The sequence below is a fragment of the Labrus bergylta genome, chromosome 19 (genome assembly GCF_963930695.1).
Source record: "Labrus bergylta chromosome 19, fLabBer1.1, whole genome shotgun sequence".
In the NCBI taxonomy this organism is placed as follows: domain Eukaryota; kingdom Metazoa; phylum Chordata; class Actinopteri; order Labriformes; family Labridae; genus Labrus; species Labrus bergylta.
This window is the reverse complement of record NC_089213.1, coordinates 22,613,766-22,674,713: the sequence shown is the minus strand read 5'-3', so window position 1 is coordinate 22,674,713 and position 60,948 is coordinate 22,613,766. Positions and strand designations below refer to the sequence as shown.

The window sequence follows — 60,948 nt, the reverse complement described above, 5'->3', positions numbered from 1 at the left end:
TGAAGAATAAAATTATTTCAAAATACAGCTCCTGGTATTGGTGGTTTCTGTTAAACTTGAACGGTACTGTGGTAATAAACCTGTGACTCTGTTTGCTGGAGATGCAATAAAATTGTTGATTCATTAATTATTTTTCGTAAATTCAGAGTTCTCCTCTGAAGAACAACATTGTGCAAATGTCACAAGTTCAAAGCCCAGAAAGGTTACTTGAATAAAAGTAGTCTAGTACTTTTAAATAAATAAATTCTGTAGAGCTATCAACGATATAAACATTGTGGTGCTGGAAATGTCAAAAGATAACAAAACATGAAATTGAACCTCTGGGAAGTATGAAAACAGTTATAGTTGCATTCACCTTGGTGTATCATTTGAAACCCTTTCTACCTCATTTAAAAACTCAAGTTCCGTCTTTGAATCCCCTTTTGTAAATCTAAAATGAATAATACACCTTGGAGTTAACACATGGTGAGGGTAAGGACCCCCTGGGGCACCAAGAGGGGTTGTGAGAAGCACATTCTATAATGCATGAAGGAGCACTCAGTGCGGTGCCACAGATGTACAGTATATGGTAGAAAATGGGTTTGCAAAATGCTGCCCCTCTAGGCTACAGCTTGCCACTAGGCAAGTTTATTTATAGATTTATCTTGCATCTCTGTTTTCATTCATTAACGGTTTCCACTTTCTTTGATAATTTTCTTGTGCTTGACTTAAATTGTTAACTGTTTAAATTGTGTGCTGTCTTAATAATTCATAACTTATCTATCTGTAAAGCACTTTGCATTTAATAATTATTTATATGTGGTAGGCTATCAATACAACTGACATGAATATGTTTCTAAATACATTCAAACTTCTGCAGGCTATGTTAATAAAGCGTTGTTAACCTGTGTATATTTTCCACAAAGGCTTGCTCTCCTCTGTGTACTGTTTCTGAACCATATGGATCAACATGACCAAGCATCTGCCGCTTACCCACAATCCTTTGCAACAAAACACACTCAACATTGCTACTTCTGTGCATACTGTGCTTACTGGGCTGGTGGTGAAGTGTCTGTTCTCTCAGAAAAACAACATAAACCTCGTCAGCTACGTGTCAGAAGAATCTGAGGAAGCGCCAATCAGGTGAGGAGAGTCACATCAGCTGGACGGAGATAAACACGAAGCTTGTTTTAATGCTTATTTATGTATACAACAAAATATGTATCAAGAAAACACTACCCTTAATTCAGTGTAACGTTAGGGTTATCCAGCTAACTCTACTTTAGTGGTATTTAGATAAGTTTGGTAGCGAGCTAATGCCACCTAGCTTGATATGTAACCTGTCAGCTGTTTCTGTTAAGCTAGCTCGAGATTTAATGAACTTCAGGCGTGTGAGAGATCGATGATAACCCTTTATGTAATGTAACTCTACGGGATAACTATAAAGTAAATATTTGTTTCACTTATGGTAGATTGTATAATATAAAGTTTTGTTCTAAAATCAAGTGAAGACCAGGCCATAGGTTAAAATGTAACTTGAAGTCAACATTAGCTATTTTTCTTTGATGTTGATTCATATTTGTATGAGGGACAAAAAATGACTAAAGTATAAATAAATAAATAAATAATTAAATAAATGCATACAATAATGTATAAATAAATAATTAAATAAATATATAAATATATAAATGCTGAAAACAATACATCAATGAATAAATAATAAATACACTTCGTTATTCATTTATTAGCGTATTTCTACAGTTATATATGTATCAATGCATACATTTCCACATTAATTGAGTTATTAATTTATTTCTGTATTTTTACATTTACACATCTATTTATTTCTGTGTCCAGGTCGTAAGAGGAAAAGTATATGTAAATTTGCTTCTGTCTGTTTTTCAAAATTGACCAATCCTACTTCAGTAATGTTAGAGCGGCCCACTTAATTTACATATTTACTTTTCCTTGTACAACATGGACACAGAAATACATAAATAAATATATGAATATATTTATTTATATATTTATTGATGCATTTATTTAATTATGTATTTATTTATACATTATTGTATGCATTTCTCCCAACATGTATTTATTTATTTATTTATACTTAAGTCATTTTTTGTCCCTCATATATTTGATGCTGATTGCAAGGGAACAAAAGGAAAGTTCCTGTATCTAATTCATGACTTGGCATAAATTCAGGACATAAGGTTAATCTCAAAGAAGTATTTGTCTTAAGAAATGATATGAAGGCTACTGCTCAAATTGTCCCAGTTAATAAGCTAAATCTAAATGTACACTTTTGAATGAGACCTTTCTTGTAACTATTATGAATTTACGTTGCCAGGATCTTTTTTTCCAAACTGTAACACCGTGAATAATTCAACTTTGCTCAATGCTCTAAAGTTTCATGTATTTTTTTTCTAATTTATCACAAAAAACCACAGGATATATAAAGAAACACATCAGTCAGCTGTGACTTTAAATGTTCCAAAATGATCACCAGCTTCCTGATATAAAACATGCTGTTATGGGACTATGAACACTTTAGTGTGTGTGCATGTGAGAGAAACTGTAAATGCTGCTGCAGTCAGCAGGTTTACAGAGGGCGGGGTTTTGTGCTTCAATAAGACTGCAAAGGGCATAAGCAAGGATCTCACTCCACTCTGCCTCTCTTAACCCTCAGCTTCTGTCGCTGGCAAAGATGGCTCATCTCCCAACACTGTTCAAGTATGTGGACGAACACCAGGATCTGTACGTAAAGGTAAGCTGAGGGAGTTATTATGTTGCACTTCAATGTACAATGTATCAATGTATGTGTTGTGATTAGATTGCAGCCAAAGGCTTTGTCTACACCTGATTTTAATTGTTTTTTCATCTTGATTGCTATGCAGTTCTATACCTCATTCACTCTTAGTGTGTGTGCGTAATGGCTTATACCAGAGCCACTGAAGCAATCGAAATAAAATCAGTTTATGTTTTCATGAAATCTTCAATACAGTTAAAATCAAACTGATTTGAGTTTAATTTGAGGGCTGGTGTGCTGTAGCTGTCATAATAGAGATCTGTATGCTTAGTCACATTCACTTTAAGGCTGAACATTCATTCTATCCTGTAACACCCTCAGTGTTCTCTTCGGGGGTATATTCACATTTTCATGAACGTTTCCTTCATTTCCTAGCGCCTCGCAGACTGGGTGGAGGTCCAGAGTGTGTCTGCTTGGCCAGAGAAGCGCGGGGAGATCAAGAAGATGATGGAGATGGCAGCCAAAGACATCGAGAGGCTGGGGGGGACGGTGGAGATGGTGGATATCGGCAAACAGGAGGTTTGTTTGCAATTTGTCAGTCGTCAGTTTGTTCTTTGTTTCTGTTTTTAACGGCTTACTCTAAAACCATTGTTATTCTTAATTTGGCTCTTTAAACTGTTGTAATTGTATAGAACGAGCCCACACTGTATATGTCACCCTTTCTTTATAATACTGTTGTATTTGTCCCTGCATTCAGCTCCCCTCTGGAGAGGAGATCCCCCTCCCTCCTATCATCCTGGGTCATTTGGGGTCCGACCCGGGCAAGAAGACGGTGTGTATCTATGGCCACCTCGATGTCCAGCCAGCCAGCATTGATGACGGCTGGGATACAGAGCCTTTCACCCTGGTTGAGAAAGATGGTGAGAGCAGAACTTGACTTTGACTTTCTCTTTTAGTTAGGTTTCAATTTGATCCTGGAAGTTTGCCAGTTGAAAACAAAACAAAGCTAACGGAAGATTCTGAAGTAGACTGGAATGTGTTTTTGGCTTGAAAGAGGAGACATGTTGTGATTAACTTTGAGGTTTCTGTTTCCAGTCCAACATGTAATGATATTACGCCTTCTTTTGGCAACCTTCATATCAAATCTCACTGAAACAACAGAGGGAGGAAAGTTAAAGGGACATGTAGTTAAACTGAGCAATAAACCAATAAGTTAGTATTGTAATGATTTTTATAAAGGCCTAAGTATCATATAACAGTAACTGTGAACTCCTTTTTCTGAGCACAGAAGTAGTTTGTATCATCATGACTAAAAAGGTAATGTGTTGTTTAGATACTCTTTGAGCTTTTATCAGCATTGTACTTGTGATCATATCACAGTTTGCTACAAAGTCCATCTCAGTCACCTTGTGGTTCAGGGTTGGGAGGTGTCCTTATTCATGTCTTATCTGCAAACCCCTGCAGGCCAAGATGAACTAATACTGATGTATTTTAGTAAAGCAGTGAACAATCGGTTTCATAGAAACCTGAAGGTCTCGAGGAAAGATTTTATTTTCAGATCACAGATGTTGCTCTGAAATTTTGGATTTACTGCTGAGCCGTCTTTTATTTCTACTGCGTGAAGACCCTGATATGATGATATGGTGTGTAATTTATCAGCACTTATTAACCTCGTCAGCTTCTTTCTATGCTGTTTAACCTGACAGATGAAGCATTGAAGATAAGGTTTCTTATCTGTAAGGCTGCAGTATTAAGACACGTATATAAATGACATTGATTTTTGATGACCTTATGATTGTACAAAAATAAGGTCAGTTTTTTTATGCCATTAATACAGAACCTCTAGTGGTCTTATGCAACTTCTGGTGACTGTCAGCTGACAGAAAGTAACACATCCTCTTCCTCTCGTCTGATTCCTTCTTGCTCGGCTCTGATTTCGCTGATGTCGTCTTTCTAAATCAGCTGTTTGATTGTTGAAGTCTGTTCACACTAATGTGTGAACAGACTTCATGGGTTTCTAACACAATAAATTAATAGCTGGGTTTACAATCCCACACAACAGAGATAGTCTGAATAAAGAGGGCAACTTTCATTTATCAAATATTAAGATCAACATTTTCTATAACAAAATTAAACATCACATAGAAAGACCTAAAGTATACAGAACTTTATATGTGAAAATCCAGACATAAGACACCATTCTTTTTTGCTTTTGAGACAAAGTTAACAGAGCATTCCAAGATTGGATCAACTGTACGCTACAATTTCACAGTATTGTTGCCCCTTTTCAAAAGACACTTCATCCAATTCTCAGAGCTCACTCAAATCCACTTGAATATTTTTTAAATAAACCAAAAGCAAAGACCAGTGGTATAACAAGCTCTCAACAGGGAAATAGAGGAATCTCAGAACTCTTTTAAAAAATTTAATAGATAAAGGCTTTAGAAAACAAAACAGGTATAATCAAATTGAGTTCCAGGTGTTAAAACTAAAACCACAGTTTTGTCTCTGCAGGTAAACTCTATGGAAGAGGCTCCACTGATGACAAAGGTCCGGTGTTGGCCTGGTTCAACTGCATTGAGGCTTACCAGAAGCTCCAGCTGGTGAGTTTCGTCTCTAACTCAGGATGAGTTCACACTGCAGGAAAAAGTGACCGGAGTCTGACTTTTATTGCTCTTATGTGTCTCAGATCTGATTTTATAATGACTGTGTGAACAACACAAGTCACATGGAATTGGATCATTGAAATCAGATTTTCATATATGGATCTCCACAGTAGTCTGATACAGGCCACATGTTAAAAACAATGTAAACAGCCAGACAAAAGAATCAGATCTGAAGCAGAAAATCTGACCCTTGCAGTGTGAACATAGCCTTATAGTATCTTCCTTTACCATTCACTAGGCACTGCAATTAGGGACACAATTTAAGTTTCAAAGATCCCATTTGCAGGTCCATTTTACAGTTTTACTTTAAATACTTTTCCCTCTAGGTTAAAACTCTAGGTTAATGAAACTCTCAGTAAAGCAAAGGAGCCAGGCTGTCTGACAGTCAGGGAGAAAAAAATAAAACCTCCTGCCAACACACTTCAATAGATCCCATCACAGACTGATTTACCTTTAACAGTGTTATGACACAGTGGAAAAAAAATCTTCAATGATGTGTAGGAGTCAAAATGCTTGTTTTATTTGATCCTTGCAAGAAACCTAACAGAACACTATGAATTTATATTTGAGTGTAATTCTGACACTGAACACTAGGTGGAGTCTTGACTTATGCTGTGCATAAAGCCTCCAGACTCTAGGTATTTGGATTCAGCTGTGTGTTTGGAAGCATATCGTTTTTTGACCGTGTCAGGTTGACTTGAATGTAACGGTTTATGCTTTATGATGTATTGGACAGAATGAGACATTTATGTGTATTATTTAACCCCGATCATGAACTATAATTAACAGATTGAAGACTCTATTGGAAAAGAGTACCAGACATTTGTTTGTTGCAACGCCAGGTGCACGCGTCTGGATATAGCGCCACAATTCACATCTCAGTGGTGACTGCTTTGGACAATATAGGATTTGTTTTTAAAATGGTCACCACATGATGTGTGCATTTAAATCCCAAAACAAAAGGTGTCCAGTTCATCAATTAAACACAATGTTTAAATGACACAAATATTATTTTTGTATGCTGTGGATTATGAAGTGAGTTTCCAATATGATCCTGTATCACTCTCAGTGATGGATGATATCCATGTAAAGGTACAGAACTCTTTCATGTTGATGACTTCAGAGTCGTCAGCAGGATAAGGGATCAAAGGTCTCTGGATGAAACGGGTCAATGTGTCACATGTTTTATCAAGCCATCTCTCAATGATTAAGGAGAGTCACGTCACCTGCTTCTTGTTCTTAACTACTGTTAGTTTTCTATGAAACAGGAATGGACTCTTAACTAATATTGTTTTGTCATGGTCTTGGGTTGAAACTTTATATTTCTCTTCATTCTGCAGGAGCTTCCCATCAACATCAAATTCTGCTTTGAGGGGATGGAGGAGTCTGGATCTGAGGGTCTGGATGAACTGGTGTTTGCTCGTAAAGACACCTTCCTGAAAGACGTGGACTATGTCTGCATCTCTGACAATTACTGGCTGGGCAAGACCAAACCCTGCATCACCTATGGCCTGAGAGGAATCTGCTACTTCTTCATTGAGGTGGAGCTCCATTGTAGAGCCGTTTGATTTCATAGCGTAGCCAAATCAGAGTGCTCTCCAGAATCTTGTCTATCTGTGTTTTTAATGCCACAACCTTTTTGTTTGTTTATTCAAAGGTGGCGTGTGGTGACAAAGACCTTCACTCAGGGGTGTTCGGCGGCTCCGTTCATGAAGCCATGACTGACCTTATAGCGCTCATGGGCAAGTGAAGCTGACCATTTAACTATGATGTGATCAAACACATTTGAACACCGGCGTGTTGTAGAGATGTGGATTAGGAGAGTTTAAACCTGTTTTTTGTCTTTTTATAAACAGGCTCTCTGGTCGACAAAAAGGGGAAAATTCTGGTTCCTGGCATGAATGACGATGTGGCCCCCCTCACAGAGGAGGAAAGAAATCTGTATGAGAAAATTGAGTTTGACTTGGATGAATACTGCAAAGATGTTGGAGTTGGAAAGCTGCTGCATGACACCAAGGCAAGGCATCAAATATATAAATGTGCTGCTCTGCTCTGAATGATCACACTGTAATTTATTATAATTTAAGCCGTCTGGTTCTTTTCTTTCCCTGTAGGAGAAAATACTGATGCATCGCTGGAGATACCCGTCTCTTTCCCTTCATGGTATTGAGGGAGCTTTCTCTGAAGCAGGGGCCAAGACGGTCATTCCTCGCAAGGTCATTGGCAAGTTCTCCATCCGCCTCGTCCCCGACATGGACCCCAAAGTTGTGGAGAAGCAGGTAGACCCCCTGCAACATTTCACACTTTTCTTTGTGACCAAAAACTGTTTGGATGTCAAAATAACTCACAGTTGTCTCTTTCATTATCAAGGTTATTGGCCACCTGGAGAAGAACTTTTCTGAACTTGGAAGCCCCAACAAACTGAAAGTGTACATGGGCCACGGAGCCAAGGCCTGGGTCTCTGACTTCAACCACCCACACTACATGGCTGGCCGAAAAGCCATGAAGACAGGTACAAAGGCTGAGTAGAATAAGACTTATACAGTGTGTATGATAGAAGGATAGAGTCGCTCAAAACACATACTTCCCCTCTCCCTTTGCTTGTCACAGTCTTTGGTGTGGAGCCCGACCTGACTCGTGAAGGTGGAAGCATCCCCGTCACCCTGACCTTCCAGGAGGCCACAGGACGTAACGTCATGCTGCTCCCTGTGGGATCCTCTGATGATGGAGCTCACTCCCAGAATGAAAAGCTCAACAGGTATAGAAATGGGAATAAGCACAAGTGTTGATAAGTTAAGATGTGATATTGGGGAAAAGAAAAGCGATTACACATGACAAATGATACATTATTTTAAGGCTGTAAGTTTGTTGTCAGCTCCTTAGTCTTTATAGATCATCTTAATAATTAGTATAACTAATGGCTGAACTTTTCACTGTTGGAATAAGCTCATCCTTATATTTATCTTTTCCATTTTCAGGACCAACTACATTCAGGGAATCAAGATGCTGGGTGCATACTTCCATGAGGTGTCCCAGCTTGAATGAAGAGCTGCATCATTATGAAAAATGTAAAATATGTTCATTCTCACTCTAAGAGCCATAAGCTTTGTGGTATGATTTACCTTCCATAGTTAAAAGTTTTATATTCACTGCCTCCTGATAATAAAATATTTTTCTTTGTTACCATGTGTTTTGCTTTCATTAATCCCTGTTTTTTTCTGTTACTGCAATGCACTACATATGTACTTAAATGCATAATCCACAATAACACTGAATTAAAAAAAATTCTGCTATCAGTTGAAGAAATGCATTATATAAAAGGTGTTTATAGTTTTGTTACAAATAGCTGATGAGAACATGTTTTATAGTCTTAATGGCTTGTAATAGTAAATATGGGTATCATTGTCACATAAATCCAACAGTAAAACCTGTCATGTACAACACAAAACCCCAAGATATTAAGTTTAGCAACCTGCTTAACAGATTATTAAACTAATAAATGTGCTTTAAATTATAACATACGTACTTGAAGGCCTTAATTTGATGCTTACTTTTGTTTGAACATTTAAAAAAATGTAAGGTGTGGTAATATAAAGTGTGAAATAGAAATGCTCAAGGAAAGTACACGTTATGAATATAAATGCTACTATAAAGCTCATAATTTTGTATTTACTGTAAATTTAAGTGAACATAAGTGTCACTGTCCCTTTAAGAAGGAGACGGAGTCTATCAAGAGTGTATGGCCAGTGAGAAGTGTTGCCTGGTAGGCGAAAACCAGTAATAAACAAAAACATAAAAAAACAGAAGCGATTACAAAGATTTACTCAGAGACGAGTTTTTTTTATCACTTTTGTGTTCTCACTATGATTACGTTCTCCACCTCGTGGATTAAATAGACGTGACAATATAAACCTAGGTTTTGTGAGGATGGGGGATATAGAGAAGGGCCTGGCAACCCGTGTCATTTTTTTTCTTCAGCGCGGGAAAATCGTAAACAACACACACGGCAGCAGGAAGCCCATTAGCTGCACTTGTCTGTATATCCTTAAAGTCCTCCCAAGTTGTTATAACATTCACCGAAGAAGAAACTCAGCCCTTAAATGGTTATTTAAGTTGTGTTTGTAACGCTAGCTTGTTAAAGTGTCGCTGCTATCAATAGAAACATAATGTCAGTAAAATCTGTGTTATAAGGAGTGTGGGATGGATCGATACAACGAGCTCAAGCTTTTGCTGAAAAACTGGGAGCAGGGATTCGTCTCACAACATCAGAGGAAACCGAACAAGGTGATTTAAACGTCAAAGCTAGCCTAGTAGTAGCAGACTTGCCGGGTGTGTAAACGGAGTTAGATCAAATACATAGACGCATGTCTGCTTAGGGCTTCCGTAACTTTCACATGATGCTAAAATGTAATTATCTTACACTTTCAGGAGGATATTGATCAAGCTTCAGACGACACAAGGAGTGAGTGAAATCCCTAACATTCATTCAAAAGATAAACAGATAGATCCTACATATTAGGATCAACGTCCCTAATATTAAGGCCACCAATTGCATTAATTAGTATTAAAAGCACAGTTTGACTCTAATTGCAGAACTATACAAAGAGTACCGTGGTTTGAAACAAGCCAAAGAAAACCACAGCAGTGATGCATCGGGTCGACATGCTGAACAGTCCACATCTACAGCGGAGGTCAACACAGCCCAGAAGGTAAAAAGGTGTTTGGTGTGTAAATAAATATGAAGAAAAATAACTAACTATCTGCTTATCATTGATCTATGTAGGAAACAGACTGTTGGGGCTCCCATTTGAACCGAAGTACACTTCCTGCATCTTCTCCCAAACTGACGACCCAGGACAGAGACAGCCTGAAGGCCTCCGCCCAGTACTATGGTCTAAAGCTCAAAAGCAACCTGGCTACACTCGGCAAGGTGACACATGCTTATCAAACCATACACTGTGAGATTTAGCTTAAAGAGACAGAATGCTCAATATATCAAAAAGTAGTTTTTTTTCTGGGGTTTAGCACTATTATCATGTTTTCTGATACCAGGAGAGACCGATCTCACTGAAGAAGTCATCTGTTCCTGGTCGGGTACCTTTCAACTCCTTGAAAGATGGAAGACCTGGAAGCACAAATATCCCTGTTGCTGCTGTCACTGCAAAAACAAAAACAGCTCCTGCAGTCCCTGAATCTAACCCTTTCTCACCAAGGTAACAAAATAAAATAATTTTCAGACAATCTGCGTACAAAAATTGAGCTATGGACTGATATGTATATTCTAGAAATGCTGCCAAATATTTTTTGTTTCATTACATTGCTGAGACACATGGTTCTGTAGTTTTAAGACTTTTTTTTTAATGTAACTTTTCAACACTTTTCATCTCTCTGATGTGCTTTTATTTGTGTGAACAAGTTGCTGTTGCTGTGTCTTTTCCTTTTTCTATTCACATGTGCTGTACATCTTCATACCCAGTATATCTGTTTGTAAAGAACAATTCTGCCTGCATCATATTATTTCAAAGCTTGGTAGTCATTGAAAACCATTTTTAAACAGAATGACTATTTATCAATTATATAGTTCTATGGACTTTCCTTGTAACTGTGTCTCTGTTTACAGAGGGGGACAGTTTTGCCGACAGCACCCGGATTCACCGACCCAACGTCCAGTGGAGCCTGAAGATCGGTTTAAACCATTTGAACCTTTTAAAGAGCCTTGTGAAGAGCTTTCAAGTGCTGCCAGTAGTTGCAGTAGCAATATTGATAGCAAGAGTAGAACATCTAAAGTTGTTAGTCCACAAAATGGAATCGTCTCCAGCGTCTCATCTCCGGCCAGATCTTCTGCTCTGTCGTTGTCGTTTTCTCCTCGTTGTAGTGTAAAAACTTCAACAGGAGATGTTGTAACTACTGGACATGTAAATGAAGGCCTGGGAGCCTTAGAAGACAAAACAGAAAGTTTTGAAGCGGTACAAACTCCACATAAGGGTTTTGGTCCTTTCAATGGCTTGAGGGGAAGCCCACAGATTCCTGGGGGTTTCAGAGGAGGGATGGGAGGAAGGCCCTCTCCTGCCAGCAGATTTGGCTCTGTCGATAGAAATTGGTTGGAGAGGTGTCAGGTGTTTGGAGAGATGGGGGCCGACGAGAGGCCTGGGGCTGGCAACCAGGAGATAAACCTGGAGACAAAAGGAGAGAAAGAAAGGGGAGGTGAAATGGAAGGAAAGAAGCAAGGAGACGAAACAGTTGGCAAAGTGGAAATAGATGCAGCGGAAGAAAGACGAGAGGCAAGAGACTCAGAAAGAGATGGAGGGGTTAAAAGCGTTCCTGGTGACAACAGGGTTAGTGAAGGTGCATTGAAGAAGGCTCCACACCACAGTGAAAAAATCAAAGGAGAAGGAAAACCAAAAAGGACAGGAAGTGAACAGATTGGAGGAGGACTGACGCCACCTTTGACACCAGAGGACGACCGTGCGAGTGGTCACGAGTCTAAAGTCACAAAGAAGAGAGGGAGAAAAAGGCAGCGAGAGGGTGAGGACATTGAGGGAGAGACTACAGAGGAGGGAGGAGTGAAGAAGAGGCGCAAGAATGGCAAAAAGAAAGAGGAAGGCTCTGATGTACCAGCACCAGAAGGAGGGAAGAAAAAGAGAGGTAAGAAGAAGAAAGATGAGGAGGAAGAGACGGAGAAAGAGAAAACAACCAGTGTACCAAAAAAGGTGAGACACATAGTTAATATTAATCTGATGCAACTTTATTGTTTTAAAATTGTCTGCTCACTTATTAAATACATTATTGTCCATGTCAAGGCTCCTCAGGAGAACTTGGTAGGAGAAATGCTGGATGAATATGAGGCCAAGAAGATGTATCACAATCGGCCTGTCAAAGCAAAGTACGACCAGATGTTTACCTGTACATTACACTCTCACAATGTGTTTGAAACATCTGCTGTTCTGGTCTTATTACAAGAAGAATCTGTGTTTGTACAGAAGCACCAAAGTGCCAGAGGGAAACTTTGTGAAGATTAACCTGAAGAAGAAATCTCATGTCAAAGGATACGCTCTCAGAGGTCTGGGTCTACGTAAACAGGTACATTTTCTTTTTCTTTTATTAATGCATGTAGGTTCACCAGTATTTAAAAAAAAAAAAAAAAAGTTGTTATAATTGAAACTTAATTTAAGGGAAATAAAAAAAAAATAAAAAAAAAAGTGCAAAAGCTATTTATCTAATTTCTTGACAAATGTCTCAAAATGTAACCAATAACCTCGTCAGGAGCAGAAGTATTAGTGTGTTCTTGTTTAGGCCTCGATCCAAAAACAAATAAAATCTAAAGACCCTTATAGGTGTGAATATTCACTGCTGTGGTAAACGTACCGTGTGGCTTGTAGCTGTACATGCAGAAGTTCCAGCTGAAAGGCGAGCGTTTTGGTGGAGGTGGTGGATTCTTTGGAAGAGGAGGGCGAGGTGGATTCAGAGGAGGCTTCAGAGGCGGCTTCAGAGGCGGCTTCAATCGTCAAGGTGACACCTGTTACAAGTGTGGAGGGACCGGACACTGGGCCATGGACTGCAAGGGACCAGGTAATACAAAGAGATGCACAATCACAACTTCATAAACTAAAGGCTGACTTTTGGGGCGGCTGTGGCTCAGTTGGTAAAGTCGTTGACTCTCAACCGGAGACGGTTCGATCCCCAGCTGGGCAACATGTCCGTTATGTCCTTGGGCAAGACACTTAACCCTGAATTGCTCCCTCTGCTTCAGTGGTGGTGTATGAATGGGATTAGTTACTTCTGATGGATGATTCTACATAGAGATCACTACCATCAGTGTGTGAATGTGTAGGTGTGACATGATGTGTGAAAGTGCTTTGAGTAGTCAGAAGACTAGAAAAGCGCTTTACAAGCTCAAGTCCATTTACCATTTACTTTATTGGCTTGCTTGAAAAAGTCGACAACTGTTATTTTTTTGGAATGTTTTTTTTTTTTGTTTTGTTTCCACAACACAGTTTTTCTTCAATACTGACGCTCCAGCTCACGTGGAAGTTTAATTATCTCAAGATGAATTCTTTCTTTTTGTGGTGTCTTGTGACGACTCTTACTTGAATATGTGTCTTAATAGATGAGTGCCACAAAGACAGTAAAGAAAGTTATTATACAAAACTCTAAAGAGAACTTCTTATTCTTGTTTTTTTCTGTTGACAAACTAAATGAATGAATATCTCTTGACTCTGGTTTTGCAGCCCCTCCCCCTCCTGTTTCCGAGGACACGCCGGCTGAAGAGGAGCCGTTCGAGCTGCCTACACTGGAGGAGGTTGCTAGGGCAACAGGGACGCTGCAACCTCAGCCACTGGGTAAAAAAAAAACAACTTTCAACATTTGCATTTAAAGAAAGTTTTAATTACCTTTGGCTTTGCAATAAAATTTGAGATGCTATCATATTTCTAATATAAATAAAATGTGGGCAAAATTAGATTTTTATGCAGCAAATAGGCTACTGGTTCTTCTTTACAGATGAGATTACAATATTTGAATAATTTAGCATTTACTTTTCTAGTTGCAGTCTCACAGGTATTGTTGCTCTATTTTTAAAATTCAGGTGCTTTGTGTTTTTTCCAGCTGCATCTTCAAATGTCAAAGAGGAGCAGCAGTGCCCAGAAAAAGAAGGTGACGGTGACCCAAAGGACGAGGTCCTGCTGAATGTGATTCGCCCCGACTACGAGCGCCCGACTGCTCCACCACCAATGGAACCTCTCTATCAGCTCGGAGAGGACGGAAAAGTCCAGGGTAAACACTGAACAGTGTTTAACTTAGAATACACGCTTGTCTGATCATGTACAATAAAACAAAGATACACTGTAAATTAGCTCAGAAGTTAAAAGTTTTGTTTGTGGAAATGTTTGCATTTTTTTAGAAACACCTGCTGAGGTGCACGCAGCTCTGAAGGAACTTGGGTATGGGTCCTTTAGGGCAGGACAAGAGGAAGCCATCATGAGAATCCTGTCTGGTATGTTCATGGCAAACTTCAAAGAAACCAAAACCACACCCATCCGTACATGTCTAACCTGTCTGTTTGTCTGCTCTCTCTAGGTCTCTCTACCCTCGTTGTCTTGTCTACAGGGATGGGTAAATCCTTGTGTTATCAGCTCCCGGCCTACATGTACGCTCAGCGATCACAGAGCATCACTTTGGTCATCTCACCGCTGGTCTCACTCATGGATGACCAGGTAGTTTCCCTCTCTTTCCCTCACACACAACAAACAAAAATAAAAAATAAAATAAATAAAAACACAGGTTTACAAAGTGCTTTGACAAACAGCAAAAACAAGAACAAACTAAACCAAACACAGAAGAACATAAACAACAGTAAGAACATAACAAATGCAAAATACTAAAAATAATTAAATACAATTCAACAGAAAAGCACGATACCCAACAGACGTATATAACCCGACCATCACAAGAACCATCATAAGAACCCAGGCAACACAAGAACCCAACAATACGAACTGAGACCAAGAGGACCAAACATTTAAAAAGATGTAAGAAACTAAAAGAGCTCAAAGCAAATCAAAAGAGAACAGCAATAAGAAGGTAAGAGCAGTAAAAGAAATAGAAGCAAGTGGTTAGATGATAAAAAAAAACAATAATATTAATACAAATAAAAAGTAAATATAAATATAAAACATAAATAGACAAATTAAGTAAGATAAAAAATTACTAAGTTATAAAACAACATAGACAAACCAGGCAGCACTTCGGTTATCCGTAGTGATTCCTGAAAGGTACAGAACAATATAAAACCTAATCTTTTGAACAGTTGTTGGTGAAGTTAGCAGATTTAGTTGTGAATGTTTTTCTCTTTGTGTGTTTGTAGCTGTCCGGCCTGCCAGGCAATCTGAAGGCAGCCTGTATCCACTCCAACATGACCATGAAGCAGAGAGAAGCTGCGATTGAAAAGGTAACAGACACAGCCGGAGCCCTCATGGTAAAAAGAATCATACAACCTACCTACTGTAGATCTCACACACGTGTTACAATCCACAACTCCTTTATCTATAGAGGTTATATAAAGACTCAACATTTTACACAAATAAAAAGTTCCCCTACTCCTAGTCATAAAAAAGTTGTATTTTCAACAATGCGTGACTCTTCCTTTTATATCTGTAGGTGAAGTCAGGCCAGGTGTGTGTGTTGCTCCTCTCTCCGGAGGCTTTGGTTGGTGGAGGCGGTTCAGGTTCAGGATGTCTGCCCTCGGCTCAGGAGCTCCCCCCTGTGGCCTTCGCCTGCATAGACGAGGCTCATTGTGTCTCAGAGTGGTCTCACAACTTCAGACCCTGCTACCTACGACTCTGTAAGGTGGGTTCATGGTGGCTGTCGGTTGGCCATGTAGGTACCTGGACTGCAGTTTTCTTCTTTGACTTCAGTTAATTTGAGGTCATTTGAGCGAAAAACAATGTTGTCTGTAAACAAACTTTGGCAGATGTTTTGAGAGGAAATATTTATACATTTTGAATGGTTTTCCAGGATATACACTAGTTCTTACAAAGTTAAAACCAATATTATACAAGAAGAAAAAAACCTTTTTCATATGGCAGCATAATCTGAAGTGTCTCTAATGAATCAAAAAGAAATCTTGAACCCAAAAGCAGGGTTGTCAGCAGCCAATCAAACACCAGCATCCCTGTACTTATTTGCAACACAGTCACGTCATGAAAAACATATTCATGTATTTGTGTGTTTAGGTGCTGAGGGAGCGTCTGGGAGTGAAGTGCTTGCTGGGACTCACTGCCACAGCCACCCTGTCCACTGCTCTGGACATTGCACGTCATCTCGACATCACAGATCGAGAGGGCATCGCAGTCCGATCTGCAGCTGTGCCTCCTAACCTCTGTCTGTCCGTGTCCATGGACAGAGAAAAAGATCAGGTGTGGAAATGAAAAAAAATCAAAAGAAAAGCTGAAATAATGTCGGGTCTTAATGTTCCTTTCATAACTCTATAATAATATATATTATTATAATAATAAATAATTTTTTGTCCCCAGAGTGTATATGTTTCAAAGATCATTTGAACTCTTCTGCTTTTCTTACTTCAGGCTTTAGTTTCCTTGTTGAAAGGGGACCGCTTTGGTTGTCTGGACTCCATCATTGTGTACTGCACCAGACGAGAGGAGACCACCCGTGTGTCTGCGCTGCTCAGGACCTGCCTGCAGGGGGTGCTGTTAAAAGAAAACAAATTCAAAAACAACAACAGCAGTCAGGCACAAGATAACCCTGTAGCACAGAAAAAGAAAGATCTGGGTATGCATGCTGTATTTTATAATCATGATTTATAAAAAAAAAAACATTTAAAAGAAAAGGAGGGTTAAAATGCAAAGTGGGGACATCAGACTTGCTGGATTCCTTTGATGTTTTTAACTTCTCCTGGTTAGACGACATGTTATTTTCTACGCTCTCATTACTTTCTGTGTTTCTACATTCAGCAAGAAAGAAGATCCGGAAACCCTTGAAATGGCAGGCGGAGTCGTACCATGCGGGCTTGTCGGCATCTGAGCGCCGTCGTGTGCAGAACAACTTCATGTGCGGCGAGCTCAGGATCGTGGTGGCCACGGTGGCGTTCGGAATGGGCCTCGATAAATCGGATGTCCGTGGTATCGTCCACTACAACATGCCGAAGGTTGGTGGTAGTCGGATTTGATCTAAAGCGGAATCTCTTTGATACCGATATATTCTTTGTGAACCGGAGCAAAAACATAAAACATAGAAAAAGATATCAAGAAAAAACTGTTATTGATGACATCATAACATCTAAAAAAAAAAAAAAAAAAAAAGGTAAAAAGTCTGGATTTCTACCTGTGAAAACCTGAAGATATTCCTGAGATGGATAATATACCAAATCAAAACTAATGAAACAAGAACGGAGGTCTTCCCTTTCTTATAATCTTTTAATGCTGAATGCTTATTTTTTTTCAGAGCTTTGAAAGCTATGTTCAGGAGATTGGAAGGGCAGGAAGAGATGGAGAACCAGCACACTGTCACCTCTTTCTGGATCCGGAGGTAAGACTGAAACTCTCCATTTACTTTCAGAAACAACAAGCTGGGTCATGTTTCTGTTTTATTTTATTTTACTTTTAACATTGAACAACATTAATATCTTGACAGATATTAAACATATGACCTGAAAAACAAACAAATACAAGTGTCACAGATACTTTGAGCCTGTTGGTTGGATGAGGATTACATTTTCTACACATAATTTGTTGTGTATGATGCTTATGTCCCTGTTTTGTTTTATATGTTAACCATTTTCCCCAGCCTTTGTAAAACTGATCTTCCTTCATTTTCAACTTGTAGGTTATTTTTTCCATCAAAAGGATATCATGTATGATTGACAGCCATTGTCTGTGGTTTGGTGTGTCAGTCTTTAGCCAGTTGTTAGTAATGGTTTTCTTTGCTGCTGTGAGTAGAATTTTGACCAAGTATTGGTCTGCTGCATGCACAGATCCTTCCAAGTGTCCCAGGTATAAAACAAGACATGATCGAGGGATTTCATAACCCAGCTCTTTACACAGAGCTGAATGTATATCATCCTAGAAAGGTTTGATCTTGATGCAATACCAGAAAATATGTGTATGGTTTGGATCCATGTTGTTGCATAGTCTCCAGCATGTTGAATATTCATTTGTTTACTTTTAATCTTGGGTGTAATGAAGTACCGAATTAGATTTTTCCAAATGAATTCTGTCATGTTTCTGTTTTATGGAGAGTTGTTATGCACAAAGTCATAATCAAAGCTGAACAGTATGCTTGAAGTATGACATGAATTTGTTTGTGTGTGTGTGTGTAGGGGGGAGACCTCCACGAGCTGCGTCGTCATATCTATGCAGACACAGTGGACTACTATACAGTCAAGAAACTGGTCCAGAAAGTCTTCCCTCCATGCAAATGTAAACAGATACACAAGAGACAGCAGGCGCTCGTCAGGGTAACTAAGCATTAGAATAGTCTAAACATCACAGTACTTTAAAGGAAAGAAACGACTACTTTCTACAAATCTAAACTCTCTGTGTGCAGGACATCGAGGACTCGGAGCTGCTGGAACTGATGGATGTGTGTGATCAGGAGGGCAGCATCAACCCTCCCACTCAGCAGACGTCAGCACTGCCTGCTGCACAGGTTTGTTTTTACTGCCTTCTTTACATAATCACACAAATACAGACAGTGAAGACTGAAGCATGAAAATGAAAAATAACCAGATGTTCACAAACAACATTTGGTTGATCAGTTGTGGTTTATTAACCCTCAGGCATCAGTTTAATTTACTACCCTCTAAAGTCACTAAGGACAAAAATGTCCATGCCAAAAAACTGCTATAAAAATAGAACAGATTAATATTTTTTTCTACTTTTTTTTGCATAAATCTCTTAAACAACTCCAGCCCTGGAGTGGGTTAAATTCCTAAAAATGATTGAATGTTTGATAGTTTTGAGCAGGGCTGAAGTTGTTTAAGAGATGTATGCAGAAGAAAATATCAATCTGTTCTATTTTTATAGCAGTTTTTTGGAAGTGGACATTTTTGTCCTTAATGACTTACGAGGGTTGTAAACATGTTTGACAGAGTTCTATTGATCTATTAAAAAAAAAAAAAAAAATTGCATTCCAAAATGTGTCAAGAGAGAGACTTTCTTAGAAATATGTGTGCCATATGCACTAACCCAGACAAAATGATGGACAGATGAAGAGGTAAAAATTTACCAAATGGACAAAAATGTCCATAATGATGCAAGAGGGTTAAGCGAGGATCCAGTAAAACAAAGTTGTTGGTATGAGAAACCTGAATCATGGAAGAAATGTGTTCTCTGTTAGGAGATGCCACATCCTGAAACAACAGAGAATGGAGCTGAAGGACAGAATGAGGAGAAAGAAGAGGAGGCTGTTAAACACCAAGAAGCTGATGGTTCCATTAAGGATGTTGAGGTGAAAGGGGGCGAGGATTTGCTGAAGGAGCAGGAAGAAGAAGGCAGCGATTGGCCATCAGAGCGAGTATGCCACACGCACGAGAGAGCGATACCCATCGATGAAACGGTCGAGGCTCTGGACATCACAGAGGAAGGTATGTGCAAACAGCCGCCAATGTATCAACATAATTATAACAAACATATTGATAGAAAAACAGCTGAACATGTCCGGTCTTATAAAGTATCATATAAAACTGCATCTGTTAATAAAAACAGTAGAAGGAAATAGAATGGTAAAACAAAAGTGCTGAAATAATAACAATCTTTATTAATGGAGCAATTTTCTAAACTCACGCTACAAAAACTTTACAAGAGTAAAACAAAGCGAGACAACAAAGGCAAAAAAAAAAAAAATCAGGTCAAATCAATAGAACTTGACTTGTAAAATTATAGACACCAACAAAAGGGTAGTCAGTAAGCTCAGGTGAAATCAGGAGAAGATCTCAGATAAAAGTCTGTTTTTAAGTGAATATATCCATCTGTCTCTCTGTCTCTGTCTTTCAGGTGTAGAAACTCTGCTCTGCTACCTGGAGCTTCATCCCCAGCGCTTCGTTGAACTGCTCCACCCCACACTGTCTGTGTGTAAAATCAGCTGTTACGGGGGACCAAAGCAGCTCCAGAGAATCACCAAATTGTATGAAATGCCCGTCACCTTTTAGGATACTCTTAACACAAGGCCATGAAAACCTATATTAAAGGCTTAATATGTGATTTTTCACACTTCAATGTAATATAAATCAAGTATATCCTCTGAAAATAACTCTGTGAGTCATGACTGTCTACAATGGGTGTAACACCCGAGTCCCACTGTCTGTGATGTTTTCAGAGTTTTCAGAGTCCTATCTTCACTTTGTTTACATCGCCTGGACGGCCGGCTGACTCGTCCCCTCGTGTATAAAAGTTGTTTAATTGAGGGACTAGAGAAAAGAAGAATAACATACTGTACTCACTGCTTAACTGTGTTTCTAGATCACGCTCATTTCAGGTAAATTTACATGCAGTGTGAAGATACGAGCATAATAAAGATCACTAGCATTAGCATGCTAACACAACAATGCAGTGCAAGTTGTTTTGGTTTCATGCTGGTGCTCAAGGGCGACATCTGCTGGATCAAAAAATCACATATAAAGCCTTTAAAGAGTCAGACTGCACCTTTTGTGCATGAAGATATTTTTCTTTTTCTTTGGATTAAGTTTATGTAACGGTAAACAGACGTCACAATTCTGTTTGTAACTTGTTTTTTTTCTCATTTAGACCCTCTCTGGTTTGACATCCAGTGATTGTTGTGTTGACAAAATGTACTGCTCATATTTGATTTGATTATTTATATATATATATATATATATATATATATATATATATGTGTGTGTATATATGTTTATTTCATTTCCTTTTGTTTTCCTTCAGTTGCCCTCCGGTTGCTGTGGTTTTGGCCAGAATGCGGATGGCAGGCGAGCGAGTGGAGTCCTGTGATCAGCTGGAGTTTGATGTGGTGGAGGTTGCTGACACGATGGGCTGGCAGCTCTCTCTGGTGAAAAGAGGACTCAGGCAGCTGCAGTGGAGCACTGGCAAAGGTGTGTATTATTGCACCATTGATATTTTAAAAACACATCTGATAGGATCCCGATGTACCTCTTATTACAGAAATCTTTCACCAATCAATCTCTTGTGTTAAATGTGTTTTTTTTAGGTAGTCAGTATCAACACATTAATCATGATGCAATTAAAGATAGTCAGTAGCTTTTTCCTAAAAAAATCAAATAAAGACTCGTGCAAAAGTAGTGTAGATCACTCATCACTGGTGTTGTAATCCCTCTGTCTGCCTCTCACCTCCTCTCGTGTTGGTGAATACATGACTATGAACCGATACTGACATAAAACATAAACATGCTAATAACAGTTAAGTACATCTAACAATTTACAGTAAATATGAATCAGCGCTGAAGACACTGTGTGTACGTTGTGTTTCAGCCGGTGGACGTAGCGGTGTCCAAGTGGAGTTCTCCTCCATCTCTTTCTACTTCCGTTCCTATGGCGACCTCGGGGATGATGAGATGGACAAAGTCTGTCAGTTTCTACACAATCGAGTTCAGAACCAAGAGAGGACTCAGCTCTACCAGCTCTCTACCAGCTTCAAGGCCTTTAAGAGGTACACACACACACACACACACACAGTCACATACTGACAAAATAAAGTTATCATTAAACTGTACATATTAAAGATATAAATAAATGAAGGGAGTTTGTTGGGAGAATGTGACCCGGTAATTTATTACGCCCTCTCAGAAGTGTCACTGTAATAATAAGCTTCCTGTTTGCTGGAGAAACTGACAAGACTCTTCTCCTCTGTCGCCCCCTGGTGGTGGAATGAACTTCCAAACTCCATTGGATCTGCAGAGTCCCTCTGCACCTTTAAGAAAAAGCTAAAGACCCAGCTCTTTCATGAATACCTACTAACTTAATGATGATGGTCTCCATATTATTGATGATGATGATGTTAATGACGATGGTTTTTGTTTGATAACAATGACTTATAAGATGGTTTCTATACTGATTAGAGCTCTCAAGAACTGCCATCAATGTTGTGCTTTGCCTCTGGTCACTTCCTGTCAGCACCTGTGTGTCCAATCAGACAGGAGAGCCAGGCTTTGAATGCATGGATTGAAATTCTACAATTCACAGATGCTTTTATCCAATTTTTTTTATTTCTTTTTGTGTGGGTTTGTGTACTTGTCTGCATGGTCTTGTGTCTGTGTGTAACTTTGCCCTCTTGTCTCGCAGTGTTGCATACCACAGCGTATCGTCCTGCATTGATGATCTAGAAGAGAGCCGCAGCGTGGAGCTGAAGAAACTTCTCTCTGAATACTTTGAAAAGAGGCGAGAGCGAGGCCAGGCGCTCGCATCGGTGGACACCGAGGAGCTGGACAAATACAAAGTAAAACACAGGAGGGTTATCAGGATGATGCATTTTGAGTGCTGTTTGGTTCTGATACTGTTTTAACTGTCTGTTTGTACTCGTAGTTGTTGGACTGGGAGAATCAGATCAGAGCCGACATCAGAAGTTTTCTTTCCCACCGAAGTGATGAGAAGTTCTCGGGAAGAGCTGTCGCCCGAATCCTGCACGGGATAAGTAAGAGCACGCGAACACATAAATCTGTTCCCTCACAATAAACACGTATGTAGAGAGAGCTTTGAGTAAAACTACTGACACACCACGCTGCCAAACCATACATGAAGAATACTACAATACGAGTAAAGTCAAAGGTTGAAAGTTGTATTAAGTGTATTCAGATAAGTCAGAGGAATTATGAGAATTTTCTTTCATAATGTGCAGAAATCTTTTTTAGTAACACCGTGATGTGATGAGAAAAAGACTCCATTGAAGTACAATTACCTGAAAACATCACCTCCAGAGGGTGCTAGAGGATCATTGAATATAAGTGTTTTTTTTTCATCTCACTAAGCCTGTGCACAGAGACAATCCTCACCTGTTAAAAAAATGAATTCATATTTTTCTTCCTGTTTCAGTTAAACATATCAGGTTCTTGATATTCTGTCTTTTTATTAAAGAAGTTTAAATTTCTTAATTTCATCAGATCACTCAGTGAGCTTTATTTAAGGAGTTACACCGAGGCTAAATCCCCTTCGCTCTCTCTCTCTGTCTCTCTCTCTATCTCTCTGTCTCTCTCTCTCTCTCTATCTCTCCGTGTCTCTGTCTCTGTCTTTCTCTCTCTCTGTCTCTGTCTCTCTCTCTCTCTATCTGTCTCTCTGTGTCTCTGTCTCACTCTCTCGCTCTCTCTGTCTCTCTGTGTCTCTCTCTCTCTCTGTGTCTCTGTCTCTCTCTCTCTCTGTGTGTCTCTGTCTCGCTCTCTCGCTCTCTCTGTCTCTCTCTGTCTCTCTCTCTCTCTGTGTCTCTGTCTCTCTCTCTCTCTCTCTCACTCTCTCTGTCTCTATTGTTATCATAGAGAGTGAGACAGTGAGAGAGAGACAGAGAGTGAGAGAGAGACACAGAGACACAGAGAGACAGACAGAGACAGAAACACAGAGAGACAGAGAGAGACAGAAACACAGAGAGACAGAGAGAGAGACAGAGAGGTTTACTGTATATATTGTTATATATTGTTATCTCTCTGTCTCTCTCTCTGTCTCTCTGTCTCTCTGTGTTTCTGTCTCTGTCTGTCTCTCTGTGTCTCTGTCTCTCTCGCTCCCTCTCTGTCTCTCTCTCACTGTCTCACTCTCTATGATAACAATATATACAGTAAACAAATATGAATTAAAGACATTAACAATAACATGAATTATTCTCAGGTGTATTTCTATGAAACATTAAGTGTATTCTGTCTCAGTTTGTGACAGTCATGAACATATTTATCAGCTCGTACTGCACACAGACTTTTCTCTCCACAGAGATAGAGCAGCTTCTGAGGATCAGGGAGATGGAGAAAGTCAGGATATTTATTATAAATGTAATCAAAGAGAGCCTCTCTTAAATCTTTATACATGTCACAGTGTAGGAGGAAGTGAGATTCTGATGGCAGAGTGAACACAGCCTGGCCTCTCTGGGTAACCAATTCTGTCTGTGACGGCCTGTTTCTATGGTCAGACTGTGTCCACTCAGTCTGTACATAGTCATGGTTTTCCTTAGTTTCACATCCCTCACTGTGCTCAGGTACTCTGCCAGCGTGTACTCTCTGTTTAGGCTCAAATAGAATTCTAATTTACTTTGTGATTTGGTACTTTCCTTCCAATGTTTGATATAATTGTCTTTTTGTTTTGAGATAATTTGGTTGTCCTCTCCAATTTGGTTGTTAATTTGGTTGTTCTCTCTCTCTCTCTCTCTCTCTGTGTTGCAGGCAGTCCCTGTTTTCCTGCTCAAGTTTACGGCAGAGACAGACGCTACTGGAGGAAGTACATCCAGTTTGACTTCAACCAGATAATCAGACTCGCCACCCAGGAGATCATCCGCTTTAAGTGACCCTCCCAACATACACAGGCTGGCACACAAACACACATGTGACTTACTTACTCACATTCCTGAGGTGTGCCTTTAGCCAAAAACACCCGGTTTGTTTTTTAAACACTTTTCTCAAGTCAGCCGATTTATTCTGAGGTGATTTCTACATAGCTGTGTTATATTTAAAATATTTTTTGTACACTAATTAAATAAAATATCTCTATTTTTCTAACTTGGTCTTGCAGTGACTGTTATTCGAAGTACCTCAGGAATATGTCACACAAGAGATGTCTGGTTTGTGTCTTGTTCTTGGACACTTAATTGTGGCTGAAGTGAAAACACCTCCAGAGAAAGTCCAGAGAAAATCAAAAGTCCTGACCCAGAAATGAACCGATACAAGGAAGAACAGCAACAAGGAGGACTTTTGTTTGTGACTGCTCTAATCCGTTGTTGCAATGTTGCTGTTGACTCAAGAAGCTTTTGGAATTAGATAAGAATGCAAACATTAACTTGTATTGACGGGAATATCCGGGTAATGATTAGTCATGACATCATTGACAAGTCATGTGACGGATTTCACCCACCGTTTGTTAAATATTAACAAACCTCCGCTGACAACTTAAAAACTTTTGAACTACGTTGAAACATTCAGAAAACATGTTGCTGTTTCCTTTGTTTTCAAGCTAAGTAGACGTGTAAGTAAAGAAATCTTAATACTTCATAAGAAGAGTAAGAGGTTTACATTCAGAACAGCTTTCACTTAGACATGTTCAAACAGGAGCAGTCCCAGGTTTATGTCCCATTTAAAAGATGACAAGTTCAATACCACTCTTGTGCCTTTATGTAAAAAGTGAAGCTACAGAAAGTAACTAGTTAGCTTTGCTTAGCATAAAGACATACATATGACTCACTTGACATTATTTGTCTCATGCTAATTATTGAATCTAAAAGCTATGTCGTATTTTTTCACAACAAAGGAAATGAAACAGATTTATTCTCATTCAGGATGAGTGCTAGCCGTGCTTCCTCATGCCAAAGGGTCTTTCTATCTTAACTGTGTTTTCATTTTGCACTTGTGCTTTCACATGTTTGCTTAATTTCTGATAACATATAGAAAAAAAATGGCCAATAGAGCATCTTTAAATGTATACATTCTGATGAGCTCCTTACTTTAGCAGCAGAGCTGTCGAGATGAAATCAAACCTATGATTACATGATGCTAACCCCGTGCTAACTGATATTCAAATACATTTCAACTCTGCTGAAGTTATTCCTTGTAACTTTAAAGGTCCCATATTATGCTTTTTCTGGTTTTATATTTCCTTTAGTGTTTTCCAAGTGTCCTGTGCATGTTTAGGCACATCTGTGCAAAAATTCAAAGTCCGTGGAAACGCGGCTTCTCCTACGTCCTCCTGTTAGCTGTAGCATTAGCTGCATGTAACGCTCGGTTCTAGCCCCCCTCGATTAAAATGTGTCAGTCCGACGTCATTGTCAATGTGAGATCACTGATCTAAGCCCATTGGCTCGTTGTGGCAAGCCCTGCAGCTCATGTTGAAATTTCCGAGAAGCGTGCTGAGCAACTGACCAATCAGAGCAGACTTGGCCCACGTGGGGTCTAACAGTGTGGGCTCAACAGAGTGCAGCTGACGGACTCAGAGTGTAGAGGGAGCAAGGAGGAGCAGTACATGAAAACAGACACTTTTTTCAAACTTTATCTATTGTGAACGTACAAAAGTAGGTACATAGATTAAATATACGAACCCCAAAAAGGGCAGAATATGGACTTTCCACTGCTTGACTCAGCCTCTAAGTGGTGATATGCAAAACTATGTGGACATATTTATTCATATTTTAGGACAAAGAAAAACTAGGTCATGATGTCAGCCCCTTAAGAGCAGGTGAAGTAAACATTAGCAGTGACTGATTGATGCACAAACAGCCACTCCTAGGGAATGGTTATTATTGTTTGGCAGAAGAATGTCAAACGGGTTTGGTAAAGCGAAACATCTTTCCATAAACTCAAAACAATGGACCTGTTCATCATAATTTCATTGTTCACGACACACAACCTGACTCGTCATACAGCCAGGAACGCTGGTGTTGCCGATGGCTTTAACAAAGGCTGTATTATCAGATAGCGTTACATGGTTTTGGTGTAGTTGACGCTAAACTGAAATCCGACACCCACAGCAATAATGACATGAAACCCAATATTCTGCGTTTGTTAATAAAGTCAAAAAGAGAGATAGTTTGTGTTTATGCAATACAAGGCTTTGAGCTAAATGCTAACACATCCTAGTTTAGGATGAAAGCAATCTTACATTTGCTAATTAGCAGTACATGGACTAGAGCTGAGGATTCGTTTTGCAGGTTATTCAGTGATAAACAAAAGCCATCAATAAATCACAACTTTGGGGAGAATGCAACAGAGGATTTAAAAAAAAAAAAAAAGAAAGTCAGACGGGGTTCAATCTTTGCGGGGCCATAAATAAGCAGTTCTTGGCAAATCATTTTTTAAATGTTGAAACATTTCAAAAGATAAGTGAAACTGTTCATCTCAGGACGGGATCAAGGACAGTTAAAGGATCACCAAAGTCAACAGAGTTATCCTGTGAGGGGACAATAAAATATCTGACGGAGTGAGGGTCAAAGTTTGGTTCAAAGATATTTCTTTCTTTTTTTTTGACAAAAACTGATGGACGAACTGACAACCTGTCCTCAGAGCGATGGCACTTTTCAAGACAGAACACAGCAGACCTTGGACATTTCTCAAAAAAAGAAATCCAAATCAGCTGTGCTTGATATAATTCAGTTTGCAGTGAATAAACTAGATGTGTTCCAAAGTTAAGTTTTGTCCAAAGTTGGCAGCAAAGGCTCACTTTAGTTATTACCAGCCATGGAGTAGAAGAAGTAGAATATAATAGAATCAGCTTTAAGTTTAACCAAGTTTATCTGGCAGTATAACCGATCTACAGGATCCTTCATGTCAGCTACTTTTGTCCTCGTTTCACGCTGTCAGGACAATCAGGAAGACACAGATTGGTGGGAATCTAATATTTCCAGATAGGTTTGTTCAGTAAAGCCATTTCCTTCCAGCTTTTGTACCGCAGTACCTAAAAACATGCAGGACATAGTTATGAAAGCATACCTAGGATGTTTAAACCCACGACTTGTGAACTTGATCTCAAATTCAAGAACATACTCATCGTCCATTCTTTTTTTTTTAAATTATTTTTATTGACATTTTTATGACATCACAATACAAAGAAGAGTGAAAACCCACAACCCAATCCATGGACATAAACCCCTACCCCACCCTAGGACACACACACACACACACACACACAACTAGAGAGCCAAGGACACAAAAAGCATACATATCATTATACATCATCATCCCTTCTTAATAATACACAGTCACTGAAATGCTCTGCCTGATGAGGCAGCTGCTCTCCTAACTACACCCCTCAGCTGTTGTTATAAGGTCATAAACACGCTCTTTATCACCTTATAATGATCATTTATAATTCTCACATTGCAGTTTTAGTGGAACCCGTTCCATAGGAGTGAGGGATCCTTCTTTCAGTCCTGTGCGGCTGCCTTCTTCTGTCCCTGCATTATACAACCGCCTGTTAAACTTATCTGCAAGGTTGTAAAGCAGCACATCCAGCTATCCAGAGTTCAACATCTCTGTCTTTCCTTTGTCTATCGTACCATTGTTCTCTTTCAGCTGACTTCTTCTTCAGCGTCTGTTAAAAGGTAGAATACACTGTAATGTATGAAAAGCTCAAAGGTCCACTTTAAGGCTCACTATAACATGTTTTATTGAGAGAGTGAGGAGTTATAAGGGCTCATAAACACACACTGTAGAACATTCAACATCACAAGTTGCTTTTGTTTTAAAAGCTGACTCCAGGAATAATCGACTTGTCTCTGTCAGCAGAGCTCCACAGAGCTGGTGTGCAATCTGTTTTTACAGCACGGGGCTTTAAGGATTAGCATGTGCCCTGGATGTTGTCATTAAACGGGTCCTTTTGGAAGTTAGACGCTGGTCACACTTGTGGTGACATGTACTGTAAACTGTGTATGCACATATTACGTCTCTCCTCTGGGTGATGAGTTGTCAGCGGACTCTGTCACTAATGAAAATGTTCAGATAACCTGCGAGATGAGGAGATTAGACGAGGCAGATAAAGAGAGAGAGTGAAGTGTCTAGACTGCACATCTGGCTTCCTTCTCAAAATATATTCATTCAACAGGTGGGATCTGTCTAAATGTTAACACTACATTTTTAATGAGGTTATTGAGACATATTACACACATGCACAAACAGGACCTGTGAGCGTGCATCTATGGAGAGATGTCAGAGTGGGGCTGCTACACAGGGAGCGCGTCAGACCTGTTTGGGGTTTGATGCCTTGCTCAAGGGCACCTCGGCCGTACTCGTAAAGTCATCTGGCACCTATCCAGCTACCAGACCAACTTCCATACACCTGGACTTGACCCCAGTAATGGCATCACCAGCTGGTTTGGTGTTCTAACAGTAAAATATAAAACTCAGACCCTCAGCCTGATTAAAGGCTTTATATACGATTGTTTTTTGATCAAGCAGATGTCGCCTTTGAGCACCAGCATGAAACCAAAACAACTTGCACTGCATTGTTGTGTTAGCATGCTAATGCTAGCGATCTTTATTATGCTCGTATCTTCACACTGCATGTAAATTTACCTGAAATGAGCGTGATCTAGAAACACAGTTAAGCAGTGAGTACAGTATGTTATTCTTCTTTTCTCTAGTCCCTCAATTAAACAACTTTTATACACGAGGGGAGGAGTCAGCCGGCCATCCAGGCGATGTAAACAAACTGAAGATAGGACTCTGAAAACTCTGAAAACATCACAGACAGTGGGACTCGGGTGTTACACCCATTGTAGACAGTCATGACTCACAGAGTAAGCGTTTGGAGTGGCATGTGTACATGTGCACAGTGTGCATGTGATTGTAGGAGTGAGTGTGTGTGTGTGTGTGTGTGTGTATGTGTATGTGTATGGATACAGACGCTTGGATAAACTGTAGCAGGGATAAGCTAATGTTTTTGCACAATTGTAATTACTGTTTTTATATTGTTTTGATGTATTATCCATGCAGCAATTTCTCAGTATCCGAGACAAATTTCTCCCTAGGGAGACGAATAAAGAAACCTTGACCTTGACCTTGACCCTGCGGCCCTCCGGTTCCCAACCAAGGTCCCTACAGACTGAGCTACTGCCCCCCTAAACACAATCTGTGCAAACAATACAGTGAAAGCTATACAGAGAAGGTGGAAGAACCTGAAAGATCTATTAACAAAAACCAGACTTTGACTTAAAGCTGTGTGCTCAAGAATCCAGAAATGTTTGAAAACTCTTCTCAAAAAGGTCGAGGGCTTTGAAACAAATCACAAATGTCAAGGCCCCTTTAGAAATGTTAGGAATTAACCCTCACTCTTAAATATGCTGATGAATAATAACCAAAGCACCATATTAAAACAGCTGAATTTCCTCTACTTCAAATAAAGTTTGTGTTGTAAATTTTACATTTATGGTAAAATGCAGTTACGTCGAGATTAGCATGACCCCCTAATCAGCTCTGAGAGTCTGAAGTCGTGATCCTCCTGCTATTCAGGTGAAACATTTCAAACAGAAACATGTACATCATAGCTTTTAAATGAGTTTTAATTTTTCAAATCAGGAAGAATACAAAACATACTGTATATCACACTCTGTATATAAACATTTTATACATTTACCTTTTTCATAATGGGAGTAGTGGGATTTGTAGTTCAATAAAAACTACAAGATTGTATATTTCTTGTTGACACTTCCAACAAAAAGCACAAAAAAATCAAGCTGTACATTTTTTTTTTTACTGAAAACTTAAAGTCTTATAAAGATGGAGCATTATGCAAATGGATATTAGTATACCCAAGTTTATTTTTATATTCCCAAGGGGTATAATCTATGGCATTAGACCAAAATCCCCCTGGATGCAAGGACCAATCAGAAATGTGAGATTTAGCAGTAGGAGGCCAGGCTAGGATTTTTTTTTCCAATAAATGATAAAACAATGATACATTTTAGGGGCAAACATTTACACTTAAAAAAAGAGCTTTGGTACAAAAGGCTTACAACTACGGAGATTTGGGATTTGGAACATTCCACATCAGAAGCGGCCATCTTGTTTTTTAATCGAGAAAATTGCTCAGCGTTGCTTCAACAGGCTTTGTATTAAATGAGTGGTTTAAATTGGCCCAACCTGTATCAGGTAAGATAGAACATTTAGAAGACACTTCTGTCAAGTGCATTTCAAACACAGAGTCGTCAGGTTCTCATGTTGTAATACACGTATAGGTGCTAAAAAAGCACAAAAAAAAAAAAAATACAAATAAATGATAGAATAAATATTTTTGAAGGATCACAAGGAAGGCACTTTTCATTTTTTTTCCTGCATCAAGTATCAGTGAACAACATTTGAAACACAGACACATAAAACGTCTAATGCGGTCAAGGCTTTTGGTTGGCTGAGTAGATTTCAAACACACTTCAAGACTTCTGAATAAGTTGCACATCAGACGACCCGGGTCGTTGACCCTTCAGAGGGAGTGTCGTCTTGCCCTCTGTTCCAGGGTTTTTCCTTTTGCTTGTAGAAACCCTGTCAACTGTCCGGACTGTCGGTGCTTTAAAAGCTGATTTTCTCCTCATAGAGTGACAGCAGCAGCAGAATACCCCACCCAATCAGGAGGCCCAGATTCTGCAGCAGAAACATCAGCCAGGGTCTCTTGTTACTGATGTGGACCATGGTGGGGAGCTAGAAGCAAAAAGGAATAATGCATGTTAAAGAATTAAGTTTACATTTGGATCATATTTTTTTTTGCTGGCTTCAGTTTGTTTATCCTTCTGATGACTCACCATATCGGCGAGCCCCACATACAGAAAGAGCCCTGCAGTGATGGCAGCTATCCACTGTTGGGTAGCGAGGTCAGTGGCTACAGACAGAGCGATGTACAGGCCAACAAAAGAGGTCAAAGAGCTGCCTACATTCAAGAGTAATGCATTACGGACTGACACACCACTGTGGAGCAAAATTGCAAAATCCCCTGGAGAAAAAACAAAAAGCGAACGACTGATGGTTAGAAATATTTGACGCAAATGTATGACAGAGACTCTGCCAGTCTTTGTGTGTTTTTTTTACCCAGCTCGTGTGGCAGCTCATGGCAGAGTACAGCCAGTGATGTGGCCAAACCAGACCTCCACGACAGGGAGAAAGCTGCACCCATTGCTAAGCCGTCTGCAAAGTTGTGGATCCCGTCACCAATGGTAATCATAAAAGGCAGCAGACGCTGCTCTGCAGAGGCAGACGGAGGTGTAGTTAGTGGTGGAGTGCTGGTGGTGATGACATGATGGTGATGGCATTATGTTTTTGTAATGGAAATGACTTCACTCACCTCTGGTGCGCTCTTTGTGCTCCGAGTGTGATTTTTCATTTTCTTCATTGCCTACCTGAAATGTACACGAGTAGTTATAAAACCAAATCCTGCTACAAACTTCAAGATTTAAGCAGAATCAGAATCGGGGTTTATTGCCAAGTACATTTACACATACAAGGAATTTGACTTGATGTATTAGTGCTAAACAATTAACAAGGAAATAAAGCAGAACTAGCAACAACTTAAATAATACAGTATAAGAAGATATTACCATATATAAAATAGAATTTAAAAATGTTAAATATTAAATATTAAAAAAATTAATTATAAAAATATATTAATAATACGCCCATGTAACCAGAGTTTTCTTACACAAGGGAGATGCACCATTGATTAGTTTTTCAAAACTTAAATTCAGAATTCATTTTCCTGCTTTGTGTTTTATTTAATATTTCTTCTTAAACATCCAAGTGTTCTTGTGTGTTAGTTTCTCACCAGATCTGTTTTCGATGCTGTGTGTTCTTTCTTATTTCTTTCCTGTTGGTACATCTCTAAAACCCTCCCGTGGTCACAGTGGTGAGGCTCAGATTCTTCCTACAGAAAGAAAGAAAATGTTTTAAGAATTTGCAAAAGAAATGGGAGGTTCTTGTTAAATACCTGTACAGATTCTAAGGAATGATTAACAGGACATTATATTAGTCCAATAAAAGATAATTAAATATACGTAGCTGTGTTTCATAGTGTGTAATGGAAAAAATTCTGTTTACTGTCGAGGACACATTTTACTTGAAATGCAACAATAATTGAATATGTATAATATTCTTGTTTTGTCTTCACCCGAGGATGAAGGTTTCTCACAAATAACTAAATATCAAAGATACTCAGACTTGAAGTTTCCTTGACGTTACGGTTGTGCGACGTGTTAAAATGTATGACAAAATGTACTTGATATTTGACTGCGCCTGTATCGGCAATCCTTATAAGAGATAAGACACTTTATTGTCATTGTATGCAATACAATGAAATTGATGGACGCTACAGCTTGGGGGAAGAAACTGTTCCTCAGTCTATTAGTCCTGGTTCTAATGGTGCGATACCTCTTTCCAGAAGGTAGGGGGACAAACAGTCTGTTTCCTGGGTGTGTTGTGTCTTTGCTGATGTTAGTTGCTCTCCTTTGTAGGCGGCCAGCATACACAGCATCAAGGTCCGGAAGCACAGCTCCTGTGATCCTCTGCGCTGTTCTTACAATCTGAGTCAAGTCCTTGCGGTTTTCTGCTGTGCAGCTGCCGTACCACACGGTGACACATTGATAGAGGATGCTTTCTATTGTGCTTCTGTAGAAGTTGACCAGCAGTTGGGAGGATAGTCCGGCTTTCCGAAGTTTTCTTAAAAAGAAAAGCGTCTGTTGAGCCTTCTTTACCAGGTGGGACGTGTTGAGAGACCATGTTAGTTCCTTGGTTATGTGGACACCTAGGAATTTGATGTTTTCCACAATGTCCATCTTCTCACCGTTTATGTGCAGTGGGGGGGTTGTGGTCTTCTTTGTTCTTCTAAAGTCCGCAATTATCTCTTTTGTTTTCATGGTGTTGAGAACCAGAATAGTTTCTGAACACCACTCAACTAGATGTTTGACCTCGTCCCTGTAGTGTGCTTCCTGGTTGTCTGTAATGAGTCCAACTACAGTGGTGTCATCAGCGAACTTTACTATAGTGTTGGAGGAGTGAATGGGTGAGCAGTCATGGGTGAACAGGGCTGGACTATATATATAGGCATGAAGGTTTTTCTGTGAAACATGTGTATATAAACCAAAGCATATTGTGATTACTTGGAGCTTTCCTTCAGACTGTATTGACACTCTGAAGCTTTGTTCCTTCTACTTGCAAGAAGAACAAAACTAAACAAAGACACTGACTGACTCATGATCCTTTCTTTTTGCATTGTTAACAGACATTTCCAGCACAAGTGAAAAAATGTATGCATTTTTTTGCAAAAATATAAATATATCATTAGAGCTGCTGCAGCATTTGGAAAAGAGCACCAAGATACAAAGGAAAGCACGTTTATTAAAAAACATTTTTTTGTCAATTTTTTTATAATTTATGGACAGGTTACCTCGCTTCAAAAGAAATACTTTAAAGACTTTGCAATACAACAATGAGTAAGGTCTTTCACCTGCTTTTTTCTAAAGAGTCTTGAGATAACATTTATTAAGAATAAGCGCTGTACAAATAAAGATTGATTGATTTAAAAGACTAAACAAACTGAGCTGTAAACTTGACTTAAAAGTGTAAGAAATAAACACAATAACAAGTAAGCATTTAGCGTTTCTTTATTCCTATTCTTTTTAGCCTGTTTGATATGAATGTTCTCTTACCCCATGGTGATGTTGATGGTGGTGATGATTTTTGTTTTTATATGCGACCAGAGAGAAGATGGTTTCCATCAGGTAGAAGTAGTAGATTCCAGACAAGAGCACCAGGATCTTATAAATGTAGTCTGGAGTTTCTTCCTGGTGGCCGTCGTGTGAATCACCCTCATCTGAGTGAACATGCAAACCTAGAAACTGAATACACAGAGTGGGAGAATAAGTCGATGTACAGTAAGTAGATGCTGCACTTCAATGATGGAATTTTCCACAGTCCAGAGCTTTAATTAAAGTGATATCTGACTTTCAGTATTCACACAGCTGCATAATGATGTCTATAACATGAATGTAAGATTTTTGATAACACTCATTATTCTTAACTTGGCTTTGAAATTAAAACATACTTACCATGGGTAGAAGGTGCAGAAAAGCATCTCCAGTGAGTGAACCTACAGCCAGGCTGATGCAGAACTGGATACACAACTGGAACACAGAGGTGCAGGAAGTACAGAGCAGCAAGAAGATGCCACACATGGACGTCAGTGTTATCAACAGATTGGCAATGGTTGCATAGATGTATCCTACAAGAGAGATAGAGAGAGATAGAGAGAGAGAGCAGATAAGGTGGGTCAACCTCAGTTATCAACATGTGGAATCTGAAGACTAAAAACTCTTGTCTCTTTTGGAGACAAAATATGCACGTTTGTGTGAAATGTCATTGTCTTGTTCATTCATCTTTTGCAGGTCTTTATCATGTTAACATGGAGAAGCAGCTTTCAGTTTCTGTGCTCCGTATATCTGGAACAAATTCCCAGAACAAACTGCAGGTCTGTTGAAACTCTCAGCTCTTTTAAATCGAGGTTAAAGACTCACCTGTTTACAGCTGACTTTCATTAAACAGCTTTAATAAGATTTTAAACTTTAACCTTGCACTGTAACTTTTAACTCTTTTTACTTCACTTAATTTCATTTGAATTATTTTTATTTGAACATATTTTCAGATATGGAGTGTCCCAATCATTTCAGTGATTTCTTTAATGTTCTATTTTAATGTTTCTTTTCTTTTCTCTGTCATGATGCTTTTGATGTCTTGTGTGAAGCACTTTGCTTTGTTGTTGAAATGTGCGACATAAATAAACTTGCCTTGCCTAAAAACACAGTTTGAAGATCTGTATATTACAATCTTGGGGCACTTGAAAGGGAACAGGAAAAGGAAAGACTGCCGTCCTTTTATCTGTTAGGGCCTCAAACTCTTACTCACTCTCTGTCTTGGTGAGTCCGTCTGGTGTCAGCGGTTCATGGGTGTCCGCGCAGGCTCCGCTCAGGATCTGCTGGACGAGGGCAGGGCTGAGCCGAGCCAAGCCGGACCGACCCAGGCCAGAGGAGGTGGAGCTGTTGTCCGCCAGGCCGTAGATCAGGACAAGCTCTTTGGCAGTGAGACACAGCTGAAAGTGAAAATCTAAATTTAGAGACTTAAATGCAGAAGTCCACTAGTAGAATCAGCTGGATTGCACAGCACAGGTCGGAAATGGCGACTGTGGACTTTTTTGTGTGTTTGTGTATGTACCTGATCCGAGGTGACGTTTGCTTCATGCCCCTCGTGAATCTCATGGCTGCTCCTTTTCCTCCGTCTCAAACCACCATGATCATGAGCGTGTTCCTGCTCGTGTTCTTGATCGTGTTCTTGATCATGGTCCTCGTGTCCATGTTCATCTGTTTCCTTAGATCCGATTTTCAGACTCTTCATGAGAGCTTCCAGATCTACAGAACAAAAACATGAGTTACTACTAATCAAATTAACTGGAAGTTAAAAAAAATAAACCTAAGTTGTGTTTATCAAAAAAATAAATATATAAAACACACATATTTAAAATAAATGTGCTCTTTTATGTCATTTCATTTGAATTGTTTTAGTCCATTTCTGCATGTGTCTGTGTGCTCTTTGCGTTTCTTAAGGTCATTTTACCCCAGACTGTGAAATTCTGTGACCCCACATGGTCCAGGATGTAGTCGAGGAAGAAGCTCTCTTCAGGCAGGGAGCGGCTGATGAAGCATCGACCCAGCAAGGCGTGGTACAGGACACGGCCCAAAACTGCACCGACTTCCTGTTCCGTATCTGGTGAAGATGCGTTGACCTCCATCATGATTTGATCGGCTGTCACACAGCTCTGGTTACCAAGGAGATGAGGGAGAGGAGTGAACAAAAGAAAAAAAGTTATGACTTTTATTTACTCTTTTTAAAATTAGAGCTAGAAATATTTATTTCAGCCATTTCATATTAGAAGCTATTTCTTTGGGGGATTTCAGACTTTTTAAATCAGGCAATTGGTTTAGAGGTTTTATCAAACAATGTGCGGAGGCTGTGGTCCTCCAAGCGGGTGGCCCAGGTTCAAATCCAACCCTGTGGCTTTATTTCCTGCATGTCATTCCCTACTCTCTCTCTGTCCCAAATTTCCAACTCTATCCACTTTCCTGTCTCTCCAATAAAAGGCACAAAAAGCCCAAAACTAAATCTTAAAAAGAAAAATAAGAAGATAAATGTTCCAGAAACTGGATACAACATTGTTATATTCTGCAGATAACATATAGCTGTTAATAAAAAGTATATCGTTATACAACAATGGCATGTTTGAGTTAATTTTTAACTCTTTTGATGATTTCTAGCTTTACATCCTGGGTCTGATATAACTGCAGTTTCAGACTTTTAAAGGGGGCACTCTTCATCACAGTGGCAGATGGTGATGTGTTTAAGTACAGGGCAAAGCCTAGTATTTCTTCTGCTGGCATCATCAGTATGTGATAAGATAAGTTGAGTGATAAAACCTTGCCATATACACAGGGAAACACACCCTGGCAGGATAATTCTACTCATAGCAAAAAAACTCCTGTGAGAATTGTGTCTTTCTTTTTTTAAATTTGCAAGTTGCATAAACATAATGGGTAAATGATCAACATCGGAGAGTGAGGGAGAGCACCCCTAATAATTAAAGAGATGATAATGGCTGTGCTTACCTCACTGTCTGAGGGCTCATAGTGGTCGTGAAGCTCTTCAATCAGAAGTTTTAATCCATGAGTGTCTATGTGCTCGTGTTCGTTTTCATCTTCATGGTGTGTCTCCTTTTCTTCATGCTCCTGTTCGTGGTGGGGATCTTCATGTGTGATCTTATGCAGGAAATGCTGGGTCTCCTCTCCCCATGCCCCCTGCTTTGCCGCGGCACACACCTGGCTGGGAGACGACAGGTACAGGAGGCTTCCTGCGGCGACAGCAGGGAACTCAGATACACCGACGGTAACGTTTAGTCCCGAGTGATTGCTGAGCAGCTGGTGAACAGCATCCGCTAAATCACACTACAAACACAGACGAAGCATTCACACAGGGAGAAAAACAAACAGACTGATTTATATAAGTACAAAATAAAGTTATTTATTCTGTGATGACATTAAGAGTGAATCACTTCTTTAAGAAAAAACAACAACTCACAACATAAGTTTAAAAATGTCTAAATAAAACCATGTCTGTGTTGTTCAACTTGTTTAACTAAAAGTTGTATACATGTATTTATAGAAAAAAAACACAGCAACTTAAAATATATTCATTCCTATTTACATGGTAAACATATTAATGTTTAATTAGCCGGCCGATATAAGCACATCATGTGACTATCAGTATCAGCTAATTTATCTCCAATATATGCCGATATAATTAAGTTGATTATATATATATATATATATATATATATATCATATACATGTATAAAATTAATATTGGTATCGGCCTCAGCAATATATGGACTATTGTGCAAACATGCATATATATGTAGCCACTATCTTCATGTATCATCCATTTCATGTTTTCCAACAATGATTTTGTATACACACATTTTATAATGTTTTTTAATTTTTAATTTTTAAAATTTTATTTAACCAGGAAAAAGTCTCATTGAGATTAAAAATCTATTTTACAAGAGCGTCCTGGCCAAGACAGGCAGCAGCACAGTTACAGGGTTTCAGACATAAAACACTTAAAGGGATACTTGACCCGTTGAAACATGAATCTGTATTGACATTGGGGTCATGTATGTAGTAGAAATGTGAAATACATTTTTTAAGTTGGTGCCTTCTTGGCCTTGAAAAGGCAGAAAGTGTCTTTTTGGCTCGTGGATGAAAGACACCAAATCCCAGAATGCACAGCACCGCAGGCCACTCCCACTAAGGTCCTCAATTTCAGAATCAGAAATACTTTATTAATCCCAGAGGGAAATTCGATCGATACAATTTCTCCAAAATATACAGTATAGCAGGAGAAATATAGTAATAAAAACAGTGTTGTAGTTTCACCCCGCTAACCACAACAGCTTCCAGTGACTAAAATTGTTATTTTGCGTCACTGGAAGCTCCTTTTCAGACTCAGAAATACAAAGATTTCCCATCTCAGGGGAAAATGAGGGAGAGATTGTTGTAGTTTGAAAGGTTGAATCATAACAGAAGTACACATCTGGTAAGCAACAGGCACAAATGTTGTAATTGCTCAGTGTGATGATTGCCCATGACGGGATGATTGGGATGTTATAAAGGAACTGCTCCAAGAGGAATAAACAGATCCTCAATTCACAAGCCATAGTCTCTGTCTGATTGTTCAAGAGCATTTACTCTTCTACATAATGGCGCTGCGAGCACACTAGGAAGAGTGACCAGACACCTGCGGCATCCAGGGCTGGAGTGACACTGCACAGTGGCCACAACAAAAGCTAGGAGCTTTATCTTACCAAAATGTATGTGTGCAGTCTGATTCCATGCCTGGGATGAAGTAATAGGTGTCTAACAATTCTCCAAAAAGAACCTACATGTTTCTGTAAAAATGTTAACAGAGCAATTGGCTGTGAATCTGAGGTCCACTCACACACTTGCTGGGGCAGCTTGACCCCAGAGTCAGGAGGGAGGAGAGGACGCTGTGTTTCAGTAAATTAACCTAGGAATGAAAGTATCAGAAATAAGCTTATTATAAGTGTAAACTTATTAAGAGATAGGCCTGAGTATGCCAAGAGTGGCAGAATGTCAAGGATGACAAACCTTTGAGTATTTATGCCAAGAGGGCATGTTATTATGTGAAATGCCCAGTGTGGAACAGTAGAAATAGTTCTCTGACCCGGAGAAAAAGTTACACTGAGAATAAAGCCAGACTGTGAACTTCACACTCAACTGAAACACAGAAAAAGACTAGTTCTTAATGTAAAGTATAAGTGAAAAAGTGTTGCAGTCTCTATGAAGATGGGTATTATTAACATATCTATTTATATCCAGTCAGTTTAAACTGGAGCTACGTTAAGTAGCTGTGATGTGTAGTGAGGGAGTCAGAAGACAGAATAAACAGATTAACTCTGTTTCAGATTAAGGATGAATAAGAAAAGAATAAACAATGTTTGGCGTTGCTATGTATAGGATTATGTCGTTGTGTATACGTTTCTATATGTGTCAAAGAGAAAATGTGAATTTCTGGCCATTCAAAAATACTACCAGGTTTCTAATGATACAAAGCTTTAATGCAAATGGGTGAAGTATCCTTTTAACAACAATGAACATAAATACAGGAATCACAAAAAGAACCATTCATCAGAATCTGTCATAAGTCATCATAGAGCAATCAAAAAGGGCAATACGAGTTAGCTAAAAACCTCCATCAGAAACAAAACATAAACCAGGGTCACTTTATAGTACACATGTGCACAAACTTGGACAATAAAGCAGACCATGTTTCAGATCAGCTGCCTTTATTGTTTTTTTTATGAACTATAATATGAACAAGGTTGGAGGGAAAGTAGGGCACAGTATATTTTGTATAGAAACGCCATGAACTGATGACAATGATCTATCTAGACCCAGAAAAAATCTGAAAATGTATCTTTAACAACAGGGCTACATATGAAATAAAACTGTTTATTCGAGCAGGTGTAGGATGGCAGGGTTTTCCTAAAGGGAACTCTTTGAAATCTAGCTGACATTATCTCACCTGGGTGTCGGATCAGCTTTATGATTTTATTGAACCTCATGGTAGTTTGCTTTACCTGCAATAACACCTGTTACAATGTATTGGTTATAATGGTTTATTACTCACACACTGTGGTGTCATCCAATCTGTTACCCTCAACAAAGCATTTCTTTTTCTTCTCTCTTCATTTAAAGCAAGGGCGTAACTTTGAGTTGAACATTGGGGGGGTTGAGATGTCTGCCTGTGAAGCAGGTCTGAGGACATGCCCCGCAAGTTTTAGACATAAATTCAAAGCAACATATAAGACAACTTTCCAACACAACACACCTTACAATCAAACAGGATTGTATACTGAACTTTACATTGCAGCAAAACGTTGTCATTTTCTGAGGTTTCAGATGAGCAGGTAGGAATGGTATGCTCTTACAAGGCACAATTTAAATACAAAAAGTCCAAAAAGCAACATCGACATGATATCCTTATCATTATTTCACGGAACGATCTTTGGCTGATCAAGTGACCGCACAGAGCTCTCCTGGGCTCAATGATGACAAAGTCGCCTGTTAGCTGAATCTGGCTAACTGGCTAAGTCACAGCACAGCAGAAAGTAGGACTAACTTTTGTTCAGTTAACATTATTTGACTCGTGAGTGGTGGCACTGGAGCCCTAGCAGTAGCGTACCTCGTGTTGGGAGGATATTTTTATTATTTTGCCCAACCAACAACTTAAAATTGTTGGTTGGGCTTTCTTTGTCTGTCGTGCTGGCTTCATACATAGACATACATAAAGAGAGACGAGGGAGGGACGCACAGGTCTGAGGTGGGCAAAACCAAATCTCAGAGCGGGAGGGGGCGCAGATAAAGGTCACTATTTTTTTACTGCTAAATTGAAAAAGTCTACCACACTGTCGTGTTTATAAAACTTAACATTCATTATCAATAATTATGATATCATATTGGGTGGGTTGTGGTGGCTGGTTTGGATTATTGGGTGGGTTGCAACCCCATAAATTACGCCTATGATTTAAAGACATTCTCTGGCAGAACTCAGAGTTACACAGCGTAGATGTATCCTACTAGGAAGAGTGGTACACAGCGGATACTTATCAAATAAACTCTGTAATGTCATGCAGATTACAGCCGACATGCCAATGTGTCAAGTTCAGGGACTTCACCCTCATTCACACTCATAAAAGAGTTATATGTGTAAACGCTGCAGATAATAAAATAACTAAAATAATATGATCAGCAGATTGTTGAACAAGACTGGTAATATTAAGAGGAGTTATTTTGTTATTTCATACACTTGACACTTTTGTGAACTACATTTTTGTGTTAACTGTATTAAAAAGTAAGCACGTTGTTCACTGTCTCATTAAGCTTTGTAAATGTAATATTTTACCTGATAAAGGGACTGAAAGCTACATGGTTGTATTTGGAACATATGTATATCTATACATTGACTGAAGAACACAAAATAATCAAACAAATTAATTTGAAGGGGGAGAATCTAATGTTTAATGTGCAAAACTCAGGCGATCACTTCTTAGTTTGTGTTTCATTACTGTGCTTAAAGTCATGACTTAACTACACCCTGCTCAGGTCATATATGCTATACTGTCATATCTATGTTAATTCAAGTGGTAATTCAAGTGCAAAATCGCACACAGGAAAAAAACATACTTTATTAGTATGGCCTTGTATTAGTTTCTTTATCTTAAAAATGCATACTGAAAATAAATCCAAAAATTGAAATTAAGATTATTCCTTTGTTCTTATTTTATTTCCTAAATATGAATGATGTAGGCAACAAGCTAACACATTCTAAATGTACATATCGAGTTCATCAGTACGAGTCCGGATCATAACTTTGGACATCGACCTCTCTGTGCAGAGCTTCAGCCGCCCGGCTCTCTTTAGCTGGCTGCGGAGTTAATGTAATAAAACTTACCTTTTCACACGACACTCCACCGCACTGCACACGTTTCTCCAGTGTATTAAAGAGGCTGCGGAGCGAGTCCCCCGTCAGAGACTGCTGCCCCGGAGACACCACGCTCACCACGGCACCGTACGCTTCCTCCACGGCGGGAGAACCAGAAACGGAACCGAACGAACCCAGACCGGCAAGAATCAGCAGCGCGGAGAAAAACATATTGAAACTTTTCAAAAAATTACGTTTGATGGATTAATTTCAAAAGGAAATAAATCAAATATGTGGTAAGATGAGCAGATTGAGTCTCGGTGTATTTCTACAGCCACATTGAGCTGTTTGGAGCTCCACTCACGGCTGCTCTCTGTTTAAAATCACTGCACATTCACTGGACCTGGACTCTGCATCGTGATTGGCTTATCGCCTGTACCTTTGTGTCACCTGTACAGGGTAGAGGAGGTTTGCTCTACGCTCCTTCCTGTGGGCAGAGGAGAACAACATCTTTTGTGTGTGCAGATTTTTTGCAATAGCCCACAAGAAGACTACAACTAGCTTTCTATCCATGCACTTTGACTTTTTATTTAATTGTAACATATTTGATCTTTTTAATGTTGCACATATCCAGTAGGTTTCACATAAGAGAAATGTCCTTGATATGATTCAGGATGAGAACTATAAAATGCTGTTATAGTCAAAGTGCTGAAGGTTCTTAAGTTGAACAGGAATTTGATGAAATCACATTTAATTCAGTTTAGTGATAGGACCATATTTCTTGGTTTAAAACATAGGCCAATTTGATAAGCTGTCAGCTTATTAAGGACAAAAGCTGATGACCGCATCAGCGCGGTCACACTGGTCATCTGTACCGTGCTGTACTCAAGCACGACCCCCCCCCCCCTCCCCCCCCCCCGCAGCGCCATTTCCACGCTGGCCGCGGTCACACTACACAGGACTAACCGTGCTTAAGCACGATTACCTCTTGGACATAACGTCTTAATACAACACATGCACGCTTTATGTTATTATGAAGCGTGCTCAGTTTACAAACAGGCGGACGAGAGAGAGAGAGAGAGAGAGAGAGAGCATTACAGCTACAGCTTATTTTAAGCCATTTTAATCAGACACAGCAATAAATAAAATGTAAAAAAATAGACATGCGACGGAGTCCGCGCGGATGGGTTAGGGTTAGGGCCAGTGTGAGCGTGCCCCGTGGGGCACCCTAACCCTAACCCACGGGCCCCACGGGCACGGTCACAAGAAGACCCTGCCTTTCATAGAAAAAATACATGCTCAAGAACCAGATGTTTTTATGATACATAGGACAGGTATTAATTATAGATTTCAACCAAATAACTAAAATTAGCTGTCTGATGAAGACAGAGACTGGCATATCAGATTTAGTTTTTGCAAAGGTAAATGTAAAATATGAGACATTTGAAGCATTAGCATAATTCAGCAGACATAAAATATACCCTAACTAAATATTGTCTATCGGTGAGTAATGCATTTCTAAAAAGACAGTGAAGTCAAACTCCCTCAGGTATTCTTGAGCTCTGTGTTCATAATGGATGGTGCTTCCTTCAGCTTGTTTATGTTTTGCTCAGAGGCTCCAACATGTTTCATTCACTTGAACTACTCCCTCTTCAACCATTAGCCCTGCCAGCACATTAGTGAAGATGATATATTGGAGTTATTGAAATGAGTCTGAGCGGCTGCTGCTAAAGTGTAGCATCTACTGGAAATCCACTCTTTAAATATGTTTACACCTTTCCTATAATGACTCCAAAAGGTCATGTTAGCACTTAACCATAGACCACATGTAGATAGTAAGTACTTATCAAATTTGTTGTTTTAATGGGACACATTTGCCCTATGTCCCTCTGGTTAGTCTCAGTACATTATCTTTCCAGTTGTTGCTCATGTGTTTCAAAAAAACTGATTTGTCATATTTTCTACCATTTAAAAAAAAAAAACTATAACCTGGGTTCAGTATTTGAGCTTCCAATAGACATACAATGAGAAAACACAACTTAAGATGCAACAAAAAGACATGCAAGTAACTAAATAATAAAAAGAAGTAGGCCTAGATACAGACTAAACATTTCAACCTCAAAATAAAGTGTTCAAGACACTATACAGACACTATGCACTATGATTTAAACACATAATTTGTCATTTTTGCTTATTTTCATTTATTTTAACCAGCCTTGTCTCTATTTTTTATACCTTTTTGATAATTGTTAAGACTGTTGGAAATTATGTCTTTGGACCATTTAGTAGTTGCTGAGTAAAAAGATAAACAGAAAGTAACACAAACATTTTTAAAGTCTGAGTTTTTGCTAGCTGAAATTAGCATCATAGTTCACAGTTAGCCTAAAGATGGAAGTATTTATACCATTTATACATTTAGGCATTAGAGTTGAGTTGCTGAAACAATCCAACATGCATCAAACAATACTACATTGACTGAGACTTTGAGATGTAAAACCCCCGTGTGTATGTGTATTTGTGTTTTTGTGCAGACAATGTATTGTAAAAAGTGAAGGTGCACAATTTATACAAAGGAAGTGCATGTAAGTTATGTAAAATAACAGCAGATGGCGCTGCTGCTCTTAGAATCAACAGAATGACTGCACCAGAGCAGCAGTCCTCCAGAGAGCGCATCCACTAAATCATGAAAAATACACATTAACGGATTGAAACGTTTATTTATTTATGTATTTTTGTTTTATTGATGTTGATAACAGAGGGTAACTCTATGCTCTGAAGTAAATACGTTTAGTATTGCTGAAGTGCATTGAATAACAATGACAATGTGGCCAACTTCATTATTCCTCCATTCTATTAATATAATATTTGTTTGATTTGAGAGTTTGATGGAAATAAATCAAATGAAATTTCACTTCAATTTGAGAAAATGAGGAGGTGTATTTGTCATGTGTCTCGTTTCTTTCCACTCAATATTATTCCCCTAAATTCTCAGTGTTCTATTTTTCAGTGTGATAAAATATAATATATGCCTTGAATGTCATTGGAAATAGTGAAGGCGGCGTGCTAGAAATGAAACTGAAAATCTTTCTTTTAAGGGTTATCTTTGGGCTTTTTACACCTTTAATGTAGAGTTTAATGCAGTTGATAGAGTCGGAAATCAAGGAGAGAGAGATTTAGGAATGACATGCGGGAAAGGAGCCACAGGTCGGATTTGACCTGGGCTGCCCATGCTGACGACTACAGCCTCTAACCACTAGGCCACTGGCGCCCTGAAACTCTTTCTATTAATTAATGTCAATCAGCTTGTAAAAAAAATTACGCAGTTTGTTCTTGATTTTTTTTCTTCTAAAAATTCTGTCAGACCACCTGCAGCAGTGTTGATGTTACTCATCTAATTGTGATTCCCAAAGCTTTGGGATTGTCAAAGTCTTCATATGGCAACAAGTAAATGACCTACAATGCCATTCCTCGTGCATACATCTATGACAGTGTTTATTGTTTGTGTTTGTGTTTGTGTTTGTGTTTGTGTTTGTGTTTGTGTTTGGTTATCTGGTGTTGTGGGATTCACAGATCGTCACTTGTTCCTGTGTTGCTTTAAGTTTGAGACTTAAACTGAAATTGTGTCAACAGTCAGTTGCTGTCGGCCTCAGAAATCACTGATGGGAAAGATATTGAGTTGATTGGCTGCACATCACTTCACACACATGAACAGACAGCAACACACACACACACACACACACACACACACACACACACAGACACACACACACACACACAGAAGCACGCTTATTGCATGGGACTGTGGACATCTGCCCCTGCATACAATCACACACACACACAAGACATGATGACCCCCGCACTATAATCTTTGAGACAAAACACACACTGTCCTGACCTGTTTTTACACCCCCCAGAGTCATGTCACTCTCTGTTACGTTTTCTGTCATGCAAACCTGTAGATGTTCTCAACACACACATTCATCAAGTCCCACTCAGTATTACCCTATTATTCATACACACACACACACACACACACACACATACGCACACTCTCATCATCATCTTATTTCCCTTTGCAGAAACATCAGGTAACCGTTTTTTGACATTTGTTTTTATCATACTGTGTTTTGATAAACACCATCTGCTCCTTATTCCTCTTGTATTCATATTTTTATGAATGGAATATGCCAATAATAACTAATAAAAAGCATGAATCATAATCAAAAGCTATAAATCACAATGATCCTTCGAACTATACGATAAAACCTTTTTCATCCATATTGTAAGAAACGTACACCAACAAGCACATTAACATAAATAGAAGTGAAAACAACACAACATGGGAAATACCAAATACTGATCCAGTTATGAAGAAAAAACTCATAAGCCTATGTGTCATCACTCTGGTTTTTCCCAGCTCATAGGTTGAGATAAGAGTAGCATTATTCATCCTTTAGTGAAGTTTACGAGCTATCTTTCTGCTAGCTGCATCCATAAGGTCATATATGCATCAATCATTTTCATCCAGTAATTAAATATTCATTATATTGAAATGGACCATTCTGCAAAATCAGTGTTCTTTTTTTTTAACCTTAGCTATATATTTAAACTTGTTTCATTTTGCTGTTTGAATCCAGGACTTACTTCAACACTGTAATGTTTCTAATATTTTACTAAAATGTAATTTGAGGACTTCTTTTATTACTGCTCTGTAGTAATGAAGATGAAGTGACTCTGAAGGGCTTCCTGGAGAAACACTTTCCTCTCAGAGGACACTACACTCTCTTAGTCTTTCTTTTCTTCCCCCCTCCTCTACAGATTTGTCACTCTATTTCTCCCTCTCTTCCCTTCTTTGTCTTTGTCTCTCTCTCTCTCTCTCTGTCCTCCCATCTTCCCCCCATGGTCTCGTGCACACTCGCCGCCTGGCCTCAGCCCTACTTTCTTTCTAAGGCTGATGTTTCCATTACAGAAATAAAAGCATGACGGCTAATCCAGTTATATGTTCCCTGGACGGCACACACACCAAGACATACACACACCCACATGCAAAGACACTAAAATGAACATTATGCATAAATACACAAGCACATAAATACACATTAAACACACTTTAATAAACGTTAAAACCTGCTGAAACACAAAACAACAAAAGACACACATGTTGCAAGTGGACAAGCACAGACTACACACACACACACACACACACACACACACACACACACACACACATAGAGGGCATGTGATTGAAGCAGGACCCCCTGATGTGAAAAAGTCAAACAGAGCATTCGTGAGCTCTGGAAATAAACACCAAACATTGGTAATCCACAACACACACACATATGCAGACCCGTAGCAGCACACAAATACACACACACACACACACACACACACACACACACACACACACACACACACACACACACACACACACACACACACACACACACACACACACTGATAAGCCTTCATGGCGATATCCAACAGAGCTGCACATCCCTTCTCTGGAGAGAAAAAAAAGGTTGGAAAAAGGGGTAAAGAAAGACGAGTGTCAGACTTCCTCATCCACCTCAGTCTTATCTTTTCAGAAGTCATAAATCATTGAGGGCATTCTAGTCATTAAGATTTATTTAGTAATAAAAGCAGGCCTGGTTCTAGGGTGAAAAAGGTGGCATTGCACCCTCATTTTAAGTTTCTGCACCCCTCAAGTCAATAGATGCAAAACAAAAAGGACTTTTATAAGTAACCAAAGCTTTCAAATGACAACATTGACTTACAGTAGATTGTGTTTGTTACATCCATGATCTGATGGTCATGACGTATATGTGACCTGTCTGTTCACTGTGGACCACATGAGGGACCCTTTACACCTACACTGTTTTTATTTTATTTTGCTGGTCACTGAAGCTGCACCCTGAGTCATTTTGTTCTAGAAACGTTCCCGAGTACAAGGTGGAATAGAATCACAGCGTGGACACAAACCTATCATGAAAACGTAATATCTGTACACACACAAGAGGGTGGCATCTCTCTCGCTCTTTATTTTATTTAAGAACTGGTGTTTGTAAAACTAGTCCAAATGAGGACTAAAAAGGTGGACTCAAAACAGACTGTAAAATAAACTCCAAAAACACTAGATCCTACAATTCCTGTAATGCAGCCATGTGTGGCTCAGCCTTCCCGTTAATGGCATCGTCCTTAAAACGTTCCATATCAGTTTGAAGGGCACGATGTTTCAGCCTCTAAATCTAAACTAAGATTATTTGTTTGTTTGTTTTTCAAATCAACAAATTGCAACGAGCCAGATTAAAATAGTAAAGTAAAATAACGTTATCTGGACAGTGTTCCACAGGAATATTCAAACGTAGATATTTTATTAAATAAATGAGAAGTACATTTCCTCAAAAAGATGTCATTCTATTTTATAAATTACTGTAATGTGAGTCTTAGCGTGAATGTTTTTATGTTTCCATGTTACTGAGCCTCAACAAAAGGTCATTTTCTGTCACTATGTGATGGACATTAAAGTTTTTTGAATCTTGAATCTTCACTTTTTACCTTTGTGGTTGAGTGTTGTTTGCCCACACTCCAGATGAAAATGATAATAAATACTACTTTCCTCAAGTTAAAGTATATTTACCTGAAAGAGCTGTTCCTTAAATTAACAAAGATGCACTATTCAAGAGATTGTCTACAGTATTTAAGGTCAAAGCTTAGATTGTGTTTCTCTAACCTGAAGTGTAAACATCTAACTAAACTGGAAAAACAAAAACTCTGAGCTATTCTGCATGTCCTCACATTGCATCTTTGAGCAGACCAAGGTGACTTTTAGTAGTTTAGAGTAATTCTGAAATGCAACACGGTTGACACAAGTGTCAGATTTCAGTCTGGTTTTAATTTTCACATTACAATTTCCGTGTTGAAGACCAGAGATGGAGGTCTGATTGAGGAAGACGACGACGTGAACTTACCTCAAATAGTAGAAGAAGAAGTAGTAGAGAAATAGAGAAGAGGGACAGTGAAAGGATTAGAGAGCTATTGAAGTGTTTCTGTATGAAGATGGAGGGAGGAGAGAGAGAATTAAAAGAGTGAGATTCAGAGAGAGAGAATAAGAGTTAGAGAGCTGGTATGCCCTACATGCATGGACACTCAGGTCATTGCAGATAATTATACCTATGGCGATTCCTCCATACGCATATGCATTTATAGAGCCACCCCTCCCCCCTTCATACACAAACACACATGGTCCCTTAGCACTCATTGATTACATACACCATTTAATTTCCAGTGTCCTGAAAATGGCCAGCCGAGTGGAAAAACTGCAGCCCTGTGGGATCTGACCATATGAGTGTTTGTCCTTACTTTTTAGAGTCAGACACACTAAGGTAATGTATGTTCATCTGCAGGCTGAAGGAAGGCATCACAGATCATTTCATGTCTTACCAGGGATGAGGCATTGCAGTCCCCCATCCTGCTGAAGATTTCATCATTTGAAATACTTGCTGCCTGTTTGAAAAGAGCTCAGAAGAAAATGCTCTAACATGTGTACTTTTGAGTGTGTGTGTGTGTGTGTGTGTGTGTGTGTTTTGAATTATTTTCTAAGAATTGTAAGCTTTTTCTGAGACTGCTTTGGTAGACACATACACACATACATAAACACCCACACATGCATATTTGTCAAATGTTAATGGTTTATTAATTCAAGCCTTAAATCTCGCAGATGGAAAGATTACTGATTGACGGACAGAGAATAAAAAAGAGGTGGAGGAAGGAAAAAGGAGGATAAATGGTAATAATGGGGAGAGAGAGATAGAGGGAGAGAGAGAGAGAGAGAGAGAGAGAGAGAGAGAGAGAATTAAAATCAGTACTTAGAAATAATAACCATGTCATGGCCTGATTGGTTTGGTTTTTCCATATTTAACTCAGTGGACTGGGAAATGAGAGAAAGACATAGAGGAATGGTGGCAGATTGATGGAAAAAATTAAACAAAAGACTTTCAATGAAAGGAGTTAAAAAAAAAGCAGCAGAAAAAGAAGCAAAGCAAAGGCGGTTGGGAAAAAATAAAGAAAAAGTGAACAATGAATATTGAAGGAAAAGGGAAAAAGATAGTAATAAATAATGTAATTAGTTCAACAGGAAGTACAATATAGTTTTTACACTCCTGTTATTCTGGATGAAATATTCCCCCCCTTTTATGATAGAGCTTGCTGTTTTAAGGCCCCTGTTTCTTGTCAGCCCTATGCTAAGCTAGGCTAACAAAAGGTGGACTCTGTATGAACAATCCATTTTGGTTGCCAGATTTATATCCTCTGTAGAAACTTTAGTCATGAGTGTTTGGTCTCTCTAAAGCCTGGTACAGCATGGTGTTCATTTAAAAAAAAAAAAAGAGCTTCCAAAATAACACCACAGATAGCTAACGTTAGTATTAGCTGTCAACTTATCGTTTTGTTACTCCTCGTCCTTTTCCTGTTTCACCCTTTTGTCTAAATTATGTCACCTCATGCACCTAAAAGACACAACATGGTGACGACCTTTACGCAAGTGGTCGAGGTCATGGTGTTTGTGTCCACTTTATTATACTGACAGTCAAATTAATTATTAATGTAAAACTGTAAAGAACTGTTCAGGATGGCTTGGAGATTTCACATTATGATGTTGGCAGAGGAATTCTGAAATGTTTAAACTGCTACCTCTGAAGAAAGGAAAGCTGAAACCACGTCTCACCAAAGAGATGAAAGGGGGCCAACATTTTCCTTTTATCTAAATGTGTAGATCACTGGGGATGGGCTGAGGTGTAAGCACTAATATAAGAGAGGGCACAAAGGAAATCCCAGTTAAATTCAGAGCCAGCACCAGAAAAAAGTGAAACCTCTCTGTGCCTCATTACACCAGCCTTTAGCCCGGCTTCAGACGAGAAGTAATGAGCGGCTGGACGGACGGTCATTAGACTAATAGCTACAATGGCAAAGCAAAGTCATGTTGTTCTCACATGATGACGTTTAAACCTCTGCTTTAAAAATCTTATCCTGGGAGAAATAATTCATGAGGATACTTCCAACTCGTTTAACTTAAACAGGCTGCATTCTTGAAATCCTTCTCAGAGACACCAGTTTTCAAGAACACTAGTGTTCACAGGAGAAACCTTGCCACAGGTTGTAATATTACAACATAACATTTTAACAGTTTATTATATTAACAAAAATACACCAACTTCTTCTCCATAACTCCCTAACTGTTTTCTGTCACAAGTGAAGGTGTTCATATATTCCTAGTATAATTGTATTACTATTGTATCTTGTTTCTTATCTTTAATCAATGTACAAACATTAGTTTTTAACTTTTTTGCTATTTTTGAGGATTCTACTCCTATTTTTTTGAGCTGTTGTAACAACCAAATTTCCCCTAATGTGGGAAATAATAAAGTTTTATTTTATCTTATCTGCAGTAACATCTCCTTTCCTTTCCTTTCCCTTCCTTTCCTTTCCTTTGCTTTCCTTTGCTTTCCTTTGCTTTCCCTCCCTCCTTCCCTCTGCTCCTCCTTGTTTCCTCCCATTATTACCAAATCTGGGATTAAACAGCTGTGACCAGATTTCTGTTTTTCCACCGGTTGTAATTACCGTAATTATGTAACATGAAATCACCTACCTGCTCCTAATTCCTCATATGCTTCCTCACTGCTGTCAACGTGATAATTAGGAATCCAATAAAATCTGATTACATCCTATTAAACACATGTAACATTTTTATTTTCGTTGAGGAAAAAAACAATGAAAAAAAATCAAAAAAAGTATTTCCTAATAGAGAACTAGCTCAGACTATTGATTCTGAATCAACTACACATACAGACTTTGAACCTGAACAAGACTTGTTTGCTTTCTGATAGTTTGACTGCTGTAACAAAACGCCTTTTTCCTTCAGCTGCTTGTCATTCTCTTCACACTCACAGGTAAGAGTTGGGGTTAGGGCTCTACAGCATAAGATTTGAGTTAACTTTTATTTTTATAGACAACTCAAATAAATAATCCATCATATTAATATGTTCTCAAAATGTGTGTTATTATAATAACATGATTTGTCTGCCTTAAAAGTCATGTTTATGTTTGTATTTTCTTTGTTAGAGCTTCATTTTCAAATTTCCCAAATCAAAAAAAGGATAACATGTCCACTGAGACATTTGCAGATATGTCATTGCTTTTATTTTTTACTTGAACAAAGTAAACGTCCGTCCTTCATTTGTTTGATTTGCAGATTTGACACATTATTTCTGTCACAATGAGGAGCTCTGTGACGTTTCTCCTGGCTGTCAGCTTGGCCATGTTTGGATTAGGTAAGAAAAAAGGGGATTGAAGGAGTCATAGATCTGCTCACTCATCATTTTTTATTTTTTGCTCCATTCTCCTGATAGGAGAAGCCAAGTGGAGTTAAATCAGAGAGACGATGTGTTTCACAAAGAGGAATCACATCAGCCTGAGGGGATGTTTTGGTAGTTTGCATGTTCAGCAGTGTCAAACGCTTCCAGTATAAACTCTACACAGTCAATGATAAATATTCAGTCATAATATCAATGGAGATGTTTCAGGACATGTGGGCGACTGTTGGAGCTTTTACATGAACTGAAAATGATTAAAACATAGGCCTACTTGTTATGAAGCAACAATTTTTATCAGGAATACAACAAAAAGTATTTTCTTTCTTGTACATTATATGGAATGCCAAATGTCCAAACAAACCCAACTAATATAAAAATCATTATATTTGTGTTATATATGTTATATTTGCTTTACAATTGTTTATGTGCTTTTTTATTTGCAGCCTGATTCTGTTGATGAAATCTTTGTTGGCATTGCAGCGAGTTTGTTCTTCACCGTACATTACCCCTGAAAATAACCTGTCGTCGTCAGTCGTAGCTGTGATCTTGTACGCATTGTGCGTACATTTTATTGTGCCAATCGTTTTTTTCTTTCCTGAAAATCAAACTATGACAACATCAGTCTTTGAACTCTCTTATCAAATCATTTCGATTAGCTTTCTTTGGCTTCGTCCACCGTACTTACAAAGTAACAGATATTCAATTGAAGCCTGTGATTTCATAACGTCACTGGCTTTAGGTCAAAACTAAATTAATATAAAACACTTTGGGATCTCTTCCTGACACTGATAATGTTAGACTAAACCTATGGACGCAGATTGGTATCCCAGAAAAAAAACACCTTGTTGTGTCCTGCTGCTGGTCGCCATGACTACAGTCCTCCCTTGGTTCTTGTGATTATATTGTGATCACACACAACTTCTGCCTGACCCTTTTAATGACTTGAACATTAAGATTTTAAATTCTAAATATCAAACTTGTTTGAAATAAATCGGGGCGTCCCCGACGATCGCCGGGCAGATCGGGGACGTGAAGATTGGATCTTTGTACCGCTCACACTACAAGATAATCTGATCAGATAATCGGGTCCGAGCAGCCTTCAGTCGGGAGCGACCCTGAGATTGTCGGGAAGGAAGAATCGGGGCTCAAATCGGCCTGATTATCCTGCAGTGTGAGCCAGGCTTAAGCTAACCTGCTACTGTCTGTCGCTGCATATACAGACATGACAATAGTACTGTAACAATAAACTCTCTGAACAAAGTGAATAAAGGAAACTAATCCTTTAGATAGACAGAACTGATACCCTTAATAAAGCGAGCTCTGTGTTTCTGCAGGCGTCTCTCTGCAGTGTTACTACTGCCCTGGTGGATCCTCTAGCAGCTGTGAAGTCACACAGGAGTGTAACCAAGGGGAAGACAGCTGCCTCAAACTCACCAGTGGCGGTAATGCATTGATAAGGAAAACACAACAAATTACACAGAACCTTTGACAAATGATCTGCACACCTGTTATAGATCAAGTCGATCACCAAGTAGAAACAATTTGTTTCATGTAAAAGCAATTCAGATTTGTGCTCGAGCATCTTTAGCGCTTCAGAATAAGTCGTTTTTTTTTTCCACACTGCCTGAGTTGACTGTCCTGTTCATGTGATTGACTTTGACTGTTTAGATAATAATAGATACAATAGTAATGCTATCTCTCCCACTTTCTCCCCCCCTCAGAGAGCACTTACTCTTCATGTCTGAGGGACGCTGACTGTGACTTCAGGACTCTGGCAGCCAGATACCCGCTTCCTGACTTCACCTTCTCCTGCTGTCAGTCAAACCTCTGCAATGGTCAGGAGAAAAGTTGGTGGCAGAAGATATTTGGTTAAGAAAAGAAAGAAAGAAATAATGAGTCTCAAATCATAATTTCAGTATGTTGATGCTTTCATAGAAACTGTATCATTTGTTACAACTGCGGAAGAGGATTAAACAATTAAACATATCTAAAATATCTTCATTGATGTTATTTTAATAAGACTCTTCTGGTGCAACCACACACTGTCACAGGACTTGCTTTTGCTTTTTCTGACGCTGCATTTTCTTGTTGTTGTTTATATTGTGTCCTAAAGCTTTTTTTTTTTTAATTGAGAGTTACATTTGGAGATGTGTATGTGTTCCTCCTATAGAAAATCTCCTTTCAAAAAATTCATTTTGTGAATCTTGCAGCATTTTTCGACATAAAAACTAAAAGTCTCATTCTTTGATGTTTCAGTTTGGGAAGACAAATGCTAACCCTGCACCTGATATGACTTTTAATGATTGGTGTTCCACAAGTTAATACATTTTCTTTGAATTACATTTACTTTTGTTTTTGGATCTTCTGCTGCTCGTATTGCAAAGCCAATCAGTCAAACAGGATGTTACCATAGAATTTATATAAAGTGGAGAAAGTCAACACAACATCACATACAGCATTCAGTTCAGTTGGACAATTTTCCACTTAATTTGCCTTTTTTTGCAAACTGCATGTAAACATGATTTTGATATGAACGCTAACATCCAAACAGTGGGGCACCATTTACTCTAAAGAAATAATGGTGTCCTATCATTAATGCTAATCTTATCCCTAACTCCCCTAACCACTTTTCAGCTAAGGACCGGGTGGTCATTTTTCCTCTCATTTTTGACACATTACCTTTGAGACCACTTTTCTGCTTAATTTTGAGACATGACCCCATTGACCATTTCTCTGACACATTTCCTTGGTGGCTACTTTTGGGTGACAATTTTGGACCGGATCCCAGTGCACTTCTCAACTTAATGTTTGACAGGACCCCCGTTGACATTTTCTTGTTTGACACATTACCATGGTGACCATTTTTATCCACAATGTTGAGATAAGTACCTGGGGACCACTTTGCTGTCTGACACATTACCTCACTGACAAGTGAGTGTACCATTTTTGACACAGCTCCATGATGGGAGTCAGCTCATATTTTAATAAATTATCTCCATGATGATTTATCTGCTCAGTTTTTGACATATTGACTAGATATTGACTATTACATTTCTTGTATAAGTCTATTTTTAATTGCACAGTCTTTGTAACCTGCTATTGGATGCTTTGAATTTCCCTCGGGATCAATAAAGTTTCTGTCTGTCTATCTATCTATCTATCTATATATCTGTCTGTCTGTCTGTCTGTCTGTCTGTCTGTCTGTCTGTCTGTCTGTCTGTCTGTCTATTTATCTAGATGAGCACTTTTCAACGATATTTTCAGACAGTACACAACTAACCATTTTGTTGCGCAATTTTTGGTGACAAACCCATGTTCATGCCATGAAAAGTAAAGAAATAGAACAAAATGAATATTCTTACCTTTGTTTTAACAGACATTATTTCTCTTCATACATATCCACTGACCTCTCCTCCATTGACCCTGAATTATCAGTAGCCTGTATTTCAGTCATTTATCTTCTTGCTGTTTATGACTCTGATGCTGCTAGTTGACCCTGTGTTGGTTGGTGTCACTTCAAAGAGTGATTACAATCAGTGACCTGTTAGTTAAAATCATGTTACAGTTTTTCTCAGTCGCTTTGGTACATTTCTCAGATCAGAATTGAAATTCTCAAAACTACTTGTTCAATCTTCACATCATTGTGTCACTTGTGCACATCAAAAAAGCAGTTTCTCATTTCTTTGAACAAGTTGCAAATGCTTTGGTACATCCATGCAAATGATTATGTACAATTCTCTGCTGTTTCCTACATTATCAATTGCTTATGTCATGTTCATCAAAATGTATTATAATGGGTCTCTGTTGAATAGGACTTGTTATTCTGATGGCACTGACATGTTCATTGACACAGATATTTACTTTTGAGAGATGAACTAAGGATTTTGAGCAAGAGACTGGCTTTTGCAGGTAATCCATGGTGTTTTGCTATTTGTACAAATTGTTTTGAGAAATGCACTTACTGTTTTGCAAATGTTGAGGATGATTCGATAAATGTACCAAAGCGACTGAGAAAAACTGTAATAACAGTCTGTCATAGAGTCCATGAACATGAGAGTGTGTGTGCTGCCTTTTATTACATAAGACCACAGGCTGCTGTATTCCCTAACTGGTAATACTGGTTGTTTCTGCAGCAGTGAACTAAACAAGGTCTTAATTTGTCGATTTTAATTAGAAGGACAACATTTGTTTCTTGAAACATTAATATTTTTGTCTGTTTGATAATGTCATCACGAGTCATGAAGTCAAATGAAATGAAGATGTTTGTACTGAAAATCCAGATTGTTAAAGTAATAAAGTTGAGCTTTAAGTGAAATCATTCACAATCTATGTGAATCAAAGCAAATAATGTTTTTCATGAATTTTGTATACAGCATCTACTGTATGTATGTGTGCATGTGTGTGTGTGTGTGTGTGTTTGCAACAATAGTGTCCAGGTGGCAAGATAATTAAAAACATTTCTCACACTTGATTTTACATTGAAAGTAAACATCTGGCGGAGTAAAATAGGGAAAGACCAGGTGTGTAAGTCTGTGTGTGTGTGTGTGTGTGTGTGTGTGTGTGTGTGTGTGTGTGTGTGTGTGTGTGTGTGTGTGTGTGTGTGTGTGTGTGTGTGTGTGTGTGTGTGTGTGTGTGTGTGTGTGTGTGTGTGTGTGTGTGTACGTGAGTGTTTATGTGTGCACGACTGAGAAAGAAGAAAAACACTGAACAGCGTTGGATAGAATCGGTTCTACTTTGGTTAGGTAATCAGAAAATGAAAAATGAATGAATAAACGTAACCAAACAAAATGTTTATTTAAAGAAACCCCGGCCCTGAGAGCCAAGTACACTGCAGAGCCTGCACTTTGCTGCCTTGTTTTATGACTGCAGTTATTCATTCCAGTACTTAGCCTGTACACTCTACATAACATGGTCATATAGTACATGAACTGACACAATTAAAAATACTTATTTCTAATATCATCCATTAGACAACTTTTTCAACTGTTTCTGTAATTGACAATGTTTCTTTGTTTTTAAATTTACATTTCATTTCATGTTCCGTGGTCCATTGCAGCAAACCTTCATATTACTATAATAATAATAATAATAATAATAATAATAATAATAATAATAATAATCTTTATTTATAGAGCTTTTCAAAAACAAATTACAAAGTGCAAAAACAGGCAGGTCATAGAATAAAAAACAGACAAGATTAAAGAATAAAAATCACTTTAAGATATAAAAGCCATTTTAAAAGAACTGTAAAATACATACCATTCTTTTAATGGAATTCTAAAAAGTGAAAATAGTAACAATTTATACAGTATATATATGCAATGTCAAAGATATATGGAGACAGTTCAGTTTTTTCAAGTTAACAGGTGGCACATGAGTATCAATCAAATAATCAGTCAATCAATTTTTATTTGTATAGCGTCAACTCATAACAAGTGTTATCTCGAGACACTTTACAAAAGTATAACTATAAAATAAAATAAAACAGGTCAAAGTAATTTTACTCAAACCTGATTTCTGTGATTATAGTTAATTTATAGGATTTATTTTTGGGCTTTTTGGGCCTTTAATAGAGAGATAGGACAGTTGATAGATTCAGAAATCAGGGAGAGAGAGAGTAGAGAATGACATGCGGGAAAGGAGCCACAGGTCGGATTTGAACCTGGGCCGCCCGCTTGGAGGACTACAGCCTCCATACATGGGGCGCCCGCATTAACCACTGCACCACTGCACCACCAGCGCCCCGATTACAGTTTACTCTTAACATACTGATCAATGCACTGGTGTTTATTTTTCTGAGAAGTTTTATTTCAATGAGTTATTTCAAGCTAAAAAGGACTTTAACATCATGATTTACCAATGATTCAGCACTGTGTGCACTAGATTAGCTGAGTAGAGGAGGACCCAAGTGGTGACCTATGGTGTTGAAAAAAGATGCCAATGCAGAAGTGCAAAATAAATGCAGTTCCTCGAGTGTCCAATTGAGGGGACGGATACATTTTCTTCTGTTTTAAGGTCATGGGGCGCCTGTGGTCATGTGGTACTCTTGCCCCCAATTTCCAACTCTACTGTCCTGTCTATCTATCAGGGGCAGCTGTAGCTCAGTGGGTAGAGTTGGGTGTCTCAACCAAAAGGTTTGGGGTCTGATCCCCAGCCCCTGCAGCCACATCTCCAGTGTGTCCTTGGGCACAAATATAAAGCTGGTTTTAAAGCCTAAAGCAGTGTTTTTGGTTTTAACAGCTTTGTCCATAAACAGTGAGTTTTGTTAGCTGTTTTTTGAAAGGTAGAAGACTGTTTCTAATTAACAAGAAGATGCCTCAGTGGATAATTGAAGTTTTTCTCAAGCAGTGTTGTTTTTTCAGCCTATGTGAGGCCTCAGGAGCTTAATTCTGTTTGTCTCTTAATCTTTGCCCTCTTCTTATTCTCTCGATGTTTTTGAATTGTCACAGAGTTATTTAGTTATTAGACTGGTATTTTAGATATCAAAGACTGTAAGTATCATGAGATTGTTAGTGTCTTGTCTGTAGATGTGTGCACTGGCTTGAGAAAAAGAAATGACAGTCCACCCACTTATGAATATTTTTTGTGATTAATGCAACCAATTAAACTTGATTTATGGCAGCACTTCCTCTGAAAAAAACTGAAAGATATTATGTGTGTCTTCATGTGTATGTGCTTTCCTTTTTTGATGTGCCATTTCAAACTTTATTTTTGTGTTTGATCTGGTGCTGAATGTTTTTTTTTTCTAATTTTGTATTTTGTCTAGATTCTTCCGCAGTTAAACATTTTTCACCCCTTGAGCAGATGATAGCAGAAGCACTCACAAGACATGACAATAAATGTGGAGTTGGAGCCAGGCGTTAATTAGCCTAGCTTAGCATTATAATTAGAAGCAAACATATGTAAAGCATGGGAGCTGCAGAGCTTCCTAGTTAACACACAGATATTAAAGTGACACTAAACTTTTCATTTAAGTCTAAAAAAGTAAAAACAGTCAAAAGGAAAATCTAACTATTTTTTTTAAATGAATACCAGTATTTTCATTCTTAATTACAGTTTTTATTATTTGTTCTTTACCTAAAATGTCTTTGTTCCACTTTTATTTTCTTGAACAGCCTCATAACATGGATACACAATTGTTTGTAATATTTACTACTACCACCCTACAGTGACCCCCCTGTTAACAGCTGTTAAACTCTTAATGAAAGCTTAGCAGTAAAGCCACAGGTTGTGCACCTGTGCAGATCTATAATAAGCTTTATTGTTCCTGTAAATAGTTTCATTCCACTGGTTTGTAAGTGCATCATTCTGGTAATCAAGGCAGCAACTGGTATTTATTTTCTTTCCCAGTTGCTGTAGCACTGTTGCACAGCAGACTATCTCCATGGAAACCAGACCTGTGGAGGGCTTTGTATAATTTTTCTTTTTTTTCTTCTTCCTATAATCTCCTCTAATCCTGGACCAATTAGTTTCAGAACTGGACAGTCTCTCTTTACCTTCTTCCCTTGATCATTTTCTATTTGTCTTCCTTACTCGTCTCTCTAAATCGCTTTCTGTCTTTTTGACTGTTTCCAACAAAATGGATTTTCACTTCTTGATATTTTTCTCAGGCCCGAATGTGCTGCAGATACACACGCGCATGAACACATCCGATTATCCTGCATTCATTTTGCTTCCTATTAATCCAATTAGCTCATGGAAATTGTAGATTTTGCTTCATATTTAATGTCCTTGTATCCCCATTTCACATCCTTCCTTGGTATTCTTGGCCACTTCATCTACTTCTGTTGCTAACAAATATTTGATAATTACAAAAACTACAGCAATTAAACTGAGTTTTTACCCTCACCAACAGATTGACTCGTGTGGATTTTTTGGAAACTATTTCTACTCATTCTCCTGTCTCCTGCGTTTTAGCTCTCTTGGGGGCCTTGTGTCATGTGTGTGTGTGTGTGTGTGTGTGTGTGAGAGAGATCCCATGGGGTGTGTGTGTATGTGTGTGTGTTTGTCTCCTGGGTATCTGCAACATGCACACTCTAGGAGAACACAACACACATTCACAAACACACACACACTCTCATTCTCCCAGTCGGGGGTACAGGCTCCGATCTGGGGGAGAGAGAAGCACAGCGGGAGTACAAGGGGAAAAGATTATACCTCTGGGGCTGAAAGACAGACACACACACACACACACACACACACACACACACAGACACACACACACACACGCACACACGCACACACGCACACACGCACACACACACACACACACACACACACACACGCACGCACGCGCACACACACACACCCTGAACTTTAACAGTGAGGTGAAAGTCAAGCTCTGTGTATTACATTCTGCCGTTAAGTTTCAAACTAAATGTATTTATTTGTGTTAGGTTTAAACTGACTCCTATTGAGAGAGGGGGTGGTGGGTGGGGGGGAGAGGGGGGCTGATACAGTTAGACTATGACTGTCTCTTCTTCAAACATT

The 60,948-nt window shown here is 38.8% G+C and overlaps 4 protein-coding genes across 5 annotated transcripts; 3 read left to right on the top strand and 1 right to left on the bottom strand.

Moving 5' to 3' along the window:
• Positions 1–968: 968 nt before the first annotated feature.
• Positions 969–8,580, top strand: cndp2 (carnosine dipeptidase 2). Of its 2 annotated transcripts, XM_020655973.3 has the most exons (12): positions 969–1,122; positions 2,672–2,749; positions 3,167–3,310; positions 3,489–3,651; positions 5,246–5,334; positions 6,738–6,938; positions 7,055–7,139; positions 7,254–7,414; positions 7,512–7,676; positions 7,768–7,909; positions 8,008–8,155; positions 8,376–8,580. In XM_020655973.3, the coding sequence occupies exons 2-12, from the start codon at positions 2,690–2,692 to the stop codon at positions 8,440–8,442; spliced, it is 1,425 nt and encodes a 474-aa protein (XP_020511629.1). In that variant the 5' UTR covers positions 969–1,122; positions 2,672–2,689; the 3' UTR covers positions 8,443–8,580. The 2 variants fall into 2 exon arrangements, with proteins under 2 accessions (XP_020511629.1, XP_020511628.1); XM_020655972.3 differs by lacking the exon at positions 969–1,122 and having other exon boundaries at positions 2,590–2,749.
• Positions 8,581–9,390: 810 nt separating this feature from the next.
• Positions 9,391–24,598, top strand: recql4 (RecQ helicase-like 4). Its single transcript, XM_020655968.3, has 28 exons — positions 9,391–9,681; positions 9,826–9,859; positions 9,991–10,106; positions 10,181–10,327; positions 10,450–10,610; positions 11,018–12,107; positions 12,198–12,280; positions 12,378–12,477; positions 12,777–12,966; positions 13,626–13,736; positions 14,002–14,169; positions 14,297–14,389; positions 14,473–14,609; positions 15,260–15,343; positions 15,553–15,741; positions 16,128–16,310; positions 16,479–16,683; positions 16,866–17,059; positions 17,356–17,439; positions 18,230–18,367; positions 18,457–18,558; positions 19,249–19,495; positions 19,905–20,034; positions 20,808–20,974; positions 21,372–21,549; positions 22,182–22,335; positions 22,422–22,530; positions 24,254–24,598. Exons 1-28 carry the CDS (start codon positions 9,598–9,600, stop codon positions 24,373–24,375), a joined length of 4,800 nt encoding a protein of 1,599 aa, XP_020511624.2. The 5' UTR covers positions 9,391–9,597; the 3' UTR covers positions 24,376–24,598.
• A 5,453-nt stretch (positions 24,599–30,051) lies between these two features.
• slc39a4 (solute carrier family 39 member 4) lies at positions 30,052–42,472 on the bottom strand. The gene is made up of 12 exons (XM_020655974.3): positions 42,122–42,472; positions 37,198–37,533; positions 36,152–36,353; positions 35,753–35,946; positions 35,447–35,630; positions 34,594–34,766; positions 34,195–34,383; positions 32,316–32,414; positions 31,839–31,893; positions 31,586–31,738; positions 31,303–31,490; positions 30,052–31,201 (listed from the first exon to the last, which is right to left on the bottom strand). The coding sequence occupies exons 1-12, from the start codon at positions 42,320–42,322 to the stop codon at positions 31,073–31,075; spliced, it is 2,103 nt and encodes a 700-aa protein (XP_020511630.2). The 5' UTR covers positions 42,323–42,472; the 3' UTR covers positions 30,052–31,072.
• Positions 42,473–51,975: 9,503 nt separating this feature from the next.
• LOC110000637 (CD59 glycoprotein-like) lies at positions 51,976–54,455 on the top strand. The gene is made up of 4 exons (XM_020655964.3): positions 51,976–52,035; positions 52,338–52,416; positions 53,793–53,900; positions 54,180–54,455. Exons 2-4 carry the CDS (start codon positions 52,362–52,364, stop codon positions 54,329–54,331), a joined length of 315 nt encoding a protein of 104 aa, XP_020511620.1. The 5' UTR covers positions 51,976–52,035; positions 52,338–52,361; the 3' UTR covers positions 54,332–54,455.
• The last annotated feature ends 6,493 nt before the right edge of the window (positions 54,456–60,948 follow it).

Excerpts from the sequence above, each read along its gene's own strand:
- cndp2 (XM_020655973.3), top strand. The coding sequence starts at position 2,690 with ATGGCTCATCTCCCAACACTGTTCAAGTATGTGGACGAACACCAGGAT. Across the intron at positions 3,652-5,245 it reads CACCCTGGTTGAGAAAGATG|GTAAACTCTATGGAAGAGGC; the intron begins GTGAGAGCAGAA and ends TTGTCTCTGCAG. Across the intron at positions 8,156-8,375 it reads CAGAATGAAAAGCTCAACAG|GACCAACTACATTCAGGGAA; the intron begins GTATAGAAATGG and ends TTCCATTTTCAG.
- LOC110000637 (XM_020655964.3), top strand. The coding sequence starts at position 52,362 with ATGAGGAGCTCTGTGACGTTTCTCCTGGCTGTCAGCTTGGCCATGTTT. Across the intron at positions 52,417-53,792 it reads CTTGGCCATGTTTGGATTAG|GCGTCTCTCTGCAGTGTTAC; the intron begins GTAAGAAAAAAG and ends GTGTTTCTGCAG. Across the intron at positions 53,901-54,179 it reads CCTCAAACTCACCAGTGGCG|AGAGCACTTACTCTTCATGT; the intron begins GTAATGCATTGA and ends TCCCCCCCTCAG.
- recql4 (XM_020655968.3), top strand. The coding sequence starts at position 9,598 with ATGGATCGATACAACGAGCTCAAGCTTTTGCTGAAAAACTGGGAGCAG. Across the intron at positions 14,610-15,259 it reads TCTCACTCATGGATGACCAG|CTGTCCGGCCTGCCAGGCAA; the intron begins GTAGTTTCCCTC and ends GTGTGTTTGTAG. Across the intron at positions 18,368-18,456 it reads GACAGCAGGCGCTCGTCAGG|GACATCGAGGACTCGGAGCT; the intron begins GTAACTAAGCAT and ends CTCTGTGTGCAG.
- slc39a4 (XM_020655974.3), bottom strand. The coding sequence starts at position 42,322 with ATGTTTTTCTCCGCGCTGCTGATTCTTGCCGGTCTGGGTTCGTTCGGT. Across the intron at positions 35,947-36,151 it reads ACAGAATTTCACAGTCTGGG|ATCTGGAAGCTCTCATGAAG; the intron begins GTAAAATGACCT and ends TTTGTTCTGTAG. Across the intron at positions 32,415-34,194 it reads ACCATCAACATCACCATGGG|GAAGAATCTGAGCCTCACCA; the intron begins GTAAGAGAACAT and ends TTCTTTCTGTAG.